The sequence below is a fragment of the Gossypium hirsutum genome, chromosome D11 (assembly GCF_007990345.1).
Source record: "Gossypium hirsutum isolate 1008001.06 chromosome D11, Gossypium_hirsutum_v2.1, whole genome shotgun sequence".
In the NCBI taxonomy this organism is placed as follows: domain Eukaryota; kingdom Viridiplantae; phylum Streptophyta; class Magnoliopsida; order Malvales; family Malvaceae; genus Gossypium; species Gossypium hirsutum.
In genome coordinates this window covers 39,892,701-39,964,789 of record NC_053447.1, presented here as the reverse complement: position 1 = coordinate 39,964,789, position 72,089 = coordinate 39,892,701, and the positions used below count along the sequence as shown (strand labels likewise).

Here is a 72,089-nt window from a genome sequence, read left to right as displayed (position 1 = left end):
TTGTGTCCGGTTTATTTGTTTCTTGATCTAGATAGTAATTTTAATTCAATTAACCAATTAAAAAAAATTTAAACAATTAAATTCATGCATTTAAGCCCTTTATTCTTGTTTTACAAAATTACCCAACATTTCACACTTTATGCAATTTAGTCTCTAAATCCGAAACTTTGAATTTAATTATATTTAACCCCAAACTATGCTAACTAATTTTTTCATATCCCCTGTACAACCGATATTTATCACATTTTTACATGAATTTCATGAACTTCTACAATTAAAACAATTTAATCCTTAAACATTAAAATCACTAAAAACCACTTTACAAAATAATCCTATTTCACTATCAAGCTTACAAATGCATCACCAAAATTTAGAAACACTACAAATATATCAATGACACAACTCAAAACATTTAAAAATTTTACGAATTAATCCCCGAGTTAGCTAGATTAAGCTACAATGATCTCAAAAACATAAAAAGTACTAAAAATGAGAGCCAAAATCACTTACATGCAAGCTAGGACATGAACCGAACACTCTAAGCTTTACCTCAATGGTTTTTTGGTCAAAATAAGGTGAAATGAAGAAGACGATCACCTAGTTGTTTTGTTTATGTTTAGTTTATTTATTTATTTACTATACTACCCTTATAATTAACCTTAAAAATTAACCAAATAATGACCTTGATCGTCCATTATATTTAATAATGGTTTAATTAAATAATAAGACCATTTACTTATGCTTCTTTAGTTATTTAACACCTTCAACTAATAGTGTTAAACTTTTTCAACTTTTACGATTTAGTCCTTTTTACTTAATTAACTATTCAAACATTAAAATTTCATAGCCAAACTGTAACACAACACTAATATAGACTTGTAGATATTAAATAAACAATATTTACAAACTCATTAATAATAATTTTGGTCCCAAAACCACTCTTTTTGATATCACGAAAAATGGGTTGTTACATAAACCTAGACTTTGATACCAAACCTTGTGACACCCTCAACGTGACCCGATTCACCAAATCTAGATCTTGGGTGTTACATTACTATTATAGACTTCTACATGCTTAAAATAGACAAATTTTCAAAGAAATACATCTTATTAATAATACTGCCCAACAAATTTGCGTCTTGGCGAGCAACGTGTACATAACTTACAAATATAATCACATATCACATAAAGTGTACATAACTTGCAAAGTGTGCGTTTACATATAACCATAAACTTTCCTTTACATCAATGCTCACACGAGCTGTGAAATGGGCTTGCTCACACAAGTTGTGGGTCGGAATATACGCTATACAATGTTGCTCACACGAGCTGTGGAGAATTCGCAAAAAATGCAAAACCTTAGCCATTGGTAGAACATTCAAGACCAACACCCGAAACATGAAATCCCTAATGACACGTCATTTGTATCCTAAGAATTCTTAAGGTTCAACCGAGATTCGATATTCGTTAATTCCTTATAACATTGATACTTTTATATAACAATTCATTTATATTAAAACAACATAGTAAACATTCAATTTAGCTATCATTAAAATAATTACCGTTCATACGAATTTACCTTGATAATTAAGGGCGTAGTACTTTAATTGAGCTAATCCGAAGCTTTTGCTTTTCCTCGATCTAAGTCTGTATGTGGTTTATCTTGATCTAAACAAATATTTTCATTCAATTAAGTACTGACATAATTCAATTTAATTCATAATTCATATTTATTAAAAATTATAAATCTACCCCTAACATTCTAACTTTTCACAAATTAGTCCTTAAGCTCATAACTTAAAATCTAACCATTTTAACCTAAATCCAACTTAACCCATGTTGCAAGGGACCTAAAAGAAACTCATATTTATAAAAAATTCTCAATAAAATCCATAGATTTATAGTTTTAACAACTTAATCCCTATTTCTAAAATTCAAAAAAAATCACTTACCAAAACATGTTTATTTTTCAACAAAGATTCATAATCTATCAAATAACATAAAAATTCATTCAAAAACATCCATGGCAAGTCCCTCAACCTCTAAAAATTTTGCAAATTAACCCTTGGGCTAGCTAGATTAAGCTAAAACAAACTCAAAAACATAAAAATCATTAAAAATGGGACTCAGAATCACTTACATGCACAAGGGAATACCAACCGAACCTTCAAAAACTAAAAATGGCTATTCTCCCTTCAATTTTCGGTCGTGAATGAGATTGAAGAAGATGAAACAATTTTTTTTATTTAATTTAAGTTTAATTGATCTATTACCATTTAACCTTTAAAAACTATCATAATTTCATTTAAACCATGTCCATGCACTTCCACTATCACCGTAAATGATATATTTACTATTCAAGTCCATTTACTTTCATTTCCATAGCCATGTGACCGCTTTAACTAATAGAACTCAACTATTACACTTTTTATGATTTGGTCCTCTTCACTTAATTAAGTATGTAAACTTCAAAATTTCTTAATGAAATTTTAATATGACCTTATTATAATCTTGTAGACACTAAATAAATAATAAAATAATAATTTACTCGTCAAAATTTTGGTCCCAAAACCATTATTTTTGACATTACTAAAAACAGGCTGTTACATCCGTGCTACTCCCAGCTCTGTATGCATTAGTGTCCACTTCGCCATTCCTTTGGCACATCCCTAGCATCATCCCTCTTGGTGCCTCCTTTACTTGATACATGAAACACAAAGGGGTAAGTTTGATAGAAATTAATAAGAAAAATCTCTTTTACCTGAGCCCTTATTCAAGGATTTCATCATTTATTTATCGGTCATAACTTTGACCCTATCGATTGCATAGACTTCATCATAACCTTTCGCACTGGCTTTTCTTTCAAAGCTAAATCTTACTTGCCAATTCTTAGAATACCGTGTTCTTCATTCATTCAGAGCCCGTCCATAGGCGTTGTCTTCAGATGGTCATATTGAGATCCATTTTTAAGATTTTGCCACGAAGGCATTCCTTTTAACAGAGTTTTCCACAAGGTATTCCTTTAATAGAGATGGCCATAAAGACATCCTTTTAACATAGATAGCCATAAAGACATTCATTTAATTGAGATAGCCACAAAGGCATCCTTTTAACAAAGATCGCCAAAAAGTCATTCATTTAATTTAGATCACTACAAAGGCATCCTTTCAACAGAGATCGGCAAAAAAGGCATTCATTTAACTAAGATATCCACAAAGGCTTCCTTATAACAGAGATCACCATAAAGGCATTCATTTAACTGAGATAGCCACAAAGGCATTCATTTAACTAAGACTGCCACAAAGGCTTCGTTATAACTAAGATCGCCACAAATGCTTTCTTATAACAGAGATAGCCGTAAAGGTGTCCATTAAGAGATAGCGACAAAGGCATTCATTTAATTGAGATAGCCACAAAGGCTTACGTATACGAAAATTGGTGCTTTTGATGATAAGGATTTACCTAAAGTGCCCTTTATTGCTAGTACTCACGCAATCATCCTTTACATATTCTATATGATGCCATAGCCCAACCATGGCCTTACATTATATGTGATATGAACTCGCCTCAGTGATGATTCAAGTCTTTTAGATTGCCCGATCGTAAAATGGAGAAATACCGTTCAATTCAGAGTTTGATGGAATTTGGTTAAGTATAGGCTTTAAACAAAAGGGTTTTGAAGTATTTTAGATATGATAAGTATATGGTTTTGACTAACAAGAAATAAGGTTATATTTAAGTCAATGAATGTGGATGGAATAGATAGGCTCAAGGTTGAAGAATGAACCAATACTATATAAAGTATTGACCCGATACTTATAAAAACACTTGATATGGCAAATGATAGAACCTTGACCCACTATCTATAAGGAGATAGGAACCAAAGGTATAAGGGTGAACGACACACTCGGTTTAGGAGTGATAAGTTCAAAAGAAATAGGGTGATGCCACTAGCTAGGCTATATAAGTCAAGCTGAGTTTTAAAAGAATAAAGAGAGTTGAATTAAACTCACAATGTTTTAAACATCCATAAAAGGATAAAAAGTATTTTTGTCTAAATTGTCTCTAACACCAAAATGATTACAAAACAAACTATTTATAGCTAAACATCTAGCTAGTCAAATAGACACTTAGGGAGCTGTATGGGCAACAAATATTCAGCTTTAATGAGCTTAAACTTCTTGGAAACTTTCTAGAACATCCTTTGTAGCCTCCTTGAAGGTTCCTTGAATTTTCCTAGCATGAAAGACACCAATGGACAATTTCTAGAGGCCTTCATTCAGCTGGAATTAATTTGGAGTTATTAGGAGCTGAATTGGCTTGACAAAATTCGGTCAAGGGGGTGTACTTGTTTTAATTGAGCTGCCTTGAATATTTGTATAGTCTTGGACTTTAATGAGTAGCTTGGAGTACTCAACAGCCTTTGAATGTGAACCAACGAAATTGAACAGCTCTTGAGTGTGAAAACTCAAAATCGAATGGCCTTGAAGTGTGAATGGAATTTTCCAGCTTGTGTAAAAGCTTTTAAGGTTTCTTTGGAGAGCTTGATAGCCAGCTTGGGGAAAAGAATCAACTGCTGGTTTTGGCTTTTGCAATGACCGAATAGGTGTTTGAAGAAAGGCTATCAGTAGCACACCTTCTTTAATTGTTGTCCATACATGTGGCTGCACCATTTTAGTCCAGCAAATTAAATTAGTTTCAGACACAATTAAATTTAGCAGCAACTAAACTAATTAATTTGGAACATGTAATTAATTTGTCTAAGCTAAGACACATTAAAATCAAACAATGGCTAAGACACAAATTAATTTCAACAGCAACAAGACACGATAAAAATCGGTATTAAGCTAAGACATATTAATAACATGCATTAAACTAAGGCACATTAAACACCGCAATTATTAAATTCAGATTATAATTTATTTATGAACTGAAATAAATTAACTACTTAGCTAGACGCCTGAAATTATTCCAGCATGAAATTGTTCTAGCAAAAATAAGACAGACGCAAGCTAAAATGAACTAAAACGAAATTAATTAAAAAGGATAAAATTGAGCTCAATTAGTTAGAATCGAGCGGAATTGGGCTTAATTGAGCTGGAATTGAACTAAGTTAGCTTGCAAGATTTTGCAAGCAACGCTTAGGGAGCTGATCCAAGGGTGTGCTCAGGGCGTGGCCATATCAATATGGTCTTTAGAGTGTCATATATTTTTCCTTTTAGGGATTCGTGTTTTTAGTCTTGACAGACCTTTTTAAACAACTTTAGAGATAGACATAGACACTTCATGTAGGCTCATACTTGACGAACTCATTCACATTTGACTTATTCATGACAAACTCTTTCCGAGATGACTTGTTCATATCATCAAAACTCACATAGACACTTTAATCATTCAGACACATTATCCTAAGAGATCATATCCATATTCTATATGAATCATTCATGCAAGTTCATCAGACATACATTTCTAATTGAATCATTACATCATGCATTTCTTAGCTCATTTTCATAGAAATTTTGTTACATGCATAATACATTTGCAGGAGTTTGCTTAGAGACTCATTTGGTGGTTACGAGTAGCAACTTAAACTCTAGTTCCATCAATCAACTAGTCCCACAATAACCATTACTTAATGGAACGGAGGAATGTCATTAAGACTCATTTGTTAACCCCTAAGCATTCTTCAACTTATAAACTCGTATGAATCTTATCTCCTCTAAGTACTCTTACAGATCTATGCTTTCTTAATAGAGAGATTTATAAACCTTACCTTGTCATGGAGAAATTGCTAGTGACGTCCAGGATCTTAGTCCTAGCATAAAAAAGTTCCCCCTTCCTGCCCCTCCAAACAGTAATGTTAGAAGAGTGAAGAAGGGCCTCCTTATCCTATTCAACATATCTATTTATATAACCTATAACCTTATAGACACCTAACAAGTGTCACTTTTTTATTGAATTTTCTTATCAAGGTCTTCAACTCCTGAGAAACTTAATTGAGTGTTTTCCCTTTCTTTATAACTAAGTTGGTTTACGTCTAGTTAATACCTAACCAGCTTACCTTATAGCTTAACCGACATGAAGTCATACTTATAGGGTACACTATATCGATGTCGTAAGCTCATACCTTAGAAATCATTTCACTTAACCATATGTCCTACTCATTCTATCCTATAAACCTAATATGGAAACCTTATCCTTTTCTGTCCATATTAGAGTTCACTCGTTCTATACACCAAGAGGATTTTAGGGCGAATACTACATCATCAAACATTTTCTTTTTATCTATGCGCCAGTCCGTATGTTCTACAACGCGAGGGGTCATAGGCCTGCTTAAGAAATTCTAATTCTATGTAAACTTCGAATACCATACACAATCAAAACATATCTTATTCGTCGGACAGGGTGTTGTAGTATTTAAAAAATTCAGTCTCCCCCTCAATGTCCAGGGTCAACTCACCCTTCCCTACATCTATAGTGGCTCTAGATGTGGCCAAGAAAGGTCTTCCTAAGATGATAGGAATTTCGAGATCCTCCTTAATATCCAACTCGATTAAATTAAAGGGAAAAATAAATTGCCTAACCTTCACTAACACGTTCTCAAGGTGCAACATCAGTCGTTGAAATAGGGTTACAGAGTATTACCAGAGTTTACAGTACAAACAAATAGAATTTCAAACATTACTTATCTTAACAATATTCATATAAAAAAACCAATCAAAACCATTCATATTATCCCTTATATTAGCCCTCGAGGCCCTAAAATTGCGTTACAAACAAGTCGAGACTAAATTGGGAACTTAGAGAATTTTTTAGAAAAAGATGAAAATTTACAAACTACAGGGGTCACACAGTCGTGTGGCTCACACGACCAAGAGACATGCCCGTGTCTTAGGCCATGTGGGCTTTCGAAATAGGGACACACGGTCGTGTCCTATCCTATGTCCATGCTAGTGCAACTCACTGACTTGGTCACACGGCCAAGTCACATGCTCGTGGGCTAGGCCGTGTACCCTTCGAAGTAACCTCAAATGCCCGTGTGCCAGGCCGTGTGCTAGGCTGTGTAATAGCTTGACTTGCAACCCTTTAAAAACTATAGGGGACACACGACCATGTCACCTAGCCGTGTGTCACACACGGCTGAGTACACGCCCATGTCTCTGCCCGTTTGGACGAAAATAGGCCATTTTACAAGCCATATTTCTCACCTAATTTGGCATCCACCTACACTTAAGGTTGTGCATATAAAACAAGCCATATTAAGGCATCCAAAGCAAGGAAAATCAAGCCTTAAACATGTAGTATATTCACATACAACCAATATGCCCTTAGGCACCTCAAATGACAATTATAAACATGTTTACCAATGTATTCAGTATAACCAAATGTTATGCATAATTGCATCATTACATATCATGTAGATCACTTTACCAAAACAAACCAATTTATGTTAAATATGCCCTTATATTTCTAACATAATTAGACATATATGTCTTACACAACAAGGTACCAATTCACAACCAATTCATCAACTCACAAAACACTTATACAAAATCCACATATAACTATCATTTTACTTTCATCATTCAACCACCAATCAAGCCACACCTCAACCAAATTAAGGCCACATATATCCATACCAAAATATACCAAAACACAATCCAACTCAAATGGCTATAATCACAACAAAACATATAGGCCAACATTAGCCAAAATAACCTATACATGTCATTATAACCAAACTTAAACCAACTGAAAGTACCGAGTGAGCTGATGGATAGTGTAATGGATCTCTGACTATCTTCCAATCTGATTGAGCTTCTGATAATTTGAAAAGTAAAGGAAAATAACTATGTAAGCAATGAATGTTTAGTAAGTTCGTGTACACTTTAATCATATCAATTTATTTCAAATATGAAATTTATATATATCAAGAATAATCCAATACTAATATTGCAAGATTCATGAAGCTATATTCAACAACTCACAAGGTGAATAAATCCACAACTTCACTTATACATATCATCCCTAGCATAGTAGGATTTTAAATAACTTTAAACCCTTTCAAATTTTTCTTATTTTCATTTACATTTCATTACTTCCCATTGCATTTACTCTCATTAGCTCAAATAACATCAATTCAATTCATCATTCCCTTTTTCATCAAGCTACACTTCAGGTATGAACTTACTATTTCATTACCTTTCCAGACCCATTTTATATGCATATCACACAAGACATAAGCATATCATTCAATCATAGCCACAAGCTAGTGCATTTAAACATAATTCTTTTTGGAACTAATCACATGGTGAACCATTTCAATAGGAATTACATAATTTAAACCTTACCATCTTTTTATGATCACAAGCATATTTCCATTTAGGCATTTACTATTTCAATGCATAACTTATAAGTTTAACGTGGTATAATCCAACCACATCTTGGCCAAAGCCTAAGCACATATACACCAACCATGTTAGTCATGTAAGTTCATATATGAATCAATAATCATGGATGAAATCAGCAATTAATCAATTTTCCATATACATGTAACATCCATATTATCAATACATCATGTAAAATAATTTCCATGTATTTCATGTAAATACTTGTAATAGTTCGTATCGAACTCATATAATTTCGTAACAGAATATTTTCCATTGAACCATTTAGAATTTCGTTGGATACTCGGGATAGCTCACACATAGTGTGCTAAACTGTAATCCATCAATTCCTATACATGTATGCTCATACGAGCTATGAATCGATATGCTCTCATGAGTTGTGAATCGGTAAGCTCATACGAGCTATGAATCGATATGCTCATAAGAGTCGTAGTGTGTCCGCAACACATGCAGGACCTCAACCAAATCGATAACCCTAATGACATGTCATTTGTATCCTACGAATTCCTCAGGACGAGACTCGGTAATCGTCGTACGTCGTTGGATTTACGTCGTTTCATTACACGATAAATTGCACATATATATATTGATTTAATTACAATATAATCACATATTAACATTCAATTTAATCAAAATTATACAGAATAGAATTCATACGAACTTACCTGGCTAAATTGTAGAAATACCAAAGTTTAGGGGCATTTTGGTAATTTTTTATTTTCCTTGATTTTCACCCGATCTTGATATAAATTAATAATTTCATACAATATATTAATTTAGAAAATAAAATAATTCATTTTATGCAATTTGGTCATTTTTTACATTTTTACAAAATTGCTCCTAAAGTTTTACTTTTATTCAATTTAGTTCCTGAGCAAAAAATATACAAATTAACCATTTTTACCCAAAATTGAGCTTAGCCGAATGTTCATAGATCCCAATACATCCCATATTTATTAAAATTTCATATCAAATCCTTGTACTTTTATTTATTTAACAATTTAGTCCATAATTGATAAATTTATCAAAAATCACTTAACAAAATACTTTTAAATACCAACTAATATTTCAAATTAATCATTTAACATCAAATATCGCAAGATTCATCAATGGAAACATTAAAATTCTTTAACAGTTTCAAAATTGAAGATACGAGCTAGCTGGACTTAGTTACAACGATCTCAAAAGCATAAAAATTACAAGAAACGGGTTTAAATCGGAGTTACATGCACACAATGAAGTTTGACCAAAGCTTCAAAGTCTTTAACAATGGCTTTCTTATCCGCAATTCGGTGAAAGAAATGGAATAGAAAAGATTATGCAAACTTTGTTTTATTTAATTTAATATAATTATCAAATTACCATATTAACCTTAGTTAATAATTAAATAAAACATCAAGTTCATGTCCATTATTGTCCACTAACACTTTGAATGGTATAATTACCATTTAATTCCCTTTCTTCTTTATTCAATAATCCATTTAATCACTCAAATGATGTAGTGATCAAATTTTGCATCTTTTACGATTTAGTCCTTTTTAATTAATTAACCATTGAAACATTAAAAATTTTCAATAAAACTTTAATACCACTTTAATGACACTTCATAAATATTTATAGAAATATTTACGGCTTGGTTTATAGAAACGATGTCTCGATACCTCATTTTCTAAAACCACTTGACCTGAGGGTCTTATCACTTGAACTTAATAAATCGCTTATATAACAAAAATCATTATATCAAAAACCTTTTTAAAACCATGTTTGACTTGTAAACGTTAAATAGTAATATTTATGAACTTACTCGTTGAATTTGGTGGCCCCGAAACCACTATTTCTAACACCACTGAAAAACGAGCTGTTACACAAAGACTCCCTTGGGATGAACCAAAGATCAGCCCGCTAATTGCAAGGTTACCACTATTTCACGAAGTTGTTTGACTGCCTCTGGATGTTGGAACGATGGAAATATGCAAGTGTACACAATTGCAAGAAGTAATAATAAAGTGACAAGTAAATGTCAAGTTATCGTACCCACAAGGACTGTGAAAAGAATTATTTATGAATGCAATTTTAAAAACACTGTGGTGAAGAAAAATATTTTGATTTGAAGAAGTGATTAAAAACTAGGATTTAACAAAGTAAAATATATAAAAATAAAATAAAAGTTCCAATGCACGATTTCAAAAGATGATTTTAATCAAGATTACATAATTGTGTTAGATTAATTACATTTCTCAACATAGAATTACATTTCTCAGCCTTTATTGATGAAATAATATGTGCCGACCCACTAGTACGGATACCATTTACTTCAATCCGATCTCCACATTCTGTCTTAATGCTGAATCTCTTTTTATAGTAGTCCAAAATCACTCCATGTTCAGATAACCAATCCATCCCCAGTATTATATCAAAATCCCCAAATGGCATAATCAACAAGTCAACAGGAAAAATTTTATTCTGTATAATTAATGGGCATCTTGGACAAACCTGATTCACTAATACTATTTGCCCCAACGGACTTGACACCTCTATAGACATTTTAGACATTTCTGATTTTAATTTTCCCAACTCAACTAATTTTATATTAATATAGGAATGTGAAGATCCGGGATCAATCAAAGCATGAACAGACTCAGAATACAATAAAAATATACATGTTACTACGTTGTGGGCATCACCTTCTTCTCGAGTTCTTACCATGTAAGCTCTGGCTGGTACTCTGGCCTCGGATTGCTAAGTAACAATGTCACTGCTTTTCCTAGGACCACCTCCTTTAGAAGCTGAACCACCTCTACCAGAACCCCTGCCTCCAACTATGGATATTGATCTTAGTGATGTTACTGGTGCAGCACTATCAATTTTTGAACAATCTCTGATGAAATGATCTGTTGAACCACATCAGAAGCAACCCCTAGTCAATTTCCAACATTCCCCTCTATGTTTCTTCCCACAGTGTTGACAATTTGGAATTTCTATTTCTCGAGATGGACCTCGTACGTTACTAGTAGATATTGTCATATGTTTCCCTCTACTTTTACCACCGTTATCCGATCTATAATTGGGTCTCCATCTACCTTGAGATTCCTTTGATCTTTTTGACTGAAGATTTAAGCTGATAGTTCCCGCACGTTTCCCGGTTAGTCTGACATTTTCAGTCTTTTTGTTGAGGCCCAACACTTGCTCTACCATTTTAGCTCACTCAATTAAATCTACGAACTCAGTAATACGGTGAGATACCAATTTTACCTTGATCTCGTCACGCAATCCCCGTAAGAATCTTTTACAATTGTCTTCTTCAGTTGGTATAAATTCTTAGACGTATCTACTGAGTCTCAAGAATTCCTCTCATAATCTATTACTGACATGTCACCTTGTTGTAGCATTAAAAACTCTTGTTTCTTGTCTTCAATATACATCTCTCTAACATATTTCTTTTGAAATTCCTTCTGAAACAGATCCCACATTATTTGATCTTTCGGTAAATGTCGAACCACTGATTCCCACCATAGATAGGCTTCCCCTTGTAATAGAGAAACGACACAAATCAAGCACTCTCGGGGGATACATTCCAATTGCTATAGAATTCTTTTGGTCGACCCCATCCAATTTTCAGCTGTTGATGGATCGATTCCTTTTAAACCCATAAATTCAGTGGCACCATATTTCCTTAATTATTTTATCGGGGCCCGTCTTTGAATTGGTACTGAAGTCGTAGCTGGAGCAATTCCTGCTACTCTTTGTAAGGCATCGGTAATTACTCGTAATATATCAGAATCATCTATATCATTTTTTCTTTCTACTGTAGGAGGTTGATTCCTTACAAGGTTTATGCTAGGTGTTACCGACTCGGTTTCATCTAACCCGTATGATTCTTCATCTCCAGTATACATTTCCTGATCAGTATCTTCTATTCTTTAATCTGACATCTTTAATCTATAAAACAGAAACAAACAAATAGATCAGCATCTAGGAATCCCGACTCAATTTTAACCCGACAGTGGCATGTACTTCTAGACCAAATTTCCAAACCCGATTTAGGCTGAGAATCGACTAAACCTAATAGCTCTGATACCAACAAAATGTAATGCCCCCTAACCTTAAACCGTCACCGAAATAGGGTTGTGAGGCATTACCGGACTTATCAGACAATCTACAAATAATTCTTGAACAAATAACAAACTTATTATAATATAATCATAATTTCATATAAATATTTTTATTACTAATTGACTTCATTTTTTTTATATTTTTTTCTTAAAAAAACTCAATATAACCCCTTTATAAATATTTAACCTTCCTTGCAATTTCAAATCGCAACCAATTCAAAACCAATATCATAATCCATACAATTTCGTATTCAAAAATACCTAAACATATCTTAAACATCAACTTAGTAATTTACTAAATAAATATTCGCATATATTGTTTAAATTAATAAACTTCATTCATTCTATTTTAACTTGTTACCAAATATACCAAATATGTTATGATAATTATATTTCCATTTCATTACACTAGGTATCAAAATATCATTTTAGTATAATTTTCAACCAAAAGCATAACACACTTTCAAGTGACCAATATAACACCTAAGTACATGCCACTTTACCGAAAGAAATATTACATCACCAAATTTTGTACTAGAGTCGGGATAGCTCTGGATGCTGAGCCGGAAAATTAATTTCTACTAACCTGCGCACGGAAACAACCGTACGCTGAGTATATCATACACAGTGGTATTACTATAATTCAAATTATAATATAATAACCAAGTAAATTTAATCATTTAACTTTAAAAAAAATTACCAAACTAATTCATTTTTAACTTTCATTTCTCAATATCTACAATTCAATTTGGCTTTCATTAGTTAATATCTTATACTATCACATTGAGTCATTATTAATCTGATGAAATTGAGTTCATGCTTTCTATTCACATTTTCATATTTAATTCACATTTTTAAATTATAATCCACAATCACGTTTCTTTTCAATGGCTCAACTGATTCATTTCGTTCGATTTAACTTTTCAATTAATTACCCCTATTAATAGACTCGGACTTTGGCGGATACACGGATCCAACCACACACACCAGATTGGCACCCAGTGCCTCATCGGATAGTTCAAAGCAAAGTTGACACCTAGTGCCTCATCGGCCTAGCCGAAGTGAAGTGATACCCAGTATCTCATCGAATCTATCCGAAGTAAAATAGTGACACCTAGTGTCTCATCGACTTGAGGTCGAAGTATCCCTGAACTCTTCCAATCCTATGGCAGGCCAACTATATCCGACTCAGCCCGGCTAGTTAATAGGGTTTCCAATTCTCAATTCAAATTGACTTTCATTTCAAAATTTACTTTCAATATCAAATTCACTTTTTCATTCACTAATCAAAATTCAATTCAATACTAACACATATTTCTTATTCAATTCAATTTTCTAAATTCAATTCAATAAAGTTACTTACCTCAATATTTAGTTACCATAAATTAAATAAATTTAAAATTAATATTTAATAATGAATAACTTGAATTATAGTAATACGAACTCGAATTTCGTGATTACTCCTCGATAACTTTTTCCTTTCCTTTCAATGCCGACGTCTCGGGTTTTTTGTTAGCTACGAAAATTAAAATAATTTACAATCATTAATATATCACTAATTTACATTAAATACTAAATTTCTATTTAACTTTCATTTAAATTCTAATTTTAGTCCTAACTAAATTCATCTATTTTCCCATTACAAGTTATATCTTATTCCTATCCAAATTCCATCTAAACTTAAATTTAACTATCAAACTTTCATCATAATTTCATAAATTTAAATTTTTTTCAATTTAGTCCCTACAACACAAAACTTATAGCCTAGTTTACAATTTAATCCTTTAATCAATTTTAATAAATAATTCTATCAAATAAACTCCTAATTCAATCATTTATTCAACATGAACCATATTAAAAAATCTACTAATTTTCAAATTTTCAACTTAAATTCAATAATATTCAACTCTAGGACTCCAAAAACATCAAAATTATAAGAAAATAGACTAAATTGACTTACCAAATTAAACCCCAAGCTTTAATTCTTTCTTTTCTTCTTTCCCTTCTCTGTTTTCAAATGGTTCTGTTTTTTTATGCTTTATTTTATTTGTTTTATCTTTTATTTTACTTTAGTATATTATATTATTATATTAATTTAATAATAATTATTATTTCTTAAATATTAAGTAAATAAATATGTATTTTACAATTGTATGCATATGATTGAGTACACTTGTACTTTACTATCACCATACAATTGTCAACTTATTAATTTGTTCATTAATCTAATAATATAATATCAATTAAATAATAATAACAATAATAATTATTATTATAATAATAAATATCTATTTAATAACAAATATAAATATTACAATTGTACACATATATATTTTACATTTGTATTTTATCATCACCATCCACTTGTCATAATTTCAATTTATTTATCATATAAAAATCTTTTACTAATTAGTAATAAATAATAAAATATCTTTTTACTAATTATATATAAATAATACATATGTACTCATTTAAATTAATACACTTGTATTTTATTTTTACCTTACACTTGTCTTTTCCTAATTTATTTCATGATATAATAATATAATCAATTTAATTTATAATACAATAAAATAATAACAATAATAATATATTTTATAATTAAACAATCATAAAAATCAAAGATTTTTATGCTTTCCCGTCTCATTCATTAGAATAGGCTTAATTGCCTATTTAGTCCCCATTATCTTCTTTTAATCTATAATTAGACTTTCATAACTCATTCAATTCAGTCCTTTTTCCTAATATCTATTAACTAAGCTAAATTCACCCAATTTGAACCTAATTAAACACTCAACTAGACTCATGATTACTCCTAATAATTATTTACGAACTCAGTTTACTAAGACGGAGGAGCTATAACTCACTTTTCCAGTGCTTGTGAATTTTGGGTCATTACATATGTTGTTACGAATAAATTCACGGCAACTCGGTAATTTTCTAGCTTATTAACATACTTACCTACCAAAATCCATTTATCTCTTGACTATATCTCTATGTCAATTCAACCGATTAAACAGATTTTAATAAGCAAATGTGTTAATGCACATACATACTTATGAAATTAAAATAATCTCTTGTACATATCTCCATGTCAATTCAACCAATTAATTTAATCTCATAAGCACATAAAAGATTACGTGAGGTAACATTGTATTTCTACCTTGAAACAGTTTAATCACAATAATCTTGCAAGTTATGCAAGGCTAATGTATTGTTAGATACCATTGCTAATTTAACCCTCAGCTACCTTAGATGATTAAACATGCATTGATGAAGTATTGTGTCAATTAATTACAATTTCAATCCGTTTAAATAATTAATTCATTAGTTACCTTACAATTGTAATGCAAGAATAACTTAATCATGTTTTACTTCATCAAAAATCTTACCGAGGCCTATAACAACACAAACACAACTTTAATAAATTAAGTAGACGAAATGCATTCGACATAATACGAATTAAATTTAAGCCATATTAATTAAATAAAACATATCAACATCACAAATATTCATAGACATGTTCATCATAACAACAACAAAATTAAAAGGATGGGGAACAAGAATCAAATCCAGTGTTTCTCCGTGGCTTGATTAGTTTGCTCCACTCCTCATTCTCCGCTTGTTCTTGTCGAACCGAGGCTTCTACGAACACTGAAATGCTGCTCCAAATGGTGGGATTTATAGGTTTGAGATGATGTTGAAGTGAGAAGCCAAGGGGGGTATTTATAGGTTGAGAACGCTTGATACGAGCCAAAACAACAACAAAATTAAAAGGATGGGGAACAAGAATCAAATCCAGTGTTTCTCCGTGGCTTGATTAGTTTGCTCCACTCCTCATTCTCCGCTTGTTCTTGTCGAACCGAGGCTTCTACGAACACTTAAATGCTGCTCTAAATGGTGGGATTTATAGGTTTGAGATGATGTTGAAGTGAGAAGCCAAGGGGGTATTTATAGGTTGAGAACGCTTGATACGAGTCACAAAGGCCCAACTCAAGCTCAAGAACGTGATGGGCTCAAATTACCACAAGGCCCAATAACGAGGTCAAAGGCCAGGAAAATGCGTACGAAACTAAATGGAATCATTCAAGACTTCATTAGCAAGGCCTTAGATGCGTATACAAAGGAAAAATAAAATCAAGATTTCAAATCTTGGAAATCTTGGACCAAGAAATCGAATCTTGCAGCTAAGGCGCATTGGATCTCAGTTACGAGCATCAACGAACCAATTTCGGGAGAGAACGAATTACAAGCCCAAATGCTTGAAGAAATGACCCAATAAGATGTTCCAAGCCCAATGAAGAAATTTAAATTAGACTTAGTTGAAAATCAGGCAAAATTGTCAAAGTGGCCCGTTAAAAGCCTTGGCCGAATTTTCCTTGAAGTTAATAATTATGTTTTTTTTAGTTTTCCTAATAGGGTTAGGAAAATAGATAGAAGGCCTATAATAAGGCTTGGCCGACCACCTTATACAGAATTACATTGAATTACACATTGAAATCAGATTTTTGTTGAGTGAAAATTCTCTTTGAGTTTCTCCAACAATTTTCTCTTGAGTTTTCTTTGGAAGTAGTTTTAACAATCTTTTTGATTGTGGGAGCCATCTTCAGCCTTCTTCTTTCCATTTTCCTACATTGGAGGGAAGATTAGAGCCATTTGAAGGGAGTTGTGAAATCTTTCTCGAATTCAAGGCTTCTTAGGAATTTTCTTTTTTTTCTTGCTGTTTATTCCTCTTTAATTTTTCTGCTTGTGCCGATTCATTGAATAAATTGTTTTAATCTCTCTTGTTGCATTTCCAGCCCTTTTCAATCTTCAAGAATCTGTTCGGCATCAGTCTTGGGCATCAAGAATCGTTCTTGATTAATAATTCTTCTTTTTCTTGCCGCACAAATCCTAGTTCTACTTCAATTTGGGGTTTCGTGATCTGTTGAGTCTAATTTTTCTGTTTTGTGTTAACTTGTCAGATTCGGCTGATTGGAGACTTTTCTTGAAGTTCAATTTCGTGTTCTTGGCTTCCAAGAATCCCTATTAATAAGTTTTTCAATTCTTGGCTGATTCTTTATTGTTTTGGGTGTTTCGTTTCAGATCTGTTGATTCTAAGTTTAATTTTCTGTTTCGTTTCAGATCCAAGCGTCTAGCGTTTTCATAGGAGTTTTCCGTGACTTGGCAACTCGATCTTGGTCCGCGCGCAACCCTCTATCATTTGGTATCAGATTTTGGGCGTTTTGGGTGTTCTTGGTTGATTTCTAAACTGATCTCCTTTTAAAAATAGTAAATAGCAGTTTTTTACCCAGAAAAAAATTTTGGAAAAAAATTCATTTGAGTGGGTAAACGTTGTCCGATTGATCTGAAATTTTTTATATATATTTTTTGTACTGTGATAGAATATAAAAAAATATTTCCCGTAAAAAAATCAATAGAAAAAGTTAAAAAAATAGAAAAAGACGAAATCAAATAAAAATTAAAAAAATATTCAGCGGGTTGAGTTTAGTGCCAAAACTTTCCAGATAAAATATAAAATATTTAAGGATATTCTAGTTTAAATTTTGTGATTTTTTGAGATCAGAAACACCTCAAACAAAGTTGTCAAGTTACTCCACAGTTTTTTCAGGTTTTTGGGTATCAGCAATTTTTATTGATTCTTAGCTGTAGGTTTTCATTTGTTTTGATTTTATTCTCCCTTTACACTATCTAACACCTTCTTGTTTCTTGTGTTAGTAGGATTTAAAAGTGTGCACAATTCTTCCTCAGTGCGACACAAATCAATTGGTGTCTCGTCACTTTTTTGGACTCCTAGTGCAATTAGGATTATTTTGTAGTTACGGTTCACACACTTTCTAATTGATTGGTATAGAATCTACTAAAGAGCTCACAAGACTAAATTCTACCTCTTTGAGAATTTGATTTTCCTTTTTGAGTGATTAACGGTGAGATTTTTTAAATTTTTTTCGTGAGTGTTGAGTGTTTGTTTTGCAGGTATTCCAAAAGGAAAAAAATAAGATGCCAAAAGAAGGAGACTTTGCCGATTTTCAATGCCTTGCAGTCCGCCGCACCCTTAACATCCAAATGAGAGACGATTTTGATAACCAAAGGAAAAATATTTTCCATTCTAGGTGTTTTATAAAAGGTAACTTATGTTCACTTATTATTGATAGTGGGAGTTGTTCGAATGTAGTTAGCAGTTATTTGGTGGATTCCTTAAAGTTACCTTGTACCAAGCACCTTAAGCCGTATCACCTTCAGTGGCTTAATGAATGCTCGAAAGTTAAAGTTACAAAATAGGCCTTGATTACTTTTAAGCTCAGGAATTACGATGATGAAGTATGGTGTGATGTGGTCCCAATGCATGCGACACACTTGCTCCTTGGACGGCCTTGGCAATTTGGTTGTGATGTTACACACCAAGGCAAGCTCAATAGATACTCTCTTGTGTTTAAAGGCAGAAAATTCACTTTTGCTCCTTTAAATCCCAATGATGTAGATAAAGATCAATTAAAAATGATGAAATTTTGTGAGGGGGTGGGGGAGAAAGGACAAATAAAAAAGACAGAGAGAAAAGAGGCTAGTAGTGAAAAAAAGTCAAAATTTAAATGGCCCAAAGGTGAGTGAATCCGCAAGTGGTAAAACTAGAGTGAAAAATTTAATTGCAACAAAAAAAGATGTGCGGAGAGCCCTACTCAATAAACAGCCTTGTATCCTTGTGAGGTTTAGGCAAAACTATTTATCTCTATCTAACATTAATGAAAATTTTCCTAGTGTGTTTCAATGTCTTTTGCAGGATTATGAGGATGTTTTTAGTGAGTCCCCTAAAGGTTTACCACCTTTACGTGGGATAGAACACTTCCATTGGCCACATATAAAGAAGGATGTCGAAAAGGTATGTTCCAAGTGCATCACATGTAAACAAGCAAAATCTACGGTAATGCCTCACGGCCTTTACACTCCTTTGCCGATTCCTACTTCACCATGGGTAGACTTCTCCATGGATTTTATTCTAGGTTTGCCACGAACTAAGAAAAGAAGAGATAGTATATTTGTTTTTGTTGATAAGTTTTCCAAGATGGCACATTTTATTCCTTGTCACAAAACAGATGATACTACACATGTGGCAGACTTATTTTTTAAAGATGTGGTAAGACTTCATGGCATCCCTAAAACAATTGTTTCCGACAGAGATGTCAAATTCCTTAGCCACTTTTGGAAGATATTGTGGGGTAAGCTTGGTACGAAATTACTGTATTCAACTACATGTCTCCCCCAAACCGATGGCCAAACTGAGGTAGTCAATCGAATTTTAGGAGCCTTATGACGATCTGATATGGGAAAGAACATTAAAAATTGGGAATAATGTTTGCCATTTGTTGAATTTGCATATAATAGATCTATTCATTCTACAACTGGCTATTCACCATTTCAACTTGTTTATGGTTTTAACCCACTAACAGTACTTGATCTTGCGCCATTACCACTAGAACATATTGTTAATTTAGATGGCGAACAGAAAGCTGAGTTGGTGAAATCCTTACACGAGAAGGCTAGACAACGAATAGCCAAAACAAATGACATCAACACCAACAAAGCAAATAAGGGGCGCAAACGGGTTGTCTTTGAACCCGGAGATTGGGTTTGGGTCCATATGAGGAAAGAACGATTTCCTACAAAAAGAAAGACCAAGTTGGATCCAAGAGACGATGGGCCTTTCCTAGTACTCGAGTGGATCAATGATAATGCATACAAAATTGACCTACCCGGTGAGTACAACGTAAGTTCTACTTTTAATGTGGTTGACTTATCTCCATTTGATTTTTCAGATTCGAGGACGAATGTTTTTGAGGAAGGGGGGAATGATATGAGTCACAAAAGCCCAACTCAAGCTCAAGAACATGATGGGCTCAAATTACCACAAGGTCGAATAACGAGGTCAAAGGCCAGGCAAATGCGTATGAAACTAAATGGAATCATTCAAGGCTTTATTAGCAAGGCCTTAGATGCGTATACAAAGGAAAAAGAAAATCAAGATTTCAAATCTTGGAAATCTTGGCCCAAGAAACCGAATCTTGCAGCTAAGGCGCATTGGATCTCAGTTACGAGCATCAACGAACCAATTTTGGGAGAGAACGGATTACAAGCCCAAATGCTTGAAGAAACGACCCAATAAGATGTTCCAAGCCCAATCAAGAAATTTAAATTAGACTTAGTTGAAAAGCAGGCAAAATTGTCAAAGTGGCCAAATTTGTAAAATTTTATTTTTTTAAATACTTAGTTTAATTTTTAGACTTTATGATTAAATTCCTATGTAAAAAAATTCAGCCCAAGAAGCCCATTAAAAGCCTTGGCCGAATTTTCCTTGAAGTTAATAATTAGGTTTGTTTTTAGTTTTCCTAATAGGGTTAGGAAAATAGATAGAATGCCTATAATAAGGCTTGGCCGGCCACCTTATACACAATTACATTGAATTACACATTGAAATCAGATTTTTGTTGAGTGAAAATTCTCTGAGTTTCTCCAACAATTTTCTCTTGAGTTTTCATTGGAAGTAGTTTTAACAATCTTTTTGATTGTGGGAGCCATCTTCAGCCTTCTTCTTGCCATTGCCTTACATTGGAGGGGAGATTAGAGCCGTTTGAAGGGAGTTGTGAAATCTTTCTCGATTTCAAGGCTTCTTAGGAATTTTCTTTATTTTCTTGCTGTTTATTCCTCTTTAATTTTTTGCTTGTGCCGATTCATTGATTAAATTGTTTTAGTCTCTCTTGTAGCATTTCCAGCCCTTTTCAATCTTCAAGAATTTGTTCGGTATCAGTCTTGGGCATCAAGAATCATTCTTGATTCATAATTCTTCTTTTTCTTGCTGCACAAAACCTAGTTCTACTTCAATTTGGGGTTTCGTGATCTGTTGAGTCTAATTTTTCTGTTTTGTGTTTACTTGTCAGATTCAGCTGATTGGAGACTTTTCTTGAAGTTCAATTTCCTGTTCTTGGCTTCCAAGAATCCCTATTAGTAAGTTTTTCAATTCTTGGCTGATTCTTTATTGTTTTGGGTGTTTCGTTTCAGATCTGTTGATTCTAAGTTTAATTTTCTGTTTCGTTTCAGATCCAAGCGTCTAGCGTTTTCATAGGAGTTTTCCGTGACTTGGCAACTCGATCTTGGTCCACACGCAACCCTCTATCAACACTGCTAAAAATAGCCAAAATCAGTAGCCAAAGACTCCCCCCATGGCAGGCCACACATATGGCATGTTTGATGATTTCAAACATGTTATTTAAGGTAGGGGCAAATCTAGAAAGGCATAAATAGTGGAGGGGTTTGAATGCAATTTGAAGGAGTCTTCAAGGGCCATTTGAAAGCCAAATAACCAGCCAAGCAAGCTGATTGGGTCAGCATGTGGGATGTTTTTGGGCTGCCTAGTGCTCGGTTGGATTGATTTTCTCGGTTCAGCTCAACTGGGCCATTTTTAATTATGAATTAATAATAAATTATTTAACCCAAATTAAATTGGATTAAAATTAAAATTAATTATATTATGAATTAATACACATAATTTGGAGTGTCTTAGGCTGAAAAATTAATTCGCCTTGATGGTTCAAATTGCTTCTCGGTTTTGCACTTCTAGCAGTGTCTACCGAGTTATTTTTTGCCCTTTGTGCAAATCCGTCGAAAATGATCAAAATTAATCAAAATTTATTATAAAATTAAGTAAAATTCAACATGTTCATAATTTAAGTACAATTTAATTTTTTTATAATAATTAAATATTTTTCGACAAGAATTTTATCGAAATTGCTTGAATTTGAGTTAAAAAATGCATGAAAGAGTGTGTATATTTTCGTGTTTCCTCACCCCCAAACTTAATTCATTGCTCTTTCCAAGTAAGGCACAAATTTGAAAAGAGTTTCTCAAAAACACCTTTGAAAAATTTATTCAGAAAAACATTCTTCCCAAAAATAAGAAATTTGATAATTATACTACTTAAGTATACATATCATTCAACTTAATCTCAAAAACTATTATGATAGCAAAAATAAAATAAATGTTTACTCAATAAAGACATGCTAAATTCCTACCAATTTGATTTTATTTCCTTATTCAAGATTAAGCTGCAATCATTAAGTTTAACTTATGCCTTTATATGTTGAACATAGCAATTTCTCTCCACTAATTTAGGTAGCATAGAAACTTGAATCAATAGGTCTTTATAAAGGTTGTAACGTGGCTAAGTTAGGGGTAAGTACAAGATAGATAAATTTAGGCTAAAAACCCTAGACTCAGCTTCAATTGGACCTTCGGAATAATTACCTTCAATACACCAACTTATTTTGCTTTCACATGTTTTTTTGTACTCTATTTTCTTTCAAGTACATATGCTTTTTTTTGTGCATTTCATACTTCTTTTCAACTCCCCTAAACTTATTTTCAAAGAACATTTTCAATATTACTGAATCTAGTGTTTGAGAAAATTTAAAGATAATTAAGAGAAAAGTGATGGCTAAATATTGCAAGGGTCAAAATAAAATTAGGCCATATAGTCTCAAAGTTGGGTTTCAAGGGATAAAAATTCATCATGGTTGGCTTGAAAAGCTCAAACGGTCCAAAAAAAAGTTGCCTAAATTATTTCCAACTTCTCATGCTTCCTAGGAATTCGCCTCAAGAAACTACTAAGTCAATTCTAGAGACTTAAACTTTCATGCATGCCTACTAGAGAACTAAAAATTTTATGGTACGATTTGCATGCTTTATTAAAAATACATTTATGTCATATTTCAGTTAACATAACAATTATTAAAATAATCAAACTTTATTCATACTAAGTTTAGCGTACTTAACAAAGTTTCAAATTTTTGAACAAAATATAACCTAATCATAACTGAAAGAAAAATTTATTCTGAGTGGAAGTAATTTCATTTTTTTTCAAATTTTCAGTCCCCCCTACTTAAGATGAACAATGTCCTCATTGTTTAAAAGTGAATAAATACTATACACCAGGTAGGATTCTAGAAAAGACGAGGTGAGTCAATTTGACTGCTTAAGTACCAAGCTCTCTCTAGCTCCAATCCTAGACATGTATATATCTATTGCCACACTTTGTATTTGCGACTTTTTCATTTTTTTTATTCATGAATTCCACATCTTGTTTTATTATGCGAAAATAAAAATTCCTAGTAAAACCTAATCCTAAAATATTAAATAACCTAAGAAAATAAATAAAATAAAGTCAAGATCCCCCCTTTTTATTTATTTGTAAATCCCTTCGAATTAGACTCATCCTTTGCTCCATCGTCTTTGTTTTTGCATGCATCGCTTTGCTCCCTCATCGATTGTGGACTCCATGGTTCAAATATGAAATTTGGAAACTCAGGCACAAATATAAACGGGTCATTTTATATTTTCGTAAGAGCGCTTTTTATTGAGTCAACCCGTATTTTTGAATATCTCCAGTCAGCTTGTTGCTGCCACTGCATATGTTGCATGATATCCATCAATTTTGATAGCTCTTCTCGAAGATCTGGGCGAGGCGATTGAGTTCTTCGCTAGTGGTGTCAAATATTCTCTTGATTCTGTGAACAGAAACTTCTATCAATTCGCTTATGATCAAATTCACATAAAATTCACGAACTAACTCCTCATTTACACTAGGTCTTTTCTCACAAAACAACTCTCAATTGAGAGCTTCAACAACTTGTCAAATGCGCGCCATAAAATCAATATAGTTGCTTTCTTTCAGTGTAAAGACCTTTTCTGGATGCATTTGTTGATTCTTGGAAATACTTTCGTATCTCGGATTGGCTGCCTCACAGTGAAATTTATTTTATCATTCATCAATTTGAGCTGCAGCACGAGTTCTCTTGCGAGGCATGATTAACCTGAACATAAGATGAAAATAAATATTTTCTCAAAAATTTAATTTGTATAAAATATTAATAATTCAATAAATTAAAAAATAAAATTATTAAAATAAAATTAAAATTTAGGAGAAAAATCTGTCTCACCATCTTTTTATAAACGTTAAGAACTCAAAGAAAATAAACCTAAAGCAAAAGAGGTCGGTTTAGGAATGTTTGTAGGGTGTATTGATGGTGTGGTATGACAGGCAAGGGTGTTGGGGCGAGTAGCTAGGTGCGGCGGTGTGAGCAGATACGTGGGCAACATGCGACACTGTCAGGTGATCCTTGCACGAGCAACAGGACATGCGTGTGCTGCGCGGATGCGGGGAAGTGGGCAAAAAGCAGGTGCGTCGACCAGGCCTGATGAGCTGCTAGTGCTGGAGGCACGTGTGAGCAAGTGCGTAAGGGTCAGTGTGGCACGAGCTGGAGTAGCAGCGTGAGCTGCTGGTGCGCACGTAAGCTGCTGATCGAATGGGGCTGCCGGTTGGTGTTGTGGCTAGGGAGTTTGGAGTTGCGGCACTAGGTGATTTGGTTGGTTTTTGGATGCTAGATTTGATTGAGGGATGAGTGAAAAAAAATGGAAAAGGTGGTTGAAATTTATAGTGAGAGAAAAAGGAGTTTAATTAGAATTCTTAGAACAAATTAATAATTAAGATATTCCAAGTTCTAATTGTACATAGAGTTAACAACAATTAATAATTAATATAATGCAAATTAAATTATTATTTGCTCTTAATTTATTAAAAATAAATACTTATTAATTTAAATATGATCAAATTTAAACTAATCCTAATTCTATGCAAAATTGATAATAACTAATACATATTATAATAGATATAATTATATATTAATGATTATCATCTTATTTATTAAATTAAAAACATTTATTCTAGATGCCTTTTGAAAATATGTACAAAAAGAGACATCTAATTTTTTAATATTTACTAAAATAATAACAAAATTTTGAAAATAGTTCAATTAAGTACATAGACTTAAAAAAAACTTTGAAATTGAGTTGCAATTTAAAACTTGGATCAAAATTGACCCTTTTATTTGAAAACCTAAAACTTTATTTTGCCAATTAGGAAATAATCTCTCGAAAAATTATGTTAAAATCAATTCTTAAGAAAGATTGAAGGGGTCACAAGCGGTCCCGCTTAAGTTTTAATCTCCTAGACAGAATTTATTTAAACATACTAATCCCGAAAATATACCCTAAATCATTTATTTAAAAAGGAAAACAAGAAAATTTAATCATTTGATAAAATAAACGAGATTTGATCCTATTGAATTTTATCTCCCCAGTAATATTTTAAGCGCTGAGCATAAACTCGAAAATTACCTCCCTTGTTTTGAAGTTCGACAACTCCATATGGATAAACTTGGTGAATCGTAAATGGACCAGACCAACGTGATTTGAACTTACCTAGAAAGAACCTTAATCTAGAATTAATTAACAAGACTTGATGACCTGCTTCAAATTCTCGAACCCGAATGTGTTTGTCATGCCATTTTTTAAGTCTTTCCTTGAGTAATTTGGCATTCTCGTATGAGAACATGCAAAACTCTTCTAACTCATTGATTTGGAACATTTGTTTCTCCTTAGCAAGCTTCAGATCCAAGTTGAGTTGTTGGAGAGCCCAATAAGCTTTGTGTTCTTACTCCAAGGGTAGATGACAGGCTTTCCCAAAGACCAACCTATAGGGTGACATCCCTAAAGGTGTCTTCTATGCTGTCCTGTAGGCCCAAAGCATCATCCAGTCTTTTGGACCAAACTCGTCGGTTCGGGCAAACTACGTTCTCAAGTATGGCTTTGATCTCCTTGTTTGCCAGTTCAGTTTGCCCATTCGTCTACAGGTGGTAAGTTGTGGCAACCTTGTGCTTCACTCCAAGTTTTTCGAGTAACCATTTCAACCACTTGTTCACAAAATGAGACCCTTCATCACTGATGATGGCTCTTGGGGTTCCAAACCTTGTGAACACATGCTTCTGCAAAAACTTCATTACAACCTTAGCATTGTTCATCGGATATGCCTCATCCTCAACCCACTTAGACACGTAGTCTACTACTACCAATATGTACTTGAGACCAAAAGACAGAGGGAAAAGACCGAGAAAGTCAATACCCCAAACATTAAATAATTCTACCTCAATGAGGTCTGTTCGAGACATCTCATTTCTGTTGGTGACGTTTCCAACCCTTTGGCATTGATTGCAACTCATTATGTAAGCAAACATGTCTTTAAATAGTGTCGGTCAAAAGAATCTGGTTTCCAATACTTTGGTCGCAATACGTGTACTTACGAAGTGTCCCCTACTCGGAGCTGAATGGAAATGATATAGAATCTTACGTACTTCATCTTCTGCCATGCATCTCCTAATTATTTGATTTGCACACTTTTTGAACAAGTATGGTTCTTCCCAAAAATAATACTTCACGTCTTATCAATCGGCATCAAACCACAAGCTAAATAGTTAGAAATATCAACAAACTAAGGGGTATTATGGACATGATTTACCTTCAGTATGTGTTTATCTGGAAATGTCTCCTAAATGGGTATAAGTGGAGAATTCCCTTCTTGCGTCTCCAATCTGGACAACTGGTCTACTACTTGGTTTTCTACTCCCTTTCGATCTTGAATTTCTAGATCAAACTCTTGAAGTAGAAGTACACATCGGATCAGTCTCAGCTTAGCGACTTTCTTGGCAAGTAAATACTTAATTGCCAAATGGCTCGTATAAACAGTCACTTTGGTACCTACAAGATAAAACTGAAACTTGTCAAAATCAAACACAATAGCAAGTAACTCTTTCTCTATTACCATATAATTCAGTTGAGCTCCTGTTAGAGTTCGAGTTGCGTAGTAGATGGGATGAAAAAATTTGTTCCTTTGCTGGCCCATGACAGCTCCTGTCGCGAAGTCACTTGCATCACACATCAATTCAAATGGCAAATCCTAGTCTAGTGTGATGGTTATGGGTGCCGAAACTAATCGACTCTTCAAATATTTGAAAGCTCTTAAGCACTACTCATCAAATTTGATTGTCGTGTCCTTCTCTAATAATTTTCATAAAGGTTTAGAAACTTTGTAGAAGTCATCGACAAATCTTCGATAGAAACAGGCATGGCCCAAAAAGCTCCTAACACCTTTTATAGATGTTGGAGGTGGGAGTTTCTCAATAACGTTTACCTTTGCTTTATCTACCTCAATTCCATGTCTCGTTATTCAATGCCCTAGAATAATACCCTCTCGTACCATGAAATGACACTTTTTTCAGTTGAGTACGAGGTTTGTTCCTTCACATCACCTTAGTACATTGGCTAGATTGGCTAGACAATCATTATTTGTATCTCTGAATGCTAAAAAATCATCCATAAAGACTTCCAAGTATTTCTCAACCATGTCTGTAAAAATAGACATCACACATCTTTGAAATGTAGCAGATGCATTACATATACCAAATGACATACATAAATGCGCACGTACCGTATGGGCAGGTGAATGTTGTCTTATGTTGATCTTCTGGTGCTACTGTAATCTGATTATACCCCGAGTATCCATTGAGAAAATAGTAATAGTCTCACCCCACGAGTCTATCTAGCATCTGGTCCAAAAACGGCAAAGAAAAGTTATCTTTCCTAGGGCCTTGTTCAACTTCCGATAATCGATGCAAATTCCCCATCTCGTAAATGTTCTAGTCGGTATCAACTCGTTATTCTCATTCTCAATGATCGTAATACCTCCTTTCTTTAGCATGCATTGAACTGGACTTACCCATGAACTGTCTGAGATGGGGTAAATTGTACCCTCATCTAACCACTTGATGATTTCTTTCTTTACCACGTCTTTCATGATGGGGTTCAGTCTTCGTTGTCCATCAATCGTCCCTTTCTCGCCATCTTCTAGAATGATCTTGTTTATGCATAAAAATGGACTAATTCCGCGAATATCGACTATGGTCCATCCGATAACCTTCTTGAATTGTTTCAATACTAAGATGAGTGTTTGTTCTTGCTCAATGGTTAATTTCGCTGAAATAATTACAGGCAAAGTAAAAGTGTTACCTAAATAAACATATTTTAAATATGAAGGAAGTACCTTGAGTTCTAATTTAGGTGGCTCTTTAATTGACGCTTTTGGTTGGCCATAATCCCTATTCTCTAACTAAAAAGATTCAAAACGGGATTGCGGATTAAATCTCGTTTGATTAGCTTCTAGCAAAGCTAAGTATTCATCCCCTCTTCATCATTTGGAGGGTTTGATGTCATAATTTCTTCCAATAGGTCCTCAACATAGTTGATTTCCTTATCTATGATTAATTCCTCTAATTCGAAAACGGCAGAACAATCATCAATTGTGTCAGGAAACCGCATAGACTTAAAAACATTAAATGTTACCTGGTCGTCTTGAACACGCATAGTAAGCTCGCCCTTCTGCACATCAATGAGGGTCATTTTGGTTTCTAGGAAAGGTCTTCCTAGGATGATTGGCACTTCTTTATTTGCTTCAAAGTCTAGAACCACAAACTCGACAGGAAAAATAAATTTGTCTACAAGTACCAATATGTCCTCGATTTTTCCTTCTTGATGTGCTAAGGATCGATCTGTTAATTGAATTGTAATCGTAGTAGGTCTAACTTCACCTATCCCCAACTTTCTAAATATTGACATGGGCATCAAGTTGATACTCGCACCCAAGTCACATAATGCCTTACCACAATATGTTGTTTCAATGTTGCAAGGTATGGTAAAACATCTAGGATCCTTCAACTTTGGGGGTAGTTTGTCTTGAAGATATGCACTGCATTCCTTTGTTAGGGCTACCATTTCAAATTCTCTAAGTCTTCATTTTTTTAGATAGGATATCCTTCATGAATTTGACAGAGTTCGGCATTTTTCAAGTGCTTCAACCAATGGGATGTTGATATGAAGTTGGTTGAGTACGTCTAGGAACTTCTTGAATTGAATTTCCTGCTTCTGCTTCTGAAGCCTTTGAGGGTAGGGTGGTGGTAGCTTCTTTACTAGAATTGGTTGATTCGTCTTCTATGGCAATTCTGTATCTAACGAAGTTGTTAGTTTATCAAAATTAGCTGGTTCAGAAGTTACCTTATCAAATTTTGTAGATTCAGGTTCCGGTGAAACTGGAATTTCAACACTCTGTTGAACTTCCTCTGAGCCTTGAGCATCAGTTGGCTCATTTTCAACTTTGACAGTGTTGGGCTCTAATGTCTTTTCACTCCTTAATGTCAACACTTTACAATGCTCCTTCCCTGGATTTCTCAGATTCTTTGTATCACTAGGTAAAACACCTTGTGGTCGGTTTCTGAGTTCAGTTGCAAGCTAACCCATTTGATTCTCTAAATTCCTTAGAGTGACGTCATTTTTTATCATGTATGCCTTCAGTAGGTTCTCTAAGCTATTGGACGGTTCAGCCTGGGTTGGTTTCTGAACTTGTTAGGGGAAACCAGGTGGTTGAGTCGGTCTAGGTTGGGCGTAAGTGTTACTGGTTCCACCCCTTAGTTACTTCTAGAAAAATTCGGGTGGTTTCGCCACAATGGGTTATAAAAATTGGACTGCAGTCCTGGCCTTCCTTGATTTTGGTTCTAGTTACCTATGTAATACACGGATTCTAGGTTCGATGGACATTCTTCAAACAAATGTCCTTCCCCATAATAGATACAGGCTACATTTTCAAATTGATTCGGTAGTTGTGTTGCAAAACTATTAGACCCATTAGTGGTAAGATTTTTAAGCACTGAGAATATTGGGGATACCTGAGATGTGAGTGAAGTAAGAGCATCTACTTCATGTATTCTAGCTACTTGTCTTCCTAACACTACTCGATAGGTTGGCCATTGATAATTGTTATTGGCAATCCTCTCAATGATTTCATAAGCCTTATTATAAGACATAGAAATGAGAGCACCATTAACAGAAGCGTCCACTAACATCCTCGTGTGGGCATTGAAACCATTATAAAACGTCTCAAGTTGGATGCAATGTGGGATTCTGTGATGAGGGAAATTTCGTAATAATTCTGTTTACCTTTCCCATGCCTCATACAATGACTCATCATCCATTTGTTGGAAAGTAGTGATCTCGTTCCTCAACTTAGCATTCTTGCTAGGGAAAATACTTCACGAGGAATCTTTCTGCTAAATTTTGTCATGTGGAAATTGAATTTGGTGGCAATAAGTTCAACCAGGCTCAAGCTCTGTCACTTAGTGAGTATGGGAATAGCTTCAATCATAATGCATCTTCGGGTACTCCGGCTAACTTGAAAGAATCGCTCACCTCCATGAACAATCTTAAGTGCAGGTGCATATCTTCGGTAGGCATTCCATTGAATTGGCCCACTCTCTGAAGCATTTGGAACATGACTGGCTTCAGCTTGAACAGTTGTGCCTTGATTTCATTTTATATGATAATTCTTATAATAACACTCAAATTCATTCTTATAATCTTTTAATTTCATTTTATATGATAATTCTTTAACTTTTACATTTTATTCAATTTAGTCCCTAAAACCGAAACAAGTATAACTTTCACAATTGAGCTTCTTTTTTCATTCAAATTTCAATTATGTCCTTCTACAGCCCTCAAAAATATAAATTTACATAAATCTAATGTCACTTTTTACATATTCATAATTTAGTCCTTAAATCCAAATTTTACTTTATCAAATAATCCTTAAACATTTCATAGCTTCCAAATCTACCTTTTTCTATCAAAAACATCTAAAATTCATCAATGACAAGATTTAAAATCTTTAACAGTTTTGGAAACGGAGATATGAGTTAGCTAGACTTAATTACAACAACATCAAAAACATAAAAATTACAAAAACAAGCTTAGAATTTCATATCATGCAATGGTTGAATGTAAATAAACTTGAAACTCATTTTCTCCCCCTTAGGTTCTGTGGAAAAGACAATAGAATGAAGAAGTGTCTATTTTTCTTTTCATTTTATTATTTATATTAAGATTAATATATAATTATTATGATTAATCCTAATTAACACTTAATTAATAAACAATAACTCTACGTAACAACTTTTGGTGGGTGATAGTTTGCTATCACCGGCATTTGACCATTTAATAATGGTCTAGTTATCTAATTGATCCTTCAATTAATTAAAATTCTATAGAAATTAACTTTTACAATTTTTATGATTTAGTCCTTATACCCTAATTAATCATCCAATCATTAAAATTTTTGTACCAAAATTAAATACACCTATATAGAAACTCCGTAAATATTTAATACAAATATTTATGGAATCAATTTATGAAAATGAGGTCTATCTCATTTTCCAAAACCACTTGACTTTATGATCGAACCACTTGTACTTAACTAATTATCCAATTGAATAAAATTATCAAATCAAAATTCACTATATCATAATAGTTAACTCATAAATATAAATAATAATATTTACGGGCTCCCTCTTCAGAATTGTGGTATTAAAACCACTATTTTTGACACCACTAAAAAATGACCTGTTACAGGTTTGATAGTTGTCTCCAACCGATTCAGCTTCTCCAAAATTTGTTGATATTTATATTCCTCACTGATTATTTTCATGGTTGGAGGTTTTGGCTTGTACGCAAATCTCTCACTTGGCCACATGTATGAGTTCATTGTCATACCATTTATAACTTGATAAGCTCTCTCATGAATGTGGTGCATAAGAGATCCTCTGGCCGCTCCGTCTATACTGGCTTTGATATTACCGTGTACCCCGTTATAAAATATTTGAATCTGGAGCCATTCTTGCAATCCATGATGGGGGCACTTATGTATCATTGATTTGAATCGTTCCCTTGTTTCGTACAATGTTTCTCCTTCAAATTGTTTAAAATTTGCGATGTCACGTCTGAGCTGAATGGTGCGACTAATCGGGAAAATTTTATGAAGAATTTTTTTTACTAATTCATCCCATGCTGTGATGGATCCTAGTTCGAGGGGATCTAATAATTCGACGGTGTTGTCACATAATAAAAATGGAAATAATCAAAGACGAACATCATCATCGATTACTCTGTTATATTTGAAAGTGTCGCACAATTGAAGGATCCTCTATATTTCCTTTGAACTATAATGTATTCTGGATCATCTAGATTGTGGCCATATTTATCTAGAATTTATTTCCATTCATAGTCGGCCTTTCAATACTGCCTCCCATGGCATCTAGCGTAGGTAGTGCAAACTCACGCAACATTCGTTGAGCCATCAGTAGCTCTCCACGGGTTCTCTTAGGGTAAATCAATTATCGCGGTTGGATCATCGTTTTTTACTTGTCGGTGACACCTTAGGAGTTGTTTTGAATCAAGGTACGACTCGATAGGGATGTTTTCGCTTTAAGTCATACACCAAAATTTAATACAGAAAAATAAAAATTAGCAATTAAATTAAAAAAATGAAAGAAATCGTATTTATAAATTTTATTTTTTCCTATTTATCTTATTAATTGCAAAAAATAAAATTTAGATTAAATGTTGAAACCTCCACGGTAACTTGACTGTTGCTAAACGTGCGAACGTTTGGACAGAAATATTGCTGTAAAATATATGAAAATAATACAGTGATGTTTGCAAGTACACAGGTTAAATTATAATATAGTAAATGTTACAACGGAACATAGAGAAGTATTCTAAGGATCGTACCCAAGGGAGGACGAATTAAATCCTAAATCTACTTCTACAATAATAAGTCTAAATAGTAATAATTAAAATTTATATTACGACACTCAACAAAAGAGATAAAAAAATCATAAACTAAATTCAACTAAATTAAATAACAGAAAATAAACAAACAACTAAATTAGATTAACATGTAGAAGATTAACTCGTTTCAGTGGTTGTAATTAACATCATAATTTGGGTTTAAATGGAATTAACTATTAATTAACCAGTATTACCTCCCGACCTCTACTAATTAACTAATTAACTAATCAACAAGTACTCGCTTATCTCCCGACCCCACTTTCCCTACCGAGACAAATCATGATTTACTTAGCAAACTTATCTCTCGACCTCGTTTAACCTAGTTGACTTCCTAGGGCTGTCAATCCTAGGGTTTAAGCATACATGTTTTAAAACCAATTAATTCCTTCAGGAAACGCATATTCTTCCATTAACTAATCCCACATCCACTCATTAATCTTCCTAGAGACTTAGCCTCTCATGGATCTAGATGTCATAACTCTTAGATTTAATTTAAACATAAAAAAGAACACAAATAAATTAAATAAGAGAAAGGTAAAAAATTGCTCAATCAATTGAATCGCATGTGATCGTAATGACATAATCTCGTAATCGTTAACGAACCTAGTAAAAAACAACAAAGTATCTTGAAACGGAAAAGAAAATAAACTTAAAACCTAAGTCTACTAACTACAGCTTCTAAAGGCTTGCCCACATGTTGGCCACAACCTTTCTATTTATACTAATGTTTAGAAACCCTAATTAGGTCTATTACAAACTCTAATATCGAAAATAATTGATTGCACAGACGATTTTAGCCTTTGCAGTACTTGTGTCCCACGTTCAACCCTATGTCCCAACACACCTTGATTGTGTCATGACACAACATCAATTTCCCAAACTAGCAGTTGTGGCTTCTCGTGGAGCGTCTTGAAAAGCTCGTGCTACACTTGAGTGTGATCCTTAAGGCTATCGAGCTACTAAATACACATCCTTCACACTCAATTAAACAGATTAAAACTACCTAAGGCCCGAATTGGCCTAATAGATCAACTAACATCAAATATTGTGTAAAAATGCTTATTCCTAAACAACAAAAGCTGAAAATGTGATAATTAATTATAAAACAACTAGAAAACAAGCCTCCTAAGTGTCGAAATGTACTAAAACTGCCACCACGTTTGGCGGTAGGTCACCAATTTACATTTATAGTCCCTATTAGCATGACTCATACTCAAATGGATACATGGATTCCAACCAACACACCAATTTGACACCCATTGCCTCATTGGAATGTTTAAAGTATATAGATTATGCCCAATGCACATTGGTATAACCGAAGTAAAAGTTGTGTTCAACACTCATTGGAACGTCTGAAGGAAAATGCATTTAGCAGTCATCGACATATAGTCGAAGTAACTCGTACCCAATCTATCCTATGGCATGCCAACTATATCTAGCTTTGCTTGAACAATTAATAAGGTAACCAATTTCCCAATTTCATTAAATAGTTCGATTCATGTTCCATCATTCTCAATCCATCACCATTTCATCATATCATATAACATGTTTCAATTCAATTCCATACCAAGTATTATATATCAATTAAATCATGCTACTTTCTATTCTATTGAATTCGGTCCATTATCTCAACATTCGATCTTAATCATAGCAATTCAATTCAAACGAACATTATCAACTCACCTCAATACCACATTATGCAAAATATCATGAATATGTAATAATTAGATTGATCTCAAATCATAGAAATATAAACCAAAATCTCGTGTCACTCGTCGTCAACTCTGGTTTTTCCTTTCCCTTTCGATGGCTCGACGTCTTCTTTGGCTATGAATGATAATTCAAAAACTAAACAATATCAAATTTCATCCAATTCACATTCAAATACAAAGTCAAGAATATTTTGCATTTTATTCAATTTAGTCCCTAAACTCGGGATTTGCATAACTTCCAATATATAGCTTCGAATTAAAATATGGTTTCAACTTATTCATTAGGGACCCTATACTTTCTATTCCTAACATTATTTCATAACAAGTTTTATTTTATTCAATTTTGTCCTTAATGTAGCAAAGCTAACAACAAATCTTATTAAGTTTTACAATTTCTCAACAATGGAAACTTATCAAAATTTTAATAGTTGGACAAATTAATACATGAGCTAGCTAAATCAAGCTCTCATGGTAACAAATTTATAAAAATCAAACAAAAATGATTTAGAGACTTACTTATAATGGTGATTGAATGATGAATAAAGCTTGAAGGTTTTTCTTCTTTTGGTTTTAATGGTGGACGATGCTAAAGGATGAAGATGAAAACTTTTTTTCATCTTTCTCCACTAAAATTTAGCTTATATACTTAGGTTAATTTGTAATTAAGTTTAATTAATTAGTTTAATCTTTGTTAATTATTCGTTAATCATCAATTTGTTAATTCTAATGGCATCCACCATATCATCCACTAACATTTATTCTAAATTGGTTTATTAACCATTTTAGTCTCTTGAATGATTGCTATCTAAGTTCTCAAGTATTTTCTTAATTAAAAATCTATAGCGATTGAATTTTACAATTTAGTCCCTACACCATAATTAATCACATTTCTAGCTAAATTACTCAATTCAATTCCAATATATTTTTATACTAACTCTGTAAATTTTCCTATTTAATATTTATGAACTCGTTTTACGGAAATAAGATTCCAAAATCGCATTTTTGACACCATTAGAAACCAGGTCGTTACAAGAAAATTTTTATTTTAGTATTTTTTTAGTGCATTTAGTGTATTATATTTTTAAAAAAAATTATTTTTAAATAAAAAACTAATCTAAAAAATCAAATATGGGCAGGTAAGGTCAGGCTGTGCTCGAGCTTGAAAAATTGGTCTAGATACCTTGCATGCATGAGCACCTCTATATGTTAATTATTATAATATATTACTGTTTATTATTATACTGGTTAAAATATGCTCCAAGTCCCTATATTTTTCTTACATTTGAAAGTTAGCCCTCCTACTATAATGTTATATCATATCATATAGTATATAATATGTTAATAGTTTATATATATATGCATCAATGATTAAGCATTATAATATCATGTAATACTATATCTTTTATTGTAATCTATATTATAATAATAGTTATATATAATAGCAATACATTATATATTACTTATTATATATATTACCGTTTATTATTCTACTAGTTGAAATATGCTCTAAGTCTATATTTTTCTTACATTTAAAAGTTAGCTCTCTCACTATATTATATTATATATATAATATCATATCATATCATATCATATATTAATAGTTTATATATATGCACTGATGATTAAACATTATAATATCACATGTAATATTTTATCTTTTATTATAATCTATATTATAATAATATTTATATATGTATTAATCTTTTTAGTAATAGTTATATTATATTATTATTTTATGTATTAGTAATATACTAATTTAGTATATCTGTTTAATGTTAGATTAGGTAATTAGTTTCGGTAATAGTTGTATAATATATTATTATACGATCAATAAAGTTTAATTTTATAGATTTTAATAATTATTATACATATATAATTATAGTATTAAAAATATTTTATATTAAATTTAAAGTTTTTAAAAATGTATTTCACTTTATAATTTAACATAAAAATATTATTAATTAATTTCCTATTAATAAAATTTTAATATAAATATGCAATGCTTAAGAATACATTTTCAAAAAAAAAGATTATCATTTATTTATATTTTAAGTAATATCATAAAATTATATTAATTATTAATCTTTATTATGGTTGTTTAGTTATAAAATCAAGCTTTAAGTCGGATTTATCTTGGGCTCGGGTCAGATCAGTCTTAGGGTTTCTTAGGCTCAAGTTTTGTCGAGCTTGGATTTTCTCGGGCTCGGGCTTTTCTGATCTCAAATCGGCATGGGTGGGCTTTCAGGCTTGAGCTTGTTTTGCCAACTCTACTCTAGCATGAAAGTTGCAATTTGCTCCTCCACAGAAGCAACTTTCTTTTGGACCTTTCAATTTGGATGGTTAAGGGGTTAAGGATCTTGCATAACTTCATCATCATCATCGTGCTCTCTCCAATTTTTATGAATAGTGGATTGGGTCATACCTTTCAGTTCAAGCGGAAGGGGTAATTCATCATCTTTGGCAACATCCTTGGTTGCACGCAACTCTGCAATTAGACGCTCATTACAAGTATTCTCCAGTTCCAATAGGTGTTGGCGCTCCTCCTGTTCTTGGAACTGACGGTGCTGAGCTAGAAACTACTCCTTCATTAGACACATTTTCTCTTGCATATTAGTAACTTGGCATTGGGAACTAGGGAGTTGTTGCTACTAGGAGGCTTGATTTGGTGGAATAGTCATAGTAATAGGTTGAGGTTGGCAAGGAAAACAATAGAGTAGTTTCTCTAGAAGGTCATCTCTAAGGGCTTGTGGATTAGCAAAGGAAGATGGAGTGTTAGGGGACTGAAGGTGATACCATAGTGGCAGGGTTAGCCAAGGGAGTAGAAACAAGAATATTGAGGATGTTCATAAGCTAGGAAAGGGCCTCCATGGGGGTAATGTTGGGCGAGTTGTCATTTTAGTGCTAGGATTCTAGGTTTGGGGTGAGGGGAGTTTAGTGTTGACGTCGTCATTAGTTGGTAGGGTTGGTGATATTGCTTTTGTTGAAGGGATTAGGAATAATATCATTCTGATTCTAAGACATTGCTCAGTCCATGCTCACCGTACCAATTGTTGATACAATGTACAATAAGGGAAGAGGACAAAGAGGAATAAAGAGGAGATCAAGGTGGTGTTGTGGAGGCTAGTTCACCTAAAGAAGCCAAGAGCTGGAACAAGGACAAGAGGACAAACTGATTGAGAGGATAATTGCTCAAAGTAACTTTAGGGTGTTGGAAATTAATCCCTTCTTCATCGCTAGTCAATCTATTTATAGGAGAGGTCCCATTGTCCATTAGTGTGATGTGGTAGATTGCCATGAAAAACCCAATGAGTAAAAAACTATGGATAGTAGGGCATCAAGGTGGTGTTGTGGAGGCTAGTTCACCTAAAGAAGCCAAGAGCTGGAACAAGGACAAGAGGACAAACTGATTGAGAGGATAATTGCTCAAAGTAACTTTAGGGTGTTGGAAATTAATCCCTTCTTCATCGCTAGTCAATCTATTTATAGGAGAGGTCCCATTGTCCATTAGTGTGATGTGGTAGATTGCCATGAAAAACCCAATGAGTAAAAAACTATGGATAGTAGGGCCCATTCATTTATTTATTCAATCAGTACAACGCTGTTACGCTCAGCTGCACCCCTCATAGTCTTGAAGGCATGTTTACACTTGAAGAGCATTCACACCTAAAAAGTTGAGTGGTTAGATCTTTTGTGAAAAGAACGGTCGATCTTACTAAAAGGTGCTGAGAGCAGGTGGTCAAGCAAGAAAATTTCATATGGAGTCAACAAGGAGGTCAACACTACTTCTAGCACTGACACGTGTCCAAATGATAAAGGGATATAATAAAATATATATTGTATGAAATAGGAGCCGAGAACATTTATTTTGTTATGATCATATTTTGTTAAAATATTCTTCATTGACTGATGTAATCTATAAAAAATGTTTATTTAAATAAACTAAATAATAATTTAACAGTGCTCCAATAATTGATAAAGAGAAACGGTACTCCAATGATTTTGATAATTAAGCTCTATTTATCAATTACCAAAATTAATTGAGTAAAACTACAATGAAATAAAAGTTCTTAATCTTATTTTCGTGCAATAAAACATCAACGATTTACTTTTATTTTTAGTAAAGTTCAAAACTCAATCTTATTAGAGAATTATGCTTAATAAATAAAGCATATGAAAACCCAATAACATTCTATTAAAAATAATAATGATTTCTTAACAGGAAGAATTTTGCATTAAGGTACAACATTCTCCATTCCATTGCAACAAATTAGCAATCTTTTCTTGGAAGAGAACTCACAAACGATTTATAGATGAATGTCGGATCATCTTTTCCGCTTTGTAGTCAAAATTCTTCGTTCAGCCTCCATTTCTGCAACCAGAACATGAAACTCGGAACCAAGCATGTCATGTATGTCAATCTTAAGTGAGCTACTCAACTCAACTGTCTCCATGATCAAATTTAAATCTACATTGAAACCTAAACTCGTCAATACTCGGATAGCATTTCCAATTCTGCATATGTTTTGCCTCATCTCTAGCGGGGTATAAGCTTGGTTTATTCCTTCAACAACTGTAGATTGTTCAGTACTTTTAGCTTGATCGATTACCATACTGTCTCTAGCTTCAACATGTTCGCCAATCCATATATATCCGTTACGTCCAAGTATCAAGCCAATTCCAAACTGTTCAAGGTGATGGAAATGCTGTTTGCTTTTCTTCACCAGGTAAGGATCAATTATGAGCAACTGGCCTTTCTCAAGCTGTGTACATGTCGATTCAATCAGCAATAGCATTATTAAGATCGACAAACTATGCCAAATCAGAAGGGATATACAAATTCTTTCGAGATAGATACCTTTCCATACTTTCGGCTTCTTGCTTGGAGTTGTAAGCTGCCATCATGCTGGAAATTACGAACCTCAGCCTGAAGAAAAAAGAATGTCATTTCCAACACAAGTGTTCATCGTTTTCTTCTATTTGTCATATAGCATGTTCATGTTCATATAAAAATACTACAAAAGAGAACACAAACAAGTGCGTCACTGGACTTACACAGACAATATCATTCTCTTCAAATATACTTCGCATGTTGAGTTCATCCAAAGCAGTTCGCCGTCGCTAATAATACAAAGTGAAATTTAAATTAGGAAAATTTATAAGGGAGCAAAAGCAAAGTTGTATGTTACTTAGGGATGAGTATCGGACTTAAATGTCCAACATGGGTATATTCAATTTTCTAAATTTTCCATCTATTAGGAGGATCATATCCACATATCAATGACCAAATATATGTCAAAAACAGGTTCTTCAAGAAAAATGAGTCAGTATAACATAGGGAAAAAACATAAATATTTTCCCCATATGGCATCAAAACGCAGCTAGCATAAATATGAGGCAGTTTTGAAGCAAGACAAACAAGGAATGAGGAACTTATAAATGTTGCTCATATAAAATTCAATGGATAGCTTCAAGGGATACTATGCAGTATCAGACCAATGGTGGAAGTTCAACTAAAAAGACTTTGCTAGTCTAACAATATACAAGGAGAACTGCACTCTCACATCAAGCATCCAACCTCAATCGAATTTCATTATAAATTCTACATAATTTCTGCAAGGAATATACAAGTTACCTGAATACCATCAGGCATGTTCATTGAAGAAAGCATTAAAACCGCATCTTGGCTAAAATTAATTTCTAATCTCCACCGCTTTTGAGCAACCTGAATATGAATAAATGAAAATGCAAAGTCCCTTATGTGTTCCAGAAAAGAAGAATAATTATTTTTGGTACAAAGGGAAATACTGGGTCAATGCCACATTTGAAGGTAAGTGTTATTCAGCCACTTTAGGCCTTACCTCGACTACACGTCCCACTACGACATCCCCAACCTCTGGCTTGTACCTAAAAGATTTAATAATTCGAAAATAATTAAATTCCAAAACAACAAAAGAAGAGTAATAGGATTGAAGAGAGATTTTTGTTTGAGAATACCTAGCGCGTAAGGAGCGTACGTAGACCAGTTTGTTGACGCGCTCCACAACGCCGCACACAGTTGCCACCAATTCGCCGTTGAGGTCCGTTGTTCCATGTCCCCTTCAGAAAAAAAAAAGTGAAGAACATAAAACAAGTGTTTAGCCATGCTATATAATTAATTTAATTGTAGTTTTTGGGGAGCACTTGAGAAAAGCGTCTTCGTAGTTGACAGGAATAGTATCGGCGACGGTAACGGAAGCGTCGGAATTGGCCATAGCAGATAGAGACTGAAGCTTTTCGAATGCCCTTTGAAGTCTTACCCTTTGGGTTTGGCTCAACGGTAACTTCAATCCTCTCATTTTATCTTTGTTATCGGCTACTCGGCATAAGCTTGATTTCGGGGTACTCAAACTCTTCCTGCAAAACAAAAAAAGTGGAGAGAAGAAGGAGAAGAAGAAACCCTAAACCCTAATGCCTCGATTGAATTTCCCCCCATTCTTTGATTACTAATTGGGCTGTTAACGGGCTATTTAATTGGGCCACCCGGTTGATTTGTTCGTACTTTTGTAAGATTTCTGTAATTTTGTTTCCGTGACCAAAGTACCCAAAAAAAATATCTCGCAGCTCAAGCTTAAAGAAGAGACAGAGAGAAATGCATAAGAAACAGGGGAAAAGTTACGTGGGTTGAAGAAGTTAGATTTTCTGCACAATGATATTTCTTTTGCCTAAATATCTTATAACTAAGAAAAACCTAATTTAAATAAATTTGTTCAGAAGCGAAGGCTTAACTCAATTGTTAGAAGTCAAAAGCTGTTTTTATTATTTAAAATATATTAAAACATTTTAGAAGGCTATTTTTTATAATTAATGTAAACATTTTTTTTGATTAAATAGTTATTCATATCTAATCAAATTAATCTAAATTTAAAATACTTGTAATAATTGAGAAATTTAAATTAAACAAATAATTCAACTCTAGAAAATTTAATATAAAGTTGTTACCCCAATCCAAAAAATATGTATTAGAGCGAACATAATCGATATTAACTCAATTACAACTTCAATGTTACACTTGGCGCTTTAAGATAAACATTACTATCCAATAAACACCTAAATAAAAGAATAGGGTAACACCACAAAGTTCATGGTCACAATCTTGCCAAATAAGGATACCCTAACGAGTAAGCACATGGTTTTAGAACATGATATTAACGACTACGAATATCTCAACCAATCAATACGACCACACACTCTTATGCAAGAAAGCAACTCATGAGTAACAAAAGGAATGGCCGCAAGTTTTGATAAAAAAGGAAGATCTAGCAATTATTAAGGAATATCTTTCACTATCATTATTCTCTAATATATTTCAAACCCTTTATCTCTTTTAAATACCTGCTGATTTAAACATCAGATAGCATTTAAGAACATAAGCTTCGATTCTCCCCTAGTTTTCTTTGTGCTTGTAACTTGTTACTAGCCATCTCAAGTCAATTTTCCCTTCTCATAAAGATGACACATTAACATATCTAAATAGTATAGTTCACAATTATACTCCAATATTAGTTTACTTATGTCATAAATTATCTTTTTATGGTGAAAGTGAAAATTCATAAATTAATCCCTATGCTTTTTAATCTTATCCAATTTAGACTAAATGTGATCTTCATCCTACCAATATACATTTCATGTCATTTTTATTCCAAATAATCATTATTAACTAACATTTTCTCAAATTAGTAAAATTATATTTTAGTGTTCATACTTTTTAAAATTTATGATTGATCATTTTATCACATTTTCACATTCACAACTCTTCATTGATTTCCATCACCAATATCAAATTAATTCCTTATGATCTCTTTTTCTAACTCATTTTTATATTTTCTCAAAGTTCACTAAACATGATCTCAGAACAATACCAGATGTTGTATAGAAAATTTGGGGGCGTTACAGTAATAGTATATAATAGGGAGATCAATTATAATACTTTAGTGGAATGACTATGTGACAAAATAACTTTATAATTAATAGACAAAGAGCCAAAACTTAATTACAATTTATTTAAGTCATAATTATATATGTCCAATCGGTTCATCTATTAACTCAACACAACTTTTTGACAGATTAAGTTTAATATGAACACTTGCATGGGACCGTACACATTGAACAAGTAGAATTAGTTCACTAGATTTACTCATTGAAATAATAAGTTTTTTTTTTGTTTAACGATTAGATTGATCTGGGATTAATTTAGTTACTTTGGATATTTATTTAATTAGATCAAATGATGGATTCGAAGTGGATTTAAATTAAGTGATTATAATATTTAATTGCTTGAAATAAAATTAAGTAAATAAAATTGTGTATGCATTTTAATACAATAAAAACGTGGTGAGTTCAACGAGATTAAAATAGGGTTTGCGTACTATATTTAATTAGATAATTAATTTTAATTTTTTACTTGAAATTAATTAACAATCCAAAATATATGTAAGCCTTAATATTAAAAGGTGACAAACACATGTATGGAGAAACCTTGCCACCCAAGCAAGCAAGGAGGTGGCATTAAGAGTACTTATTGGGCTTGATTTGCCGTCCATAAGATTTATTATGCCTTGAAGACTCTTTATTTATTGACAATTCTAAATAATTAGACTTCTAATTAGCTCTCTCTAAATATCTTATATTGATTGAAGAGATAATATTGATGGTTGATCAAAATAGATCATTTTATGAGAATTAGAATATCTAGTTGTCAATCCACATACTCAGTTTGCTCAAAATTATTTTTTTTCTTTACAGAGTTCTGAGTGAGCATTATACAACTTTCTCTTAAACGAATCAAAAATCTCTTCACAAATGTATCTATGATGGAAATTATGCTACCATAATATAGGAAAAATAATAATAATGCAATGTTGAGAAGGGAGAATTGAATAACTCAGTGATGGATATTTATAAAACTAAATTGGATTTGCACTGTCTATAAACAAATATGGACTCTGATAAAACAATCAGTGCTAGTCTATGCTGCTGTTTCTTTCTTTCTTTCTTTCTTTCAAAATTCTTTAGCTATCCATGCCCTCAAGATTTCTAGGCAAAGATAAAGTTACCCATTTAAGGTATTTTTCATCCCAAAGGAACTCAGCTAGCCTTAGAAGAGATTTGGTAAAGGCCTGCTGCTGCTTGTTGAGGTTGCTCTTAAGCATCTTCAGCTTCACGGCGTTGGGATATCTTGAGAAGGTCGCCACCGATTTCTCGGTCGTCTTCTACTTTTTCTCTTCGGTTTCCATCTAAATTACCTATGTAACCTTCTGAATTCATGCCCCGGGTAAACCCTCTTTCATTTTCTTGTACATAAGCGTGAAAATTGTTTCTTGAAGGCTTTATCTTGGAGCAGAATACTTCTCGAAAGTTGTTCAAGCAGCCACGGTCATATACTTGAGGCCTTTCTACTCCTCGGTAACGAAATGTCTCATATGTGGTCTAAAGAAATAAATACAGTATAAGAAACTCTTGATAACAGAAAGAGATGTATAGTAAGTAGCTCACATCTATGTTATATCAACTCTTTATTTTTCTTATTATATTCTTATTTGATACTTATGTTGAATATTTTAGACACAGGTATAAAATATGGTCCTTTAAATATATGAGAAAATTCGAATTAGACATATATCCATATTTGACATTCACTCCCAAGTTAAGTCTAAATAACATAAAAGTCAACATACTCTCATCTCCCTCCCCCTCCCCCTCCCCCATCCCCTCACTTTTTTATTGTCCGTTCTCCTTGTTGAAACTGTTTTGGCATCATGCCAAACCTACATTCTCCAAATACATCAAAGCTATCATTATTCACATATCCCATCCCATCTTACATCCATTACTTTTAGCACCTGAACATTCTTCCATAAATAATTCACAACCTGCACTTCAGGTTTCAGCTTTTGAAAGAGAGAAGAACGAAAATAGAGAAAGTAAATAGTAGAAAGATCCTAGTCCATTTTGTGTATGTTCCCATTCCCAAGGTCTATATTTTTCTTCAAAAGAAATTTGTAGTTTGGCTTTCTAGACATGCTTGGCTGGTATCATATACAAATAACAGGAAGCTAAAAGCAGCATATCAGAGTACTAGGCTGCAACCACTTACATAAAGAACAAAATACAGGTAATACTTCCTCCCCAAACCTCCCAAAAATTTAGAAGGATACTCACCTGGTTTGTGCCAATAAGATATAAGTGGAAGCAGGTAAGTCCTCCAACAAACCAAAGGAAAATGAAGCAATAAACCATTAGTACCACCGAAAGTGGTGACTCTTTTATTGCCTTCCAGACCGTTCCATAGTCATTCGTAAGGAATTTTATGTTCAAGGCAGAGATTCCAAAGATAAAGATGCAGAGGATGGTTGAAGACGAAATGAACAAAAAGAATGAACGGTAGTTGCGCTGCATATACATAGAAGGTAAGTTACTCTTTTGTCATTGAGCAAATCTTTCTTACAATGATGATGTTTATCAACATCAAAACATCAATTACACTAAAGATGGTACTTCAGTTTCCTGTTTTGTTGGCAAAGGATCTGAAGATAATAAAGTCTAGAAATATATTTTTGCACATGTGAATCTTTCGATTGTTTGTAGTGCATAATTTAGATTTGGTTTCTCATTTTTTTTGGCCATTTTAAAAACATACAGATTTCAGCAAGTAAATAGACAACTAGTTAAAAAACAAGAGAAAGCCTGATACACTTACCATTCCGATGCACTGGCCTACCCAAGGACAATGGTGATCAAATCGCTCCACACAATTATCACATACAGAGCAATGTGAGCAACGAGGTGGACGATACAACTGGCATGTGATACAATACTTCACCCTAACAGGCACACCATTGACAATAACTTCTTTTGTGGGTGGTAGTCGTGGGGTTGGTGTTTGTCTCCCAACATCAATTGAAGCTGAGGAATCATAACATATCTCTTCTGTTGGTGGATGTAAATTGCGAGGAACAATTCCAGGGTCTCTGGCAGAGGTAAGAAGAAGCAGGAGTAATACCTGTCATAATCAATTAAGGAATTACATTTGAAAATTTGTGGTTTCAGTAAAAAATAAATAATGATAATAATCCTACATGATCATATGAATAATATGAAGAAGATTTATTATTTTAAGTAAAATAATAAATAAATATTAAATTATTATTATTCAACAAAAATGTGATTCAAGAGTTATCATTAATAATTTTGCTTCTTCTTCTACTATTTTATTAAGGTTTTTTTTTTCAATTTCTTCTTAAATTGGGTGGTTTTTTACTGTGGAGATCCAATGTGGCAAGTTAACCGACCACATCAACAGTCCCATTAAGACACTAACGGAAACTGTTAATTAGCGTCTGTTTGTAACTTTTTTATAATGTTAGCGACTGTTTTGTTATTTTTCAAAAATTGAGTGACTGAAATAAAACTTAAGTGACTGTTTTGTTAGCTACCCCAAAGTTGAGTGACTGTTGGTGGAATTTACCCTATATTAAAAATGCTATTCCTATTTTAGTTTTTTCAGGCAGGAATCTAGAAAAGAATTGAATTGCAAGGTGATGTTTACAGAGCAGAGGGTTTTATCAAAGGAACTAACATAGATTGTGAAAACTACTGTCACCATTAGAATTGCATAGCCAGCGATATTTCCTGAAGTTTCATCAAAAAGGTTCCGTGCAACATTTGTACAGAAGATAATAACGGGAACAATGATAAGTAGTAAGGTAATAATCAGCGACTTTGCATCTGGACCAAATATCAACCTCCCCCTGAAAATAAATTTCTGCAAGATGAAGCCAATATAAGATATATATGCAGAAAAGGTCCACAAATTAGACTAATAAATATAATGAAAGGTTTCTAGATATTAGAACATACGAACTTATAAACATGTATGCATAAGCACCTATGTATATGTATCTAAATATGCCACATAGAGAAATATGCATTCATATATGGTCATTTTGCTGAATGAGGATAACACTAATGTAACTGAACAAACTAGAGAAATATCATTAGTAATCATAAGTTCAAAATATAATGGTCAGCATAAAGCTCAGTATTCCAGTATAGGACAGCTAAGAGCTGCATTTCCATGTTCACCTCTCTCCAAAGGGAAAGTTTCCTTTCAAGATCGAGTCATTCAAGTTTTCTTTTGAAATTTTCCATCATAGTAGAGATATTCTGTAGATATTTTGAAGCCCATCTTGATGTAAATTCAACTTTGATACTTCAGATTGCTCCAAATGCCAATGATTTTTCCTCACTCGTGCAAATATGATCTCTTTTTGAAAAGCAAAGTGTGCCCTTTTAATAGGATAATAAAAGTTCCACAAGCTACGGTAGTAGAATCTTACATATATAGCTCCTACCTCTGCAAACTTCGATATCATTAGTTTGTTGTAGTATTGTAGAATATAATCTCACACAAACTAAATGTGAGTTTTTCCTTGTTTGAAGCACTTAGTTGCTTATATCAAAAGTCTCACATCACTTCTTGTATTTGAGTTTGACTTGTATACCTTCTCAAACTCTCCACATTACAAGCAACTTTAGATGTCAAATTTTAGTTTCCTTAGCCTGGTGGAAGAGCTACATTCCTAGCTTATTTCATTGGGTTGCCTGTTCTACACCGATTTCACCAGTAGTTGTCAAAAGAGCAATAAAAGAAGTTTCACATTCCCTAAAACTTTTTTTCTTCTTCTTTCATTTAAATCAAGGTATCTTCCATGTCCGTTTACGGTCCATAGAGAATAAACCTATTAGGATTTGTGATTGCCCCTCCCAACAATATCCTTTCTAAGATTAGCATCTGAGTTCTCCCATGAGAGTGTAATGTACTTTACCACTACACCCAACCCTTGTTAATACATTGCCTACCTCTTTAGTTGTCAAAAGAGGAATAAAAAAGTTTCACATTGCATTTATACCTCTTGTACCTAAGTCCCCTATTAGAGTCTCCACCTTACAAGCTAACTTTTTGAGGTAGGGTTGAATTTTGCCAGCAGAGGAAGTCAGGTATGGATCCCAAGGGAGACCTTTCCGACCCTCTTTGGTTCATATGGTGAAAATGTATTTTGATTCCCCAAAAACTAATAATTTATTTAGACCCTCATAACTTAAACTTCTATCTTTGAGGCCCCGAAAATTTATAATTTAATCTTGTTCCCTCTAACATAAAATTTCTGAGCTTCGCAAGTGCCGTAAGTCCTGAACCTGGGAACTCCAAAGTCCTATACTACTTAATATGTTTCCAACCCCAAAGAAAAAGCCTATACAATTTGGTAGCATGAAATTAGGTTCTCCCCAAGTTTGTGAGTACCATCAACTTTACTGACTTCTAAGAGTGCTAATCAACAACCAAAAGTTGTCTAGTAGGAAAAATTTTATGGTCCACCTAATTGTTTACCCTCTTTCAAAGCGGCAGTGAAGTGGGTTGGGTGCAACAACTAATCCCCTGATGCACGGTCACAAAACCATGTCTCAAGAATAATAGTAAGGTGGTAAGCCGGCCTAATCCATTTAGAAGGCCAAAAACTCGACTTGGGATGTTTTGTACTGTGTTTCATATTGCAAGTTGCTCTTACGAAGCTAAACAAACATAGGAATTGGTTGAACTTTCATGAAAGTAGTAACTATTTCACATTAAGCATGACTGCTTTCATTTATTTAGGCTCTATTTCATAATATTTACCAAGAGTACTGGTGGAGGTAGTTGGTTGATGCATTTCATCATAAGATTCAAATGCCAATGAATTCATAATGGTAGTATATACATATGCATTGATTACATGCCAATGAACAACCTACCTATCCTGGGTTTCTTTTAAAGAGCCGAACCATGGCAAGAAGCTGACATGAAAATAAAGATGGTAGAAACTAACATGTAGTGAGAAAATAAACCAAACCATACATCAAAATGAAATGCAAAATTAAGAATTAAGCATTAGGAAGCATAGAGAGAAAGCATACATTTTTGCCCTTCCAAACTTCATACAGGCGCTTAGCCATTAAGGAATAATGTGTTGAGATGAACAGTCGTCACCAAGTTGAGATGACAAAAGAGAAGAATATTTGAAACTTGGTTTCGGCCATTTCTTTTGTATAAATGAGAGGAAGAAAAGAAAAGAAAAAAGAAAAACAGGCGGTTCTGGGGTTCAAAATGAGCTGGAAAGAATGATGGGTTTTGTGGGATTTTTAAGATTTGCTTTTGGTTGTCCACTTTTCTTTTTATACTTAACCCCTTTAGTTCTTTTTCAGTTTTTAATACAATTTTCAGTCATTTTCAACAATATGTGTTTATTATTTGATTGATTAGTTTCATATATTTAATAATTTATGTTTTATTTATGGCATATTATTAAAGATAAAGGCTTTTGGATTTGTGGCAAGTTGGGTGCTTCAGAATCTTTGTCATTTTAAGTTGGAAGTTTCAGCATACCGAAATATTATGCTCTCAATCGCAACCTTTTTGCGTGTGTACATCTAGCAATCTCAAGTCCGAAACCTTAGTAAGTATCATGTATGGATTGTTACAGGTGGTTTAAATTTACATATATTTTGATTACTTGTCAATGTATTTGCATGGTATGATTGGATATGATAATAGTTATACAAGTATATTAATTGTAAATATAATTTTATTTATACAACGTACAATTTAATTTTAATTATAGTTATACAAATCTATCCCTGGAATCAAAAAGTAATGGTTGATTGGTTATGCATAGGGAAAAAGGATCTCCCTTGATAATGATAAATGGGGTAAGTTGGAATCAAATACTATGAAGATTTAGAGCAAGGAATATTTATTATTTCAAGAAAATGTTCATGGGGTTTTGTTTGAATGACTGAAATAACCTAGCCTTGAGGTTAATTTTATAAGGTTTGTAAGGGTAGTTGTGGGAAATGAGACACCAAAGTAAGGGTAGGATTTGTCAGTAAAATAATGGAAGGTAAAGCAAAAGGGGCTGTTGTTTCTTGTTGGATCGGCAAAGGGACAAATTGAATTTCATTGGTACCAAAAAGGTTGGTCTAAGTTTTCTTACTTTCATGGCTAAGACTAAATAATTTTTTCCTAAATATTTTCTTTGACTCAAAAATTATTTTCTAAGAAAAAGGTTAGGGCACGCCCTCTCACAATATGGCAATAGAGCAGGGCAAGATGACAAATTTTTTTTCACTTTCACCTTTTTTTCCTCACAAATATTACATTCAGATCTACTTAACTTTTTATTATTTTAAATTTAATACTGCAAAAATATTATAGTCCATAGTATATATTTTAATATACAAATAGATATAAATCTATATATTATATAAAACCAGGAGTTAAAAAGGATATTTTAAATTGTATACAAAATCAATAAATGTATTGTAAGGATAAAAAATTACTAGGGATAATTTAGACATTAAAAGTTAACAAAAGCAATTTAAGTGTTTTATAAAAATAATTAATTTATTTATAAACTTTAATTATTATTATATTTAATTATTTTTATTTAAAGTGTATATATATTTCCAACTTCTAAAGAAGACATTAGAATTAATTTTTAAGAGTTGAGGAGGGATTATAACTAATTCTAAGCTTTGTATTAAAAAACAAAAACTAGAAATCGTAATGCTACACCCATATTAAAGGAACTAAATAAAAAAAATCCACCTTTTACTTTTCCTTAATATAACTAAGTATTTTTACCTTTATATATATATATTCTATTATTATGTATTTAATTAAATAAATTTTATTTTATGGATTTTATTTTAATTCTAAGCTTAATTTTTACTTATATCCAATATTAATTTTAAAAATTTAACCTTTTAGATTAAAATGATCTTTTACAATTATTTTTTTTGGAAAACTTTTACAATTATTTTTTCAAATCTTATTACTGTATGTATATATATTATTTTCAACTGTCTTGAGCCTTTTACAATAATAAATAGGGTTTATTTACTTTTATTTAAGTTAATAAGGTGGAGTGAAGAGATAGAAGCATTAAAACATGAATTGCAACAGGTGACATCGCGACGTGATAGATCCGATGTCGTAACGTGGTATTTCAAAGTCGCAACATTAGAAGATTGAGGTCGCGATGTCGAGTGGCTTGAGGTCACGACGTGGTAAGCTATTTGACAACGTCACGACCTGGAAGAAGTGATGCCATGACGTCGGTCCTGAGATTTTAAAACTTTACAATTTGGTCCTCTTTCAAACTTGGGTCAATAAAAGAGCTTTTGTAAGCTCGATTAAGGATCGGATTTGATTGTGTAACTTAATGTAAATGTGCTTAACACTTAATTACATGCTTGAATGAATTTTTAATGTATAATTAAAGGTAGTTTCTCCAGCAACAAATGTAGCATCATGTAGCTCAGACCCGTCGATCGGGTCGAGAGAGGGGTGTTACGTTAGTATTAGTTAAACATTAGATAACCAGTAAGCTAATATTTGTTTCAATTTTTCTTTGCATGCAAAAACCACCGAGGACAATATACAAAGAGTATTAATGTAATTCATGGATAATTTTATTAAAATAATTTGTTCAAAAAAATACAAATGTAAATAGACGAAATTATTACACTTAGGGCATTAGATCCAATAAAGCCAACTCGTTTAAAATTACTTCCCTGACCGATAAATAACCTCGCAACTCAATGCCCAAGATTTAACTTACCGGTAGCATTAAGAACTAGAGAGATCTATTCTAAACAACAAACTCATTTTAATGGGTTCACTTAAGATAGATTACACATCCAGACCACATAATAGTAAACTACAAAAAATGAGTTATGTAACTTCTCACTAGTATTAGAATGAATTAAAAAATTATAGATTTAATTATCCTAATTGACTCGGCAACCAATCTAAGCTATAGAATACCAGTCGGAGATTCAGTAAACCTAAGCAGTTGTAACTAAAACAAAAAATACATGGATACTAAATAACAAATAATAAATAAAGCACGAATAAATCTCAAAAATTTATTAAATCAAACTTCGATAAAACCTTTTATTGGAAAAAGTGAGTTTAGAAACCCATAAAATAAAGAAAACAAAATAAAACTAAGAACAGTTATGTATCAGTTTCTCTTTTAATCTTAACCTAATAACGTCTATTTATTGGGTTAAAATAATATAATGGAGAAAATACAAAAGTTCCTTTAATTAAATAATGCATAATTTTTTTCTAGGCTTCTCGACAATTTTTGTGTCAAACTTACTAGCCATTTTTGGATGTCTTCTTGATGTTTTTGGGCTCGATCCATGAAAAAATCTTAGCTAGATCTTTTAGTTCCTTTTGAATCAGTATATTGTGGGCCCAAAATACTTAGCAAGATCTCAATTGAAGTGGACACTCTTTTAGTGTTTCAAATGAATACTTGAAATCTCCAAGATTCTCTCTACCGATAGAAGACGGCAGTAACCTTGTGAACGATGGTAACGTTGAAAACAACGATGGTTGCCAACAGATAGCAGCATCACCAAAGAAGTTCGATTTAAGGATAAAGGAATGGATAGCGTTGAAATGTCAATTGATTCGGTTCCAACCACTACTGTTTCTTGGAAAGATATGCTCCTAGGTAACTTTGTTAATTTCAAGGGGGAATAAGGAGAAGGCGGTAGGGAAACTTTTGATTTTGTTGAAGGTGATTTTACTAAATCATCAATAAATGGAATACCTGTAATTCCTTTCTCAAATCCGGTTTAAAATAATCTACTGAAGGATTTGGAAACCACTATAGTGGTTAAGCTTTTGGGGTGAAACATTGGTTTTGTTACTCTGCATAACAGGATTTCGAGTCTGTGGCAACTCATAAAATTGTTTCAAGTTATGAATATGGAGAATGGGTATTTTCTTGTAATACTACAGTGTAAGGAAGACAATGAAAAAGTTCTTACCCAAGGTCTCTAGATTGTCTTAGGTTAGTATCTTACGGTTCAGCCATAGACACTAGAATTTAATTATTTTCAACCTTTCTCGTTGATATTCATGGCATGGATTTGATTGTCAAGCCTTTTCAGTTATCTGTACAACAAAAAGATCCTTGAAGAGATCAACGGTTTAATAGGTAAGGTTGAAAACTTGATTTTAACACAAACAATAGACTAAGGAGACATTTTGCAAGGATGGAAATTTTTGGGAATTTAGACAAACTTTTAATCGCCCAGATTCTAATCAATGACAAACTAAAAAAATTGAATATGAATCTACCTTCTATCTGTTATTCTTGCGGGTAGTACAGTCACGTTAAGGAGTTTCGCTCGTTCTTACCAAACTTTTTTTTAAGATTCGATGAACTCTATGGTGGATCTTATATCTTCTCAGATTAAACCCAAGTCGAACAAGGCTATAGTGGTTCCAGATAACAAGCAACAAAGTGCAGGGACTGATTTTAATCAGCAGAGGTTAGTTTTCCTTTTTTTTATTTTATGAATTTATAAATATTATTGGAATTTTTAGGAATGTGCTAGTAGTAAGTTTCCTCGAATTTTTCAAGAATACAACCGAGAATTTAAACCAGACATTGTGGGACAAGAGTTGGTGGAAGTAAGGCTGATACAATTATTGCTAACCTTGGCTTTCAATATTCTCATAGTGTTGAGGTTGTAGGTTTTTCAAGTGGCATTTGGTTCGGATGGAAGGATTCTATTAAAGTTGAAGTGGTCTTCAATCACCCCAGTTTGTGCTAATTCAGATTCTCGACAATTCTCTATAGAGGTCAATTCTGGTTTTTTTTTTGTTTACAGTAGTCCGGATAACAAAAAGAGGAGGCTTTTATGGGAGGGTTTACACTCGGTGGTGCCTAATTCAAACATACATTGGATGACAATAGGTGATTTCAATGCTATTCTTTCTACTAGTGAGAAGACGGGAGGGCAGAAAGAAGGGAAAATGTGTTCCACCTTCGGCAATTTTATCGACTCCGTTAAGCTCCATGATCTTGGTTTTAAAGGTCCAACTTTTACTTAACAGAGAGGTGAAGTCTTTGAAAGGTTAAACAGGGCCATTTGTAATGATGCGTCGATTTCAGATTTCTAGGGCTGTTCAATATCCCATATTCCTAGGCTCAAATTGGAGCATTGACTTCTTTTCTTATCTCAAGGGGTTGAGCCAAATTTTACTAGAAGTCGGCCTTTCGGATTCATTACTGGTTGGGTCGAGCATTCGGGTTTCTTTGATTTTGTGCTGGATTCTTGGAATTTCAATGCTAATATAGGGGCCTCTATTAAGCAATTTTTGAATAACCTGAAGCATTGGATTAGGAATATATATTGGCATATCGGTACTCATTAAAAAAGCCTTCTTACAAAGATTAACTGGTATTCAGAAAGCGATGTAAAGATTGGATTCAGAAGATTTGTACAACACTGAGATGAAGATTAGGGAGGAATTAGAAAGTGTACTTCGTCACGAGGAACTATTATGAAAGCATAAGGCTACGTACAATTGGCTTTACTTGGGAGACCGTAATACTAAATTCTTTCATAGTTGTACCCTCCAGCGAAGAAAACATAATAGGATCTCTACCCTGAAGAATGGAAAAGGTGAGTGGGTTTATGATGATGATATCCTACAGTCAGAGGTGATTAATTTTTTTCAGCAACTTTATGGTGATTATCCAGAACCTCTGATGAGTTTACCTTCTACTTCTTTTCCTAAGCTATCTCCAGAAGACGTTCAGTTTCTGGGTAAGGTAGTTACTGATGAGGAGATAAATGCAACTCTTTTTTTATATCGCCCTTTTAAAAGCTTTCGAAAATGACTATTTTCACGCTTTATTTTTCTAGAACCAATGGGAACAAGTTGGAAGCTCTGTTTGTGGCTGGGTTAAAAAGATTTTTGATGGGGATTCTATTGACCCAAGCTTAAATAATACTTTAGTGGTTCTATAGCCAAAAGTCCATGCTCTAGAAAATTTTTCTCAGTCTAGACCCATTAGCTTATGTTTATTTTTGTATAAATTGGTTGTGAAGGTTATTGTTAATTGCTTTAAGGCGATTTTTCCAAAGATTATTGCGCAGGAACAAGCTAGATTCATAGTAGGACGTAACATTTCTGATAATATCATTATTGCATAATAAGTCATCTCACTTAATAAGAAGCAAGCAAAAGAATAGGAAATGGATGGCTGTGAAGATTGATTTAGAGAAAGCCTATGATCGGGTTCGTTGGGAATTTATTGAGGCATCTTTTAAACATTTAGGTATACCTAACATCTTAAATAATGTTATTATGTCTGCTATATCTAGTTCTACTATGAAGATTCTTTGGAATAGAGTTTTGTCGTAAAAATTTAGGTCGATTAGGAGATTCCACAAAGGTGCCATCTTTCATTGTATTTACACATTCTTTGTATGGAGTAGCTCGATCACAACATTCATTCAACAATCCAATGTGGTCGATGGTAAGATACTTACGGTAGGTATATCTTTGAAAGCTCAGATGGAAAGAATAAACAGACTCATCAAGGGCTACTTAAAGCACTTTAGTACAAACCAGAAGGACTGGAGTTGTTGGATATTGCTCAATGCTGCTATAATTTAACAACTAAAAAGCTCTGCGTCGAACTTTAGCCCCTTTGAGTTGGCCTCGGGGCAATAGCCTCTAATGCCCCACACCATTGTGAAAAGAGGAGGTTTGCCCTTCAGCCTACTTTGCCAATAGGTGACAGAATCGCAACAACCTAGCCCAAACCTATTTAAACTAAAGGCATGGCTAGGTTTGAAGGAAGAAGAAAGTAGTCCTTGTTTGTAGAAAAGTATATAGGAGAGGTTACCTATAGACTCAAGCGATAAACTCGATAAAAACTCACCCCATATTCCACGTGAGTTAGTTGACTTCGATTAGACTAGATCAACCCAGAGAGGAACATGCCCGCGAAGGCACCACCAGATGTTGTAGATGAACCTACTAAAGAAGAAAGTTTAGTATATCATAGCTAACCGCACTATGGGCTAGCCCATACACCCACTGCACGAGTGAAATACTACTTAGTCAAGTAGAAGGGCCAACCTAAGAGCGGGGTGAGCTGGGAACGGGCTGAAACTTACGATTTGAAGACCAAGTTAGAGATTACTGGACCTTTTGCAGAGTGACTCTCAACGAGGACATTAAGACTTAAAAAAATGTTTTCTTAATCTGTATTTACTAAAGATCAAGGAGTATGCTTGTACTCCGGCTAATAAAAGAAAGGTATTTTTTCATTTAAAATTGAAGTTTGACTTTAATTAGATCCTTAGCGCAAGCGCTAAGTAAGCAATCTACCTTATGTAATGTAAAAAAACCTAAGGAAAATAATGTTAAGTAGAAACGAATAAGGTCTTATGGCACGATCAATCACTATATCTTTTCTTCTTTTGTTATGGAAAGGGGATGATACGTGGCGTGGTATACCTAATCGTTTGGTCAATGAGATGTATGTAAGTCGACATAGCTCCATGTATATGTCCTTTGGATCTAGAACGCAAAAATAGAATGAAATAATGGTGAGCCTAGGGCGACGAATATGGCTCAAGGGTGTCTATACAAAGCCTTTCTCTTATTCATTCAAAGGGCCAATGCACTAGCTAGCCGGTGTGGTGGTGAACACCCTGTACTAGAAGCCAAGCTGTTCACCTTGTAGATGGGACAGATATAGAAAGTGTGTCGTGCGTGTTTCAAAAGATTCTATAGTAGCACCAGTATATTATTTTATTTCACTTAGCCCTCGCAAGTCTCTCTGTATTTTGGGAGTAGAGCATGCAAAATCAATCGATCAATAGATGGATCTTAGAAGAATTCCACTTTGAACGGCACGGGTTTTTCTATTTTTTTGCTAGAATTAATTTTGTCTCCCATCCTCTTTCAATTGACACACTCGACGTGGATAGCTTCAGTGGCCCCGACTTCTACCTCTATCAGGCGACGGTAGTCTCCACCTCCACAGCCACAGCATGGAGGAGCAACTCATTAATTTGCACTACAACCAATCCAAATTATCTCTGGATCGATATATGATGATGCTAAAATGAGAATGTGATAAAGAAAGAGGGTTGTCCCTTTGTTAGCTTTTCAAAAAAAACACTCATAGGAATGGTACGAATTCCCATATTCTTTTTAGTCTCGCTTGGTTTCGAGAGCCTCCCCCTCCTCGTCTCTTACTCATCTTTTGAAAGCCGTTATCCTGGATTTATTTTTTTGTATACCGGGGAAAATGCCTCACCTTTCTACATTAATTATTATTTCGTTTCCTTAGGTTTCTATAAAATAGAATGAAAAACCCGGGTGAAAACACAAACAAAAAGAGAGAAGAAAAGTAGAAAAGGTGGAAGAAGTCTAATGCTAGTTCTTACTGAAAAAAACTAAGAACACTGTGCTTTCGTGTTATATTCATGAATGACCTTTCGGTTCACCATAAAAGGAAAAGAATACCCATATGAACCTACCATTAATGACTATTTTGAAGAAGAGGAGTTTGTTTGATCTCTTATTTGATTAGACAGACCCACTCTTAGAAGAATGTCAGATAATTCTATACCTTCACTTGCAGAACACTTACTTAATCAAGAGCTGCTCAAAAGTTAGATTCTTGCTTCGTGCTATTCCGCCATCTTCGCTTATTGGGAGACCATTGCCCCTCTTCTTACTTACAATACGGTTAGTCTGACTAAGCCCATTTGCTTAGTGAAGATCGAGATGAGCTTTCTAGAGTAAGACAACGTACTTCACTCCTACGTCAAGATACTATACCCGTAGCCTCCTACGCTTCTCTTCACTATGTTTTTTTTCTTTTTTCTCGCCTATCGAGGCACCGAAAAAAATGAACCACCAATGAATCCTGCTTCCTTATCTTCTTATTCCCCCATTCCGTGGATTGGTTCCAACATCAAGACTGGTGGAGGAGAACTCAAGTCAATGCACTTACTAACTCCTTATCGACCTTCAAATCTCTTATCTAGACAGGATAAGAGAAAATGAACCCCCTATTGTCTATTCCTACTCCTGGTTCACTACCGGTGGGCATTAACTAGACTTGTTCTGTAAGCTATCTATTGGTGCTCTCGGCATAGGAATTATCGATTGTAGAATTATTCTTTAGAAAAATCATATGAACTATCTTCCCCGCCGACCACCACCCAGACTAAGATTCTTTCCTATCACACTATGGGCTTTGATGCTTACGCGTGCCTTAGCACACGAAATATTACTTTCTTAACTAAGCTAAGAGGAGCTCTTACCCTATCATATTTTCAGTCCTCCCTTCTCTAACATTGTGCTAATAAAGCACGGGGCTATTAAAATGTAGAATATGTCCCTTACGCTCTTTCAATCTCTTAAGATTTGGAATCTTATCCATACTCCCCATCATTTATTGAATTTGGTCTATCTTTTGATTCTGGTAATTTTTTCTCCATCATACAATAGCCATGCCACTTTCACCTGTAGTTGCAGCAACCGTTTTGCTTTATTTTATGGAAGAAGGAGCGAAAGCCACTTGACTGTAAGGAGAAGAGCGAAAAGCTACTTTTTCAATATTTCCATTTTCTGATCAAGTGAGTTTGTTCACACGAGTGAGAGGGATATTGGCTATAGCACCCAAACGTCCCCTACAGTTCTCACTGGATATATGCTATTAGCATTAGTGTGAACACGTTCCTGCTGTTCATAGTTCTTAGTGGCTAGCCTTCCTAAGCGTTCCATAAAGTTAGGGAGGGAGGGCGATAGCCACACAGAGAGTTTAGGGTTGAGTGAGGGGGCTATTGGCTATAGCCCTCGAGCGATACTTTCTTGTTCTCCAGTAGGATTAACTATGTTATGAACTATTGAGTGTAAGCCTCCCCGAAGGAGGTATGAAGTGGTAACAGTTCATTTGGAGGTATCAGGAAGGGAAATAAAGATGGCTATTGTCAGTTGAGAGACTATTTGTCAACTGAGACATCGCGAGGGCTTTGGTTTTAGATGCTTGGAAGTCCAAAATACGTCTTTCTTGATAAAACTTGGGTTCAATTTAGTATCCAATTCAGAGGCTTTATGGGTTCAAGTTCTCAAATAAAAATAAAAAGTATCCACTAGATTACCTAAACCCATACAAAAGGGACAAATCTAAAGCTTGGCCACTTGTTAGAGAAAATCTTTTATGGTCTGTAGGGGATGGCAATTTTGTCAATTGTTGGCGGGACCTTTCGATCCCAAATTTTGGACCTTTGATTAATCATATTCCTATGTTTTCAAATATGGAGATAGGGACTAAACTTAGCGAAATGGTTACGAAAGATGAGGTTTGGAATATTGATTTATTTCACTTATGGATGATGGAAGAGGCGTTTAGGCTTATTATGGGCATTTTTCCACCTTAGCTGAAAGCCGGTGCAGATAGGATTATTTGGGTTGGATCCTCTAATGGAATCTTTTTAATCAAGAGTGCTTATTGGAAAATCAAGGAAGGGTCATGAAATCCAAAGAATGACATTTGGCAGCTTCTTCGGAAGTATCAAGGCCCCTAGAGGGTTAGATATTTTATTTGGCTTATTCTTTAACGTCTTCTCACTAATTCGAAGCGTGCAAGAAGAGGGATCGGGCCAGATGGTTCTTGTACTATTTGTGGTAATGGCAATGAGGACATTTTGCATGCCATTCGGGATTGCCCCTTTGCTAAGGATAATGGAGCAGGATTGTTCCAATAGCTAAACATTATTCATTTTTTTTTCAGGAGATTTGCATGATTGGTTTACAGGTAATCTTCAGAATTACCTTAGTTTACAATTGGAAGGGATTGATTGGTAATGTTTCTTTGGTATGGTAGCTTGGCGTTTATGGAAAAATCAGAATTTATTTGTCTTCCAAGGAACAACGTGGAGTTCTGAATATTTGGTCAAAGTCTCTTTCAGTTGGGCCAAACAATACACATTTGGCCTTAAGGCAAATGAGTCAAATTGCCAAACCCCATTTTCAACTCCGCCTAAGTTTAGTAATTGGATCCAGTTAAGTTCCGACGGAGCTATTAAAGAGTGTTGGGATTGCTATGATTGGGGGAATTCTTCGTGATAAATACAGAAGTTGGGTTATTGGGTATAACCAATTGGTAGGCACATGTTCAGTTCTTGATGTTGAGTTGTGGGGCATTTTTGAAGGTGTGACAATTGTTATGGATGAGGGATTTGACAGAATTCTTATCATTTCAGACAGTCAAGAGGCGGTCCAAGCAATTCAGGGGAGTGTTACCAAGATGTTGAATTCCGCTTTGGTCAGAAGAATCATCTTTCTTTTGGCTAAAATGAGGTTTTAGTCAATTCAACACTTTCCCAAATATTATATTAAAGAAGTTGATAGTCTAGCCAAAATGAGAGTTAGTAATAATGGTTGTGTCCAATTTTTTGAGACGCCTCCTTGGGGACATGGATGTACCACTAAATAATTTTTGTTATGTTTTTCATTAACCAAAAAAAAAAAGAGTCAAATATGCAAGAACTTGTCAAAAATAAACTGAACCTCTTTTTCTCCAATTATTCCCTAAATACATAATAAATAAAATATAATTATAATTAATAACACAAATAACATAATTCGAGATAAAAAAATATCATAAATAATTCAAAATTTACGCAGGGGAATAGCAAAACGTCGGTCCCAACTTCATCCCATTAAATTGATTGAAAAAAAAAAAACAAAACTCCGACTTTTAACCTCTGACCAAAACCAACCAAATGAAAAATCTTAAGTCTTTGTCGAATAAACCAACGTTGAAAAGGAGATGTTTTATTTTGGCATGATTTGTGTATTTCTGAAAGACCTTTAAAGCTTTCGCTTTCGCGACTTTACCGCTTGGCTGCGGTGAAATGGCTAAGGTAGTTGAATGGAAGAAATGTTTTTACTAGGGAGCTTGGCGCTGGTGAAATCTCACTGCTGGAAGAGCTGAAATTTCTGTTGAACTATGTAATGCTGACACTTTTATGGACTCACGATGAAGTGGGAAGGTTTTCATTGTGCAAGCTATCATCACTTTTGTCAAATGTTGATAAGTCAAATCGATTTCGAATATGACCGAGTGTGGCGTTGGTAAGTTCGACCTAGAGTTAAATGTTTTATCTGGCTTCCGGTGCTTGATAGGCTGCCAATGATGGCATTCCTAAGGAAAAGAGGTGTTCTTTCCCTGCTAAACGATGGTCTCTATCTTGAGGATTCTATGCACTTGTTCTGTTATTGTTCTTTTGTGCATGCTTTCTGGCGCTACTTTTTGGATTGGTGGGGACTAAAATGGTCACGACCAGCTTGTTTGTATGAGCTGCTTTGCTGCTAATTTAAATGGAATTGCGAAGAAATGGTGTCTGCGCTGCTGCTTTGTGATCTTTTTGGTTAGCTAGAAATGAGACATCAGGTTGGGCCTTAGTGCTCCTATCATAAATGTGTATTATAATATCATATCTATTAAATATAATTATGTTCCACGTTATAAAATAAATTCGTATTATAATATTTATTTGAATCATATTAATATTAATTAATTTTTTAAAGTAATATAATTAATTGAGTTGATCAAATAATAAAAAGGAATAAATGCAAATTTTAGAGGCTTTGAATTCCATCTCATTGTTTAATTAATTTATGAATACAAAAGAATATGATTTAAAAAAATAAATAAAATTTAAGAGAAAATATATTTTTTTCTAATAAAATTATTATATTTAATTTTCGAATTCACAATTCGAATCATCGTCTCTAAATAAGATAGACAAAATGAAGCAATATATTTCTTTACCAATTTTTAGGCATAACTTTTTTCAGTGTAATTCTCTCTCTTTCTCTCTATTTATATATAGCTAATTTTTTTTATCGTGTGTGATGCTGTATATAAGGATTTTAATGTTATATATATTTATTACAAAATTGTTATAAAATTTATAATGTTTTAAAGATATTATGATTGAAAAAATAAAATAAAATAAAAGCTTAATTTTTAAGATTATAATAGTTTGTATTATGATATTTTTATTTCGCGTTGGATAATTGAGATCCATGATTGTAATAGACAAAATCCATTCTCGTGGAACGGTGTGCCAACATGGAAACTTAAAACCGGCAAACTTTTGTACAATTTTTTTTTAGGTTTCATGTTTTGATTTTCCTTGTCTAAAGATTTAAAATTCTGGTTGTTACCATTTTTTTTTAAAAATTAACATTTGAACACTACGTTTTTAAAAAATCTAGAATTTTATTTATTCTTTTATGTGCCACTGGATATATATAAGAAAAGAATGGATATTGCATTTCCATGGAAAAATTATACGTGTGATATTAATTTCCTTACATTTTAAAACATGAATATCATATTAAAAGTCGAAAAAGTAAATATTATATTAGTCACAAAATTTAAATACAATTTCAATTAAATTTGAATGCATATATGGTAATAAGCAAACATAAAATTTTTAGCATTTGTTAGTTTAGGTTTCGAAATATATATTACTGAATTTTAAATATAAAAAAATCATAAATTTTATATTGGCATTTGGGAAATAGAAAAAAGATTTTTCGTTTGCTCTTGGTCTCAATTCTCAATTCTCAATTCTCAAAATCAAATTCTATTTTCTTTCATATATACTCTATTTCACTAAAATTGTTGACAAACTAAAAGTAAGTGATTATCACTTTGGAAATAAGTTTGTATACAATTTTTTATACTGGACGTGAATTATAAAAAATTATGATTACCTTGATAAATTAATATTTTGGGGATTTTTAATTTTTAATTTTTGCATTCGGGTATTTGTCCAACTCACTAATATAAAACTTGGTATTTTTGTTCCACTGAAAGAGGAAATATTTTCTTTCAAAAAATTTTTCCTTCAAATCTGCAAGATAATAAATTGAAAAAAATATTAATATAAAAATTGTCGATTGAGTCTTAACTCAAATGGCATGGGCATTATTGCCAATGCAAAAGGACGTGGGTTTGAGTACATTCACTACACCAAAACAGATTTTAGCGGCGCCTTTAGCGGTGTCTGGACAAAAAACGCCACTAAAAATCAAGCAGTAGCGGCGCTTTTGTAAAACCGCCGCTAAAGGTCGATCATTAGCGGCAATTTTTAAAAAACACCGCTAAAAATAAGCATTAGCGGCGTTTTTTGGAAAGCGCCGCAAAAAGCCTAAGCCCAACGGCATCGTTTAGTTTTTGGGGTCTTTAGCGGCATTTTCTGAAAAGCGCCGCTAATGCTCAGGTCTTTAGCGGCGTTTTTGAACATGCGCCGCTAATGCTCCGGTCTTTAGCGGCGTTTTTGATTAAGTGCCGCTAATGCTCAGGTCTTTAGTGTCATTTTTTAATAAGCGCCGCTAATTCTCAGGTCTTAGCGGCATTTTTTAATAACCGCCGCTAATGCTCAGGTCTTTAGCGGCGTTTTTTAATAAGCGCCGCTAATGCTCGTACCTTTAGCGGCGTTTTTAAGGAAGCACCGCAAAAACACTTTATATATCTATTTGCTATGTAATTTGTTTATTTATATTAATTAAAATCCAATTTATTTTTAATTGAATATTTGTTAAAAATGGATAAATTTGAAATAATGACACATAGAAATAATTTGAAATTAAAAAAAACATAGAAAAATATTTGTTAAAAATGGAGAAATTAAAATACTATTATTTAAAATAATTTTAAAATTTTTTGGGTACATAATTGATTGATTTTTAATTTATATATTAAATAATTTCAAATATAATTGTAAAAGATACGATAGTATTAATTTTAAAATATTTAATTTAATTATCATTATAGTTTAGGGTATATATATGGTTAATTTAGGATTTAGGGCCGGTTTAAGAGTTACAATTTTAAGGTTTATAGATTATGGAATTAGGGATTTTGATTTAAGGGTTGTGATTTAAGGTTTATTGGTTAGGGGTTAGGGGTTAGAGGTTAAAGGTTAGAAGTTTAGGGTTTATGGATTCGGTGTTAGGTTAAAGTTTAGGGTTTAGACTAATTAATATATTTTAAATTATATAATATTAAATAATGTTTAGGGGTTAGGGATTTAGGGTTAGGGTTTAGGATTTAGATTAATTAGTGTTTTTTAATTTATATATTAAATAATGTTTAGGGGTTAGTGATTCGGGTCGAGTTAGGGTTTAAGATTTAGATTAATTAGTGTTTTTGAATTTATATATTAAATAATGTTTAGGGGTTAGGGGTTAGTGATTCGGGGTCGAGTTAGGGTTTAGGATTTAGATTAATTAGTGTTTTTTAATTTATATATTAAATAATGTTTAGGGTTTAGGGGTAGGGGTTTGGGGTTTAGGGTTAAGAGTTAGTGATTTAAGGTTTAGAGATTAAGGTTTAAGCTCAGATTAATTAGTTTTATTAATTTATATATTAAATATGTTCTTAATAATAAAATAAATATATTTAAATTATGAGTATATATTACGCTTTATCGCCTTGAGTATGTGCTATACCAACCGAGTAAGTATTGACCTCCCGGTCGCGCGATTTTGTTTCCCCAATTTTTCGTCACTACCATACAAAATCCGGTTCAGCCTTCTTTACAGTAGAAAGGATCGTTCTAAAAATATTTATTGATGAACGACGGGATTTGGATTGTTGGAAGCTACAAGCCCCTTTCGGTTTTTTGGCAATGTTCCTAGGGCACCGATAGTACATGTCAAGAATCCTACAATTGGTGGAGGTTCAGTGATCATTTAAGATATTTCAAAGATGTATAGTTTATATTATTTAAGAGATATAATATATATATATATATAGATCACTTTATGCATGTATATATATTGATTAATGGTTAAATTAGGGTATTAAGGTTTATTTGAGACTTGTTAAATGATACAATTAATTAATACTAAATTGTCTGAAAAATATTTAACCTTAACAATTTGATATTTTTTATATGAATATATAGGTAATTAATTATTTAATTTGGACAAGACCAAAATATAAGAAAAAATAAAAAAAATATAAAAAGGAAATAAAAAACTAAAATTTATAATTTTATCAAAAACTTTTAAATATTACTTAAAACTTTAATAATTATTTACTAAAAATTTTAATGAAAATACAATAAATAAATAAATAAATAATGTGAAATTAGCAGCGTTTTTAGAAAAAACGCCGCTACTATATATACAAATTTTCCAAAACGGCACCGTTTTGGTAAAAGAATTTAAATTCCTTAGTGGCGTTTTTGCCAAAAACGCCGCTAAAGGTAGACATTACCGGCGTTTTTATAAAAAACGCCACAAAAAATTTCCAAGCTATTTTGATACGACGTCGTTTCAGTTTATGGATAAAATTTAAAATTTGGAAAAACGGCGCCGTTTCAGTGGAAGAATAGAATCTGTTACTGGCGTTTTATTGAAAACGCCGCAAGGATATATAAGTGTTTGTAAAAACGGCGTCGGTTTAATTCAGGTAATTAATTTTTGTGGCGTTTTTTCAGAAAACGCCACAACAGGCACTATAATTTATTAAAACGGCGCCGTTTCTTTACGTGCTTTAAAATATTAATGGCATTTTTGTCTAAAACGCCGCAAATGTGAATACAATAGAGGCGTTTGTTTTAAAAACGCCGCAAATGAGACTTAAAATTACCTTAAACGGTGCCGTTTCTTAAGAGGACATATTTACTTAATCCCTCCCCTTTGTCTCCTTTACCAAAATTTGAAGAAACTTAAGCAGAGTAACAGCAGCGATTTGATAGGGAAGAAAATAAAAAAAATAGCAAGAAAAAAAAAGGAGCCTACATCTCAGGAATCAACAGAAGTTTGGAATCGATCTTTACACCATTGTTGGGCAAAGCTGCGAGATTTGTATCCCAGGTAAGCCATTTTTGTCGATGACCGATTAAAATTTTAGGGTTTTGTTTATTTGAGATTCAGGGTTTCGATTAAACTGATTCTGTCATAAAAATAAACCTACTCTGTTTGGAATGAATCGATTGGGAATGGGCAATTTGAATGAAATTATTTTTAGCAGAAGGAATAAATTATTGATGGGTTCTAATATTTATTCATTTGAAAATTTTTGCGCATGTTAATTACAAATTTGTTGAATATTTTTTGAGCTGAAATCATTACGGATTTCATCTATTTGAGTTTAAAGCTGAAGCTTTTGAACTTAGATAATCCTGTCATTTATCCGGTTTGTTTGAATAATTTCAACTTCCAGTCATGTCGGAATTACTTTTTTTTTACTCCCGATAAGTATTAGGTTTAATCCATTTCAGTTGAAATGAATTGAAGTTATGCTTAAATGTATTTGAGTTGTTAACTTATCAAGTCAGATTGGCTCGGCTTTAAATTTGGGTTAATATAGGTGAGGTAAATTTGGAATATTCCTAGTAACCAAGATGCTGAAGTCCTCCATTGGGAAATATCGGTTCCAACATCTGTATGTACAATATACAAACGTGATGATGGGTCAGCCAACCCAGAAAGGCTAATTGATTGAAAGGCAAAAATAAAAAAGAACAAAATAGATTGCTAGCTGGATCTTTAAGTTGGTTATATTTTTTTTTGTATAGTTTAATTTTTTGGTTATATTTTAGTTGTATAGTTTAATTATTATTTTTCATGTTTAGAAGGGAGTTTTATTTACCATTTTAGCTAAATTTGCACTTGACTTTGCAGCTTATTACATTATTTGATGTTTAAATTTAAGAATTGCTATTCCGCAAACGCAATTGTTTTAAACTATTAAAATTCGGAATATAATTCTTAAATAACTTTATATATTTGAGTAATTGAATAAATTATGGGTGAATCATTTAATCGGTTTAGCATTTATAAATTGAATTAAATATATCAAACTTTAGATTTAAAATTTTCATGCCAAATGACCTAACCTCCCCTGTATTTGATAGATTCTTCTAAAAATATTTTAACTATAAATTGATTCCTATAGTATGAAGTAGTTAATTAATTGAAATTAATGTTAGTGCCTATCATTTATGATGTTGTTAAATTTGACTTGAGAGACGTAGAAGCCACGTTTTCAGTCAAGTCTTGACCGGAATTATTGGAAATTTGGTTTCGTGTTGTGATCACCAAAAATATAGCATAATAAAATATGTATATAGCTTAAATGAAATAAAATAAAAAAAATCTGGTCCTGCTCCTCCTTCAGCTCTCCTTCACTAAAACAACTTTGAATATATAGTTAGATGACAAAATTCATTGGTCATATGCAGTCAAATAATATAGAAATGCTTAATCCAGTGCATTTCATGGATGAAACATCTTATTTGTTTATATGACAAAATTCATTGGTCATATGCAGTCAATTTCTTCCCGCAAGCTTGCTGCCTCTTTCGCTGCATAAGTCGTCTATTCTTTGGCGTAGAATGTAAATTTTCATTCTTCTGTTGTAATGTATCAGCGTCAGTTAATCATGTAGAAATAAGTTTGAAGATAAATAAGTTTGAAAATGATGAAAAGACCTTAGTGGTAAACTTGTAGAAATAAGTTTGAAGATAAAATTGAGTTACTTGAGTTTGAACTTAATTAAACTCGTTTACCACTTTTTGTATTAAAATAGTTAACTTACATAACTTAATTAATTAATATTATATATAACTTACATAACTTACAACTTACATAACTTACATTAATATTAAACATAAATTACATAACTTGCATTAATATTATACATAAATTACATGACTTAATTAATTAATATTATACATAAGTTACATAACTTACATTAATGCAATACATAAATTACATAACTTAATTAATTAATATTATACATAACTTACATAACTTACATAACTTACAACTTACATAACTTACTTTTTTTAATTATTCATAAATTACATAACTTACATTAATGCAATACATAAATTACATAACTTAATTAATTAATATTATACATAACTTACATAACTTACATTAATATTATACATAAATTACATAACTTAATTAATTAATATTATACATAAATTACATAACTTGCATTAATATTATACATAAATTACATGACTTAATTAATTAATATTATACATAAGTTACATAACTTACATTAATGCAATACATAAATTACATAACTTAATTAATTAATATTATACATAAATTACATAACTTACATTAATATTAAACATAAATTACATAACTTGCATTAATATTATACATAAATTACATGACTTAATTAATTAATATTATACATAAGTTACATAACTTACATTAATGCAATACATAAATTACATAACTTAATTAATTAATATTATACATAACTTACATAACTTACATAACTTACAACTTACATAACTTACTTTTTTTTAATTATTCATAAATTACATAACTTACATTAATGCAATACATAAATTACATAACTTAATTAATTAATATTATACATAACTTACATAACTTACATTAATATTATACATAAATTACATAACTTAATTAATTAATATTATACATAAATTACATAACTTGCATTAATATTATACATAAATTACATGACTTAATTAATTAATATTATACATAAGTTACATAACTTACATTAATGCAATACATAAATTACATAACTTAATTAATTAATATTATACATAACTTACATAACTTACTTTTTTTTTAATTATTCATAAATTACATAACTTACATTAATGCAATACATAAATTACATAACTTACATTAATGCAATACATAAATTACATAACTTAATTAATTAATATTATACATAAATTACATAACTTACATTAATATTATACATAAATTACATAACTTGCATTAATATTTTACATAAATTACATGACTTAATTAATTAATATTATACATAAGTTACATAACTTACATTAATGCAATACATAAATTACATAACTTAATTAATTAATATTATACATAACTTACATAACTTACAACTTACATAACTTACATTTGTTTAATTATTCATAAATTACATAACTTACTTAATTTTCATAATAAATAACTTACATAACTTACATTAATATTATACATAAATTACATAACTTAATTAATATACATAAATTACATAACTTAGTTAATTTATATTATACATAACTTACATAACTTACAACTTACAACTTACATAACTTACATTTTTTTAATTATTCATAAATTACATAACTTACTTAATTTTCATAATAAATAACTTACATAACTTACATAATACATAACTTATATGACTTACATAACTTACATAGCATAATTTTCATAATACACAACTTACATAATTTTCATAATAAATAACTTACATAATACATAACTTACATAGCTTAATTATACTTATTCCTAAATCCTAAACCCGTGCAATTTATTGTCAAGATTAGGCTTCAAGAAATAAGAAATGGACCGGTCTTGGATGAATTTGTCAAGGGCAAGCGACGGTTATCGAAATGGAGTACAAACTTTTCTAAATTTTGCATTTCAATATGCAAGCCAAGAGAACATGATTCTTTGCCCGTGTAAGAAGTGTGTCAACATAAACTGGCATTATCGTGAAGTTGTATACGAGCATCTAATTGTTGATGGGTTTGTTCGTGGTTATAAACAATGGTTTTTTCATGGAGAATGCCCGCCTAGTACTTCCTCTTCAAGGATGGATGTATCTTATGATAGTACTGCTTACCATCAGTCTGTTAGAGGGGATGACATGGAAGGGATGTTGCGGGAAGCATTTAATATTCACAGTCATAGTTTACAGTCGTTCCCACCCGACTTTGTGCCATCTGATGATTGTAATCTCGGTGGAAATGCTTTTACCGAACCCGGAAGAAGTGTACATCATGAAGAGCCGAATGGAGAAGCAGCAAAGTTCTACGCGCTACTTAATGAGATGAACGAAGAACTATATGAGGGATCGAAATTTTCAAAAATGTCTTTCTGCATTCGTCTGTTCCAGTTAAAATGTTTAAGAGGGTGGACCGGGAACTCATTGACAATGCTGTTAGAGTTTTTGAGAGAAATGTTTCCGTTTGCAAAAATCCCTCAATCATGGAAAGATATGAAGAAAATGATAAAAGACTTAGGTCTTGGGTACAACAAAATCCATAGTTGCCCGAATGATTGCATGTTGTATTGGGGCGATCGGAGAAACCAACAGTGCTGTCATGTATGCGGCGAATCCCATTGGATAAATAGAAACACAAAAGATGGGAACGAAGATGAAAATGATGCACAGCCAAGAAAAAAGCCGGTCAAGATTTTGCGGTATTTTCCGCTGATACCAAGGCTTCAAAGGCTTTTCATGTCGTCGAAGACAGTGGAGTCAATGACGTGGCACCATGAAAGATGAACCGATGATGGATTATTAAGGCATCCGGTAGATTCTTTAGCTTGGAAATCATTTGACAATAAATTTCCAAGCTTTGCAAGCGATCCTAGGAGTGTGAGGCTTGGCCTAGCATCTGATGGATTTAATCCTTACAAGATCATGAGTACTGCATACAGTACTTGGCCAGTAGTGCTTGTTCTTTACAATCTGCCTCCGTGGATTTGCATGAAGCAATCTTCCCTTATCTTATCTATGATTATCCCTGGAGAGAAAGGGCCTGGGAATGATATCGACATTTATTTACAGCCACTTATTGAAGAGTTAAAATAATTATGGGCTGGTGTCGAGACATACGATGTGCTGAGAAAAGAGAACTTTAATTTACGTGCAGCTTTGATGTGGACCATTAATGACTTCCCCGCTTATGCCAATTTATCCGGTTGGAGTACCAAGGGTCGTTATGTGTGCCCTTGTTGTGCTGCACAAACATGTTCGCAATGGTTATACAATGGGAAGAAGTTCTCTTACATGGGGCATCGTCGGTGGTTACCGAAAAATCATAGATTTAGATTTCAGAGTTCGGCATTTGACGGTATTGAAGAGTTCAGAGAAGCTCCTTCGCAGACAAGTGGATCTGAAATCTTGTTAATGTTGGAAGATATCAATTTCAGTTATGGGAAGATGAATCAACTGCCAAACACGTAAAGAAATAGAAGATCAAATGATGAAGCTGATGATAACTCCGATGAAGAGGATGATCCTAATGAGGCGGACTTGTGGAAAAAAAGAAGTATTTTTTTGAGTTGCCTTATTGGGAGCACCACCTTTTACGACACAATCTTAATGTTATGCATATTGAGAAAAATGTCTACGAGAACATTGTCTGTACAATTTTGAACGTAGACGGAAAATCAAAAGACAATCTTCAGAGTTGACTTGATTTAGTTCAGATAGGAATTCGACCTGATCTTCATCCGAATCCACTTTCGAATGGTAAATATCGGTTGCCGCCTTTTATTTTCTCAATGTCGAAGATAGAGAAAGAAGTGTTCTGCATGGTGTTGAAGGATATAAAGGTTCCAGATGCGTATGCATCAAATATATCTCGATGTGTTAGTGTTAAAGATCGAAGACTATATTCACTAAAATCACATGACTATCACATCTTGATGCAAGATTTACTGCCAGTTGCTCTACGATGTTGTATTTCGAAGAAGGTGACGTCTTGTATAATTGAACTATCCAATATAATGAAAGCCATTTGTGGCAAAGTTTTGGATGTTCAAGAACTTCAGAAGGTACAGGATCGAGCCGCTTTAACTTTATGCAACATGGAGAAAATCTTCCCACCTTCCTTCTTCACTATTATGGTTCACTTGATAATCCATCTTCCGCATGAAGCAATTCTTGGCGGACCCGTTTTCTATCGATGGATGTATCCCATAGAAATGTGTTAATTACAATTTTTAAAATTTTCCTTCATTCAACTATATGCCTTTAGTTACAACTTTTGATAATGTTGTATATCGTGTTTAGGTTCCTATCCAAATTAAAGTCTTATTGCCGCAACAAGCGTTATCCAGAAGGATCGATTGCTGAAGGCTACTTGGTAGAGGAATGTATGACCTTCTGTTCAAGATATTTGGAAGATGTTGAAACAAGGTTGAACAGACCAAATAGAAATGCTGGACTCACGGATCATAACTTTGCCGATAATTATTTGTTCCAAAGTTTTGGAGAACCAATCTGTAAAGTTGAAATTGCAAAATTAGATGATTTATCGTGGGTACAAGCACATCAATATGTTCTGTTTCACCACGAATCAATGGAACCTTTACGCAAGTAAGTTCTAGAAATTTGATAAATATTCATTATTTAAAATTGTTTATAGTCTAACAAACTGAACATATTTTTAACATAGTGAGTACAAACAAATATTGAGATCTCGTTCGCGCTCCCGAAGAACACAACATCGAGATATCAATAAGTTGTTTACAGAATCTTTTCATGAATGGT

The 72,089-nt window shown here is 33.0% G+C and overlaps 2 protein-coding genes and 2 non-coding genes across 5 annotated transcripts; 2 read left to right on the top strand and 2 right to left on the bottom strand.

Moving 5' to 3' along the window:
* Nucleotides 1-30,406: 30,406 nt before the first annotated feature.
* On the top strand, nt 30,407-30,513 carry LOC121223960 (small nucleolar RNA R71). Its single transcript, XR_005921424.1, has one exon. It is a non-coding gene; the product is annotated as a small nucleolar RNA R71 (small nucleolar RNA).
* A 1,665-nt stretch (nt 30,514-32,178) lies between these two features.
* Nucleotides 32,179-32,284, top strand: LOC121223909 (small nucleolar RNA R71). The gene has a single exon (XR_005921376.1). It is a non-coding gene; the product is annotated as a small nucleolar RNA R71 (small nucleolar RNA).
* A 6,728-nt stretch (nt 32,285-39,012) lies between these two features.
* LOC107921000 (exosome complex component RRP4 homolog) lies at nt 39,013-41,537 on the bottom strand. The gene is made up of 7 exons (XM_016850845.2): nt 41,020-41,537; nt 40,834-40,935; nt 40,698-40,743; nt 40,472-40,561; nt 39,892-39,957; nt 39,695-39,763; nt 39,013-39,599 (listed from the first exon to the last, which is right to left on the bottom strand). The coding sequence occupies exons 1-7, from the start codon at nt 41,172-41,174 to the stop codon at nt 39,162-39,164; spliced, it is 966 nt and encodes a 321-aa protein (XP_016706334.1). The 5' UTR covers nt 41,175-41,537; the 3' UTR covers nt 39,013-39,161.
* A 2,213-nt stretch (nt 41,538-43,750) lies between these two features.
* Nucleotides 43,751-49,044, bottom strand: LOC107921326 (protein S-acyltransferase 8). 2 transcript variants are annotated; one of them, XM_016851200.2, is made up of 5 exons: nt 48,829-49,044; nt 46,454-46,639; nt 45,575-45,877; nt 45,037-45,267; nt 43,751-44,304 (listed from the first exon to the last, which is right to left on the bottom strand). In XM_016851200.2, exons 1-5 carry the CDS (start codon nt 48,865-48,867, stop codon nt 44,020-44,022), a joined length of 1,044 nt encoding a protein of 347 aa, XP_016706689.1. In that variant the 5' UTR covers nt 48,868-49,044; the 3' UTR covers nt 43,751-44,019. The 2 variants fall into 2 exon arrangements, with proteins under 2 accessions (XP_016706689.1, XP_040960450.1); XM_041104516.1 differs by having other exon boundaries at nt 46,478-46,639.
* Between the last annotated feature and the right edge of the window lie 23,045 nt (nt 49,045-72,089).

Bases quoted from the DNA above. Each gene is read 5' to 3' on its own strand.
- LOC107921000 (XM_016850845.2), bottom strand. From the start codon at position 41,174: ATGAGAGGATTGAAGTTACCGTTGAGCCAAACCCAAAGGGTAAGACTT. The intron at 40,936-41,019 runs GTGCTCCCCAAA...TTTTTTCTGAAG, and splicing joins TACGAAGACGCTTTTCTCAA to GGGACATGGAACAACGGACC. The intron at 39,958-40,471 runs GTAACTTGTATA...TTGTATTATTAG, and splicing joins ACATGCCTGATGGTATTCAG to CGACGGCGAACTGCTTTGGA.
- LOC107921326 (XM_016851200.2), bottom strand. From the start codon at position 48,867: ATGGCTAAGCGCCTGTATGAAGTTTGGAAGGGCAAAAAT. The intron at 45,268-45,574 runs GTAAGTGTATCA...ATGTATATGCAG, and splicing joins TAGGCCAGTGCATCGGAATG to CGCAACTACCGTTCATTCTT. The intron at 44,305-45,036 runs GTGAGTATCCTT...TTATTTCTTTAG, and splicing joins ATCTTATTGGCACAAACCAG to ACCACATATGAGACATTTCG.